We start from the raw sequence: 60,948 nt of genomic DNA, 5'->3' as shown, positions 1-60,948 counted from the left end.
TCCAACCATTAACCTACACTACCAAGTCCACACTAAACCAATCAAGGGGAGACTAGACTAAACCATGTCCCAAAGTGCCACATCTACCCGTTTTTTGAACACTTCCAGGGATGGGGACTCCACCACCTCTCTGGGCAGCCTGCTCCAATGCTTGAGTACCCTTTCCATAAAGAAATTTTTCCTAATTTCCAACCTAAACTTCCCCTGGCGCAGCTTGAGCCCATTTCCTCTCATCCTATCGCTAACCACATGGGAGAAGAGACCAACACCCACCTCACTACAACCTCCTTTCAGGGAGTTGTAGAGAGCGATAAGGTCTCCCCTCAGCCTCCTCTTCTCCAGGCTAAACAACCCCAGTTCCCTCAGCCGCTCCTCATAAGGCCTGTGCTCCAGACCCTTCACCAGCTTTGTTGCCCTTCTCTGGACACACTCCAGCACCTCAATGTCTTTCTTGTATTGAGGGGCCCAAAACTGGACACAGTATTCCAGGTGCGGCCTCACCAGCGACAAGTACAGGGGAACAATCACCTCCCTGCTCCTGCTGGCCACACTGTTCCTGATACAAGCCAGGATGCTGTTGGCCTTCTTGGCCACCTGGGCACACTGCTGGCTCATGTTCAGCCGGCTGTCGACCAACACCCTCAGGTCCTTTTCAGCCAGGCAGCTTTGCAGCCACTCTTCCCGGAGCCTGTAGCGTTGTGTGGGGTTGTTGTGACCCAAGTGCAGGACCCGGCACTTGGCCTTGTTAAACCTCATACAGTTGGCCTCGGCCCATCGATCCAGCCTGTCCAGGTCCCTCTGCAGGGCCATCCTACCCTCCAGCAGATCGACACTCCTGCCCAACTTGGTGTCATCTGCAAACTTACTGAGGGTGCACTCAATCCCCTCATCCAGATCATCGATAAAGGTATTAAACAAGGCTGGCCCCAAAACAGAGCCCTGGGGAACACCGCTCATGACTGGCCGCCAACTGGACTTAACTCCATTCACCACTGCTCTCTGGGCTCGGCCACCCAGCCAGTTTTTTACCCAGCGAAGACTACGCCCGTCCAAGCCATGAGCTGCCAGCTTCCCAAGGAGAATATTATGGGAGACGGTGTCAAAGGCTTTGCTAAAGTCCAGGTAAATGACATCCACAGCCTTCCCATCATCCACCAGGCGGGTCACCAGGTCATAGAAGGAGATCAGGTTGGTCAAGCAGGACCTGCCTTTCATGAACCCATGCTGGCTGGGCCTGATCCCCTGGCTGACCTGCACTTGCCTGTCACAATTTATGTTGACTACACTGGTGGCATCTGTGCCTTTACAGTTCTAGCTTCTATGGGCAGGCTTACATTAACTGCTTGGCATCATCTATCTATTTCCATGAACCAGGCACAGTATAAATGACCAATGCTACTTTTTAACCTTATAAATTAACTTACAATGATCCACATAAGAGTTTAAGCTTAAGGGAAGGGAAAAAAAACATTATTTTTTCCCTTATACTGCGTATATGCAGATACCACTTGTTATCTGCAGAAACCAGTTCTTGAAAGTTTACTTCTTTTTTCTGTTCAGCTCAAATAATGATGATCACAATGCTTCAATATGAAGTTGATTTTTACACTATACAAACTGTTCTGAGACCAACCATTAATTTGCCATGCACCACCAAGCACCTCACTTAGGGCAACTCAGATTTCTCAACTGGCACTAAAAGTTTCGAGAACAGTCTCCCTAACTAATCAGTTTTCATCCCTTCTCTCATTCCAATAATGTAATTGTTAATGTCCCAGGCTAAGAGCAAAGAGAAAATAATGAAGTGACACTGAAAACAGCATGAAAAAAATCACCATAAAATCCAGTGCTCAGAGACAGCAATGTCTCAGATGGTGCTGCTTAGAATAAGACCACTAGTTTCTGGGCTAATTCTCCATTTTCTATTTTGAAAGATTCCACATTAATTTTGATGCATTGTGCACTGCTTCCAGAGAACTGAAAGTTTACGTTATGGGCCACCTTCTCCATTATCTACCATTTCTGTAGTGATTTAAATCTGTATCAGTTGCCATTTAGCATTTTGCAGATGTTTTCACAGATAGTAATCAGTATGGAAGAAAAAAGGTAGGGGAAAAACAGGCCTTTGTATGTCTTATGACCTGGTTGTAATTCCGTTTAAAATGTTAGAGAACTGTTGCATAGAAAAAGGAAAGCCTTAAAAAAGGACAAGGGTTATAAGGGGAATAAATCTAGCTATGTGAGCCAGATCAAACCAATTAATTTTCTGCTACTGAAAGTCTGATCAGAAAAAATGAAGCTAAAGGTCTGTTGTTGCCCTTCAAGAAATCCAGCTTGAGGATGAAATTCATGCCTGAATGCAGAGGAGCAATTTTGAAAAGTCAGAGTTTGATTTATTGTTCTCTGAAAGGTTGTGTAAAGCTTCTTACTAAAGATCTCAAAGTTACACAAAGGTAGTTTGTATGATTAAGGGCAATCATAGTTCTGAAAGACTCTTAGAAGATACAGACACAGCTTGGGCTTATTTCTTATTTAAATTTTATTTTTTCCTTCTGACTAGATGGAACTTCTTAAATTAATTTGTTCAACATTTGCATTACAGACACACAGCAGTAGTATAGGTGCAGATCTGCAGTATACTATATATACAGATTCTGCTCTCATCTATGACACTGTCAAATCAAGTAAACAAGATCTGAGAAAGCCAAGATATAACACTGTCCAATAAACTCTAGTTGATCAAAAAATGTCCCAAAAAGCCATTATTTGGCCATTCTGCTCTAGGGCAGAAAATCTATAACACAGTTTGCAAGGTCTTAAAACATGGCCCTGTAGTGACAGGGAAAAGACAAGGCCAAATTAATGCAAATGTTCACTGCTGTCCAGCAAACAATTTCTTTTCCGCTGCAAATATCAGATGAATTTCGGATTTCAGTCATTTATTTTGAGATTAGTTTAGGTAGAAGGGTGGGTGGATTTGCTTGTGAGTACATAATGCAGTTCTCTGTGCTGTAAATCAATGTAGCTCCAATGAAATTTGGGAAAAAGCAGTATTTTTGACCCTTAAACATGATTTTAGTTGTCTATTCACAATGGCTTCAACTTTTAAATTAAAAATATATATGTACACACATATGTATGCATATATATCTCTCTCTATTCAAAGGTTCTTTTCTCCTTACATTGCACCTTTGCTTGCTCACATTATCCACAGTATCAGAATTCTCAACTGAGGACTTCCTGGCTCTTGGAAATCATTTCAGTTTTTATTTTAATGCGGTGCTTCTGTTTTATTTTTATGGTTTTCCAGAAATAGATCATAATGAAATCACAAAATTTGGGGATTGAAGAGAAGCTTGGGCTGTGGGCTTGCAGTGTCTGATGGAGTCTCATACTTACACTTTGGCCAAGGTACATTACTTTTGCAGACTGAGGACCCCACAAACCAGTACAGCTCCTCCCAAGCTTTTTCAAAGGAATATGAGGCTTAATGAAAATTGTATCAGAAGATAAAAGATTTATTTTTTATTTACAATGTAATTATTAATAAGTTAACAGGTTGAATAGTAAATTGCTACTACTGACATAATTAGCTTCTAGCAAATAGTCTTTTCTGAAAAGTTAATCTCAGACTCTTTTGACAGCTCCTAAGTATGTGCTACTGTTCACTGGAAAGATAAAAAACAATACAGAAGCCAGAATGTTATGGGATACAATCCATGCTTACTTTGAAATTACCTTTCTTAATCCCCTCCTGTAAAGCATATTGTACTCTTATCAATTTAATGTGAAAAAAAAGGAGAGGCTGTTTGTAGACCAAATTAGGTTATCAACCACAAGTTACATGTCTTTTCTAGAGAAGAATCCTGTGTAAACTAACATATGAACATTCAGCTTAATAGTGAAAATTTTCTCAAATGCAGCAGTATTATTACATGACTGTATTATGTTCCTAGCAAGCTCTATAACTGAGAATAAAGTAATATCATAACAATATGATACTTACATTAGCATATTCATAGACAAACTTCCTTATAAAGTTCACTGGTAGAACAAGTTCCTACAGGTTTCCTACAATACTCACTTTATCCACTTTTTTGAGGCTTTCACCTCTGGGTTGAAATACAGCAACTAATGAGGAATTAAGTGTTATATTGCGTAAGTTTAGGGAGTAAAGAATCTGTAGCAAAGTGCAGCTGAAGAGGAATTTTGGTAGACAAAACTTGTAGCCATTTGTTTCACCAACCAAATCACTTCATACAGAACTTGGATTTCCAGAAGAGATTTTCCATTCAAGTTCACATTCAGACCTTCTTTAATTTGACATTTGCCAGCATGATAGCATAAAGTTACGTTGTAGGTGCAAGAAAAGTCTGATTTTGTAGCCACTGAGTCATATCAGAGTTAATTCTAGAAGGTGTGCCACTGATGAATAGGTAAAGTACTATCATAACAATAACTAACATTATTACAAAATTCAGGTCTCAAGATCCCTCTTACAAATTGTGAGATGCTTGGAAAAAAAAAATTCTATTGCCACTTAAACAGTAAAGGGGTATCAAAGTTCCCAAATGTTTGCAATAGATGTTGCAATTAAACACCAAAAAGAGAAAACCGCATTGATAACAATGAAGATAGCAGACTAAATATGAAGGGCTTTTATGGTGTAAGAACATGTTTGCATAAAAAATGCTCTGTTTTAATTTAATTAACCTCATTCTAAGTTACCTCAACTTAATTAGAGACTGCAGACAGAAGTAGGTACTTAAAAATTATATCATTTTAATTGACAAATCTTCTTCTTTCTGAAGTATTGATCCCACCCTGCTGGAATGCTGGTTGCTATCAAAGCCAGCCATTTTCATTATTAATTTAATATATTTGTCAATAATTTCATCTGGAAAATTTTATTAAAAAATAAGGGACACAAGATCTGTTAACATGAAATTTTTTCAAGCATGCTCAAATCACTCTCCAACAGTAGCTATTCAACAAGGTAGCACTGTTCAACTGGGTGAGCTAAATTCTCAATAATGTTAGCTGCTTTCTTATTCTGGAAAAATCTCCTGCCTTATCTATTTCCAGAATAATTCCAGTTTTTACGCAACTGGCTTCAGTATGATAATGATAATCACATTCAACTTTATCTGTAAGACACTAAAGTACACTTTCTACCCTACATATAACTGGTAAAGCTTTAGTTAATGTATCTGCTTCAGCCGTGCACTTCAGGAAACGTGGGCCAGCTGGAGGGAGTCCAAAGAAGAAAGCGTGTGACTGGCAATTAAGAAACATGACCTATAAAAACAACTGAAAAAGCAGGTGTTATTTGAAGGAAGAAAAGAATTCTGAGGAGTGAAAAAATAATGATTTTTGAATATTTAGCGGATTGATGCAAAAAGGAAAAAAAAATCTGATTGTTATGTCCAGTATGCAACTCATTAATATGCTTAAATTCAGTAAGTGACATTTAAGGTAAATGTTGTTGGGTTTTTTATGATAATGTAATCCAATATTTTAAATGAACTCCTATGACGATACTGCAATCTTAATTGCATTAAAAAAAAAGATGCCAAAAATTACATAAGTATAACTGATCTTGCCTTTGGGCCATGGAATAAGACTACCTGACCTCTTATCACTCTCCCCAGACCTTTTGTTTTCTTTTGATTCTTGGCTATCAAGATATTTACAATAAACTTAGCTCCTTCTGTAAAAGCTCCAAGATCAGGCCCAAAATCTGTCATGCTGTTGATAATCATGACAAACAGAAGTGTAATACTTGTAAAACTGGGACGTGAAATCCCTTACCTCACAAAATGTCGGTGAGACTCTCCTTAAGAATGACCTTGTGATATGATCCTGACAAATCCCAACTATATCTGAAACTGAAAGGTGGTTTGTTAGTGAACTTTATTTTAGTATGGTGAGTTCCTGCTGTCTGTAACAAAAATAGTGCATGATACAGTCAAAACGCCATAAACTCCTACAAGGCCAAAACCAAAGTCATATTTAATTTACTATTGTTTGTTTCTGATACATTATAGTTTACTGCTTTACGGTTTTTGAATGCTGAAATTCATAAATCATGGCAATGTCATCTTCACTGCCTTAAGTATACAAATAATCTGTATAATGTAGTTCTTGTTAGACTACCCATGCCCAAAGAGAAAATCATCTTTGACTAAATTATTTCTATTTTAGAACAAACTCTGTTTGAGTGCACACTAAGTACATGTACCTCTTCTGACATGTATCATGTATCTCTTCTGAGCCTAGATTAACTCTGGCAGCTGAACTCTGCACATACAAAAAATGTTGTATTTTGAGAACAAAAAGGACATCACAGCATTCTAGATAATCCAATAGTCTTTTTTCTGTTTTCTGCAGTTACCTTTCTTCTGTTCTCCCCAGTTTTACACTTGCATTCATTTTGATTGAAAAATGGTTTAAAAAGTAGGATAAAAAAATACAGTGGCTTTGGATTGAATAAATTAATAAAAACTTACAGGTCTGGTTACGGTCACTGAACCATTGCTTTGCGCTGCACAGCTACACGGGACTGGCTGTGTGTAACTAAGAATTCCTTCAGAGAGGGACAAGACCTCCCTGCTGCTTTAACCTGTTCTTATGCTACTGGCTCAGCCTCAGTGCTGGAGCTGCGGCAGGGCCACTTCTTTCTCCACTGCCCCCTGACTACTTTGTGGTTATTCCTGGTAACACTTCCTGCCTCAGTCTCTTGTAGCAGGCTAGGGTAAAAGCTGTGAATCAGGTACCTGTCTCTCTTCAGCATGCAGATGTCAGCAGAGGAGACATCTGCCTCCTATTTCTGTTATTGCCAGAGACTGCAAAGGACATCGCTAAATCTGCAAAGACTGACTTCCTAGGTAGCACTGATTCCCTTGCAATTCAAGATCCTCCCTCCAAGCTCCCCATCAGTTTATATACCTTTGGTTTTACCCCTGAGATGCTCCGTGCATGAACAAGGAATTCCTTTTGTTCATTATTTGCACTCAGTCACTTGTGCAGGTGTAAATGATAAACATGGAGGCCAAGGCAACTGCCAGTCCCATCTAGCATGAATGCATCAGAAAGGAGAGGGAGATAACAACCTTAGCCCCTCTCCCCTCAGCAGTGGTGGATATGGTAATCCCTGGGATCTGATCAATAGATCCCACGACGTTCACACAGCTCCACTCTTCCCTGAAGCACTCGGGCTACATTTGGGGGTCTACCACCCATCTTACTACGAATGGGTCTCCCACCATCTTTTCCATTTAATTCCTGATATAAATCTCCTTGATTTTCTTTGTCAATTACTTCCACAACAAAAAAAAAAGACTTTTTAAAAATCAAATAGAGCCATATATCTTGAGTTTTACATCTTTCCCATTACTAGGTTCTAGAACTAATTTCAGCTAATTCTTATTTCAGCTAACCATCTTTCTAGAATACATTTCTACTTATAAAATAGAACTGCTCAATGAGTCCTAATCTTTGTAAAGAAAAAATATTTGCTGTTCAGTCATCCCACCACACTTACTGTTGTTCATGACTCTAGCAGTGACACAGAGTGCCCTGTTACACTCTTAGTAGGCTAGAAACTAAATGCATGCATCACAAATACTGTCCCTATCTCTAAGAATTTGCAGTTTAAAACATGTTATTGCATGATAAAGCAACAGCTGGACATAAATTTTTCCATCTCCACCGAAATCTTACTTGTTCAGAAAGCGAACATTTATTGTCTGCAAAGCACTTGGAATAAAATAAATGCAAGATAAATGACAATGAAAATTTTCTCCCCTAAGTTGTTCTATAGAATTCTTTTTCCTGAAGTACTGAAGCAAAAATATATCTGTAACACCTATGGTAACCATGGAGATTATACCAGGCAACATGCATAATGATTCAAAATGTGGCATCACACAAATGTTCTTTGTCATGACTGGATTACTATAAAGAAGGAGGTTTCCCCTAAACAATTGCAGAAGCAGGATAGATGTGGTTAATTTCTCAACCCTCTTTTTTGCAAGGGGGCAGAAGTGTCAGCACTGTGGTATGGGCAGCAGACTAATACTGTGTTCGGTTTGAAAAGACACAGCTTCCCAGGTTCTTGGTAGTTTCATCTCATAGATAGGATTTGCTGAAAATATTTATCTTCTGCGAACAGTCACATCAGAGCAACTGGTCCCACCACATTGCCCGCAGAACATAAATGATGGCCATGGAGACATATAAAGAATAAATAGGAAACAGTTCTAATTAGTTTTTACTTGGGGTTTTTTTTTAGGACTACATACGAATGCACAAAGTCTATAACCTTAAAAACAATGCACGCATAATCCTATAAATACCAAGATCTGGGTAATTTAAGTGTTAGCTATAAAACAACATTCCTTCACATTTGGTGATTTTTCTTTCTCTGCTTATTCCTTCTCTGCATGGATGGCGTCAAGTAGTAAATAGCTCTCAGTCTGCCAGATTCTAATGCAGAATGAATATTGATACTGTTCTTAATCTGATACAATCTATAATGTAGAGGGAAAGAATTACTGGAATTGGGACCTTTCCCAATAAACAAACCTGAAAAGAAAAAGTCACTTTTCCTTCTAAGGGGTTAAGTAAAATCTGGTGTTTTGCAGTTGTTTGAGAAGGAGAAACTGATGATGATGCAAGGATGATGACAATCCTGTTTACTTACAAACCATGTAGAAAACTTGGTTTCCTTCAAGACGGAAGAAATTCAGAAGATATTTCCTTTTTATGCAGTCCTGAAGTACTCAGCTGTTTCTCAGAGTGACACACCTACTTTTTTTTCTGCCTCTGTAACTTCTTTTTTCCAATTCCTGGCATTTGCCAACTCTGAAATTACACATTATAGTAAATCTCTTTCCAGTTCCTCCTCCTCCATTTTATCTTGTTTCGGCAATAGGCCATTGTTTCACCTATCACATTTATAAAGCTGGACTGCTTTTTTTTGCCTTTTTTTCCTTTCCATTTACTTCAAGTGAGAGGCCTTTTTTATGCTCTCCAATTTCGAAATACAATTTCACCCAGCCATCAACAAACAGTGGTAGAAGGTAATTCATTCTTTCCCTTTCTTTTCTGCGGGAGGTTACAAAGAGGCCCAATGTGAAAGCAGGGGTTAACACAACTGTTTAACCTGTTACTTCAGTCCCAGAGGATCTGAACCCCCAGAGATCAGTGGTAATAATGACTTCCATCGTTTTGCAAAGTGCTATTTTTCTAGAAGGAAGAATTTTACCCAACATACTCACTCTAACTTCAGTGTGTGGAATTTAAATAGGTCAAGAATTAAATCTAGAAAAATTAACCAAATTAAAGCAGAGAGAAAAAGGCGTGTTTTCCTTTGTAACTGGCAAGACAGCTATGTCTGATGGCGTGACTGGTCATTGGAATCGGCCAAACAGAATTTGCATTTGGGGACTGATAAAAGATTTGAAGACAGAATTGCAGTAAATGTAGCAATTTTTTCCCCTCAGCAGTTAAAACTGCTCTGTGCTGCACACATACACGACGGTATTGCAGTACAATGATTTAATAAAATAAAACATGCAGCACCCTCAACACTTCGGAGGGGAAGCAGGGACACTTCCATTCCTTTCCCTTCTCATCTCAAAATTACCGGTTTCTGCAGCCATCGGTAGAACTTGCACTAAAATACGTCATGTATTTCAGCCAGAGCCCTTCCTAACTTCTTCCGGGCCAAAACAGAGCCTGTAGGGTTTCTGGGCTCGGCCTGCCAGCGGGGCTCTCTACCGGACCCGGGGGGAACCACCGCTACAGCAGCCCCCACAGGCCGCTTTCCCCCACAGGCCGCTTTCCCCCACAGGCCGGAGCGGCAGCGGGGCGGGCAGCCCCTCCCTGCTGTGGCCGCTCCCGTCAGCGGGGCCGGGGCCGGGGCCGGGGCCGGGGCCGGGGCCCCCCCGCCGCAGCCCGCACCCAGCGCCACGCGCCCGCCGCGGCGCACGGGACCGCCACCCCCTCGCGCTGCCGCCGCCTCAGCGCCAACGGCCGCTCCCTCGCCTAGGCCCCGCCCCCCTCCGCCTCCCAAGCCGATTGGCCCCCTCGGCGCCACGTGACCGCCGGGCGGGCGGAGGAGGCGGGGCCGGGGCGGGCGCGCGCTCGCGGGCAAGCGGGCCCGGCGGGAGCGGCGCCGACGAGGGCGGAAGTGCGCGGCGGGGGCGCGCGGGCGGCGGCACCCCAATGAGAGCGCGGGGGGCGGCGGCGGCGGCGGTTAAAGCGGGGCCGGGCGCCGGGCTGGAGCCGCAGCGCGGAGCCGGGTCTTAGCCTCCAGGTGAGAGGGAGGAGGGGGGTGCCTTGGAGCCACCCGAGCGTCCTCCCGCTTCGGCGTTGCGGGGAGTTCGGCTGTCCCGGCCCCGCTCCCTCGGTAAGGGGAGGTGGGAGCCTCCAGGTCCCGGGAGCGGCCTGAGCGGGCCTGGGCCCGCCGGCCGGGGGAGCGTGGCTGAGCCCCCTCGTTCCTGTCCCCCGCCTTCCTGCGGAGAGGGAGGGGAGGTGGTACCCGGGGGTGCGGGGCAGCCCCCTTCTTCCCGGGTGCGTGGGGCGAGGAGAGCCCGGCGGTCGCTCCTGCCCGGGACGCGGCTCCTCGGCCGTCGGAAGGCTTTGGGGGTGTGGGTGAGGAGGGAGTGGTGCCTCGCGTGTAGCCTGTGTCCCTGGGCCTGCGTGGGAGCCGGAGCGGGGGGTGAGGCTGTGCTGCGCCGCAGCCCCTCTCCCGTGGGTTTGGCTACTTCTGCGTCCCGGGGGCGCTGGGGCTGAGGGGGAGGCAGCGGCAGCGGAGCTGGGTGGTTGCGGTGACTTGTATCTACAAGTGGGGCCCGGGGAGGGGGCGTGGGGGAAAGGGCGAGGAGAAGCTGGCCTTGAGTGTTAGTTTCTCTGGCGAATCCGTTCCTTGTAGGCTTCTCTGCCTTCCCTTGGCTGCCCTGGGATGAGCGATAACGTTTCATCTGTGTGAGATAAACTGGGGGTTTGAGATGCTATCGATCTCAGCTGAACCAGAAGTTTCTGAGGGACCTTGTTTTATCTGACCAGGTTCTCTCTGTGTGGCTATTAGTTCTCCCTCCAGCCTTACTGGTGTAGATCTTAGAGGAGGAGAAAGGTGGTGCCTGAGTGTGACCTTACCTGGAGAAGGGCAGGGAGAGAAGTTGTGAGACAAAGCAGCCTGGTCATGCTTCCTGAACGACTGGTGGAGACCTAACTTGGTCTTTCTGCTGGAGTCCTGTTGAATCCATTCTGATCCTAGAGCAGGAGACTTAGTCCTGACTGTCTAGGTATCTTCATGGGGGAAAGGGAGCAGGGAAACAGTACCTGCACCAGGACCAGCCTTGCCTTTTCAAAGTTTAAGTCTGCAGTCTGGGTAGCTTTTTGCTTGTTGAACTGTCCAAACATTACTTCTCTAGTTCTGAGATCCTTGTTTCTCTTGGGGAGGGGGCGGGCACGGAACTGCCTGTTGGCTTAAGAGTATCCTCAGAGCCACGATTTTCAGGAAAAGCTGTCTTTTCTTTAGATGCCTTAACCCCAACCTCAGCTGAAGATACCAAAGCTGAGAGAAGGAGCTAACAACTAGGAACCAGACTTGTAGTTCTTGCAAGTGATTTGTCTGAAGGATGAAAATAACTTTATTACAGAGAAATTAATAGCAACAGCTCAATGTTACTTGGCAGTAGCATCTTTAAAGCTTATTCACTTATAGCCGACTTGTTAAAATAGTTTTCTGTTATCTACTGCTTTAATGACTTCTGTCCCCTGTACACTGAACTTAGATTTTTGCATATGATCAGATGATATCAAACTACCATGGTAAAAGTTTTTGCATTTACTTCCTGTATTAAGTATTTAAGGAATAGAAAAGCTTTCAGTCTACTCATGTAAATAAATTCAATATATTAGATTTTTAGTAGTAAATTATTTGTTGCACACCTCTTTTGGAGTAGGCCAACTTGATTCTGTCTTGTGTGTCTGGAGAAGAGTGAAGCTGACCTATTTTCACTGGTGTTATATATATATGCTGCAGAGGAATGTCTAGTTTAAAGATTTAGCTGGAATGCTTTACAAAAACTCTTAACTGAAAGCTTAATTTGACTAGACAATACCTTTTCTTGGTCACCCTTTAAAACTCTCAAACTTGTCTCTAATTGTCAGTGTAGTGGTACTGGATATCTGGATAGAAAAGCAGTTGAGACACTTTAATCAAATCAAGGCAGTAATGATGGGATGCTGTCTAGACAACTAGGATGTGTACACTGAAATCCTGACTGACAAAAGATTCTGCAATCTAATGCCCCTTTCAGGCTTTAAGTTTTTTCAGCTTCCACTGAAATGATTGAGCACCAACTGTTATTTGACTGAATGCTGGATAAAATGGCTTGCTTCTCTGGGAGGTGTTGGGGTCTAGGCTTCACAAGTAACAGAACTGTCCTGTGAACAGAGCAGAAGTGGCCAAGTGGTGTAGCAAAACAAGACCTAACATCATGATTTGGGAGTCTGGTTTGTAGTTTGTCCTTGTCCTGTTGCTTTGCAAACTCTGTTTGCTTTTCATGCAGTGGATACTTGCACTTTAACTTGATAATTTCTTATTAACTAGATTCAAACTCCATGTGACTGACTACTGATGAAGTTAATGGCTTTCTATTATACAATGAATTAATCTGAATTAATGGCCTCTCTTAGCAGGGGTATTGAAGGAGCCTGTTTCTCATGACAGCTGTGCAGGCAGTAAGTACTTGTGGGAATGCAAGTGCATAGTGCTATCAAGGCAAACAAACAGTGCCTAAGGTCAGTAGGTGTCTTGTGCCTGGAGCAAACAACTCAGGATGAGAGTAGTGGTCTCTGGGAGTTTGAGTGAAAGGCAGTGGCTGGGGAGGCCACAGAAGCAGATAAACATGGGTCTTGTGTGCTTGCTGCTTTTCACACCCTGTGTGCCTGACTTCAAGTAACTTTTGCATGGTTGGCTTGTGAAAGATGCTGATCCTAATTATCAGCCAAGTTAGATAACAACTGTATTCTCAAACTCTTTCTGTCTTGACTTGGAAGTACTATCCTGCTGATAAAAACCTTCAGTTCTTTAGGCTTTCTCTCTTCAGCCATCCTCCACCCCCATGTCCCTGGTAACTATTCTGCACCACTGTCAAGTGGTGGTGATAAGGTTCCATTGCTTGTTACCCACTATTGCAAGGAGTGGCAAGGTCAGTGAAAAATCTTGTCTGTTTCGCTCTCCTAGTGGTAATAATCAATTTTGTCATTTCTGTTCCATGATATAGTTGATACCTGGCTCTTGATAAGAAGCTATGGAGCAGATATTTTAAAAGTGCTTGTTAATAGCTGCCAAAGAGCGATCATTTTGTTGATAGCTCCTTTTAGCCCATTAAACAGGACTAAGCAACTTTCATCCATGCCTGCCCCAGAAATATCAAGTCATCTTGTCATTTAAGCAAGATAAGTCTATATAACTCATGCTTTGTCTCTTTATGTTCTTCCAAATACTGCTTTAATAGTAATATTAGAGGATGTGTTTTGTCTCTTGTGCTTGAGATGTGCAAATGTGTTTTTTCAAGACCTGTCAAAATGAGAGTCATGAAGTCATGTAATGTGAGAATGTTATTTAGGCTGCTGTGTAAGTAGCTACTTGAATCTTTATGGTGACAAAGTGCTTGTTTAGAGCAGTCACTTTCAACTGTTTTATATGGGATCTTGAGCCCATAGTCTTCCTAATGCTTGCTGAAGTTGTTGAGAAAGGAGTGAATAATGGTTGATTACAGGAATATGAGACTTAATGAAATGCAGTCCTGACTAGCAGTCTTTGCAGGATCACAAGTCAAAGACTGAAAAACTGGTCCTGGGATTATAAGCATTTGTTAAAGCCTTAATCCTGTCAGCTGTTACTTTGTGAATTAGTGTTGCTGTCAGTTGATGTGACTAGTGTGAAATATTTCAGGCCACTAAAAGTACAGTGAAACTGGAGTTTTTAATATGTTCTTAAATTTGGAATGTGGCAGAACTAATCTGAAGTCAAAGCATAAACTGGAAAGCTGAGAACATGCTGAGTTAAGCAGGTGCTGTGATTTCTCTGTTTTCTAGCTCTTTCTGTATGTATCTTGCCTGTAGTGAAAGAGATCATTCTTCAGAAGAATACTGGAGACCTAGACTCAGCCCTAGCTTTGGGCATGGTTTTGTTCACATAGATGGCCATGTTAAAGAATTTTTCCAACTTAGGTTTAATATTGATGACAGGTTTTTTTGCAGGCTAGTGGCTTAAAAAAAAAATCTGACCTTACCAATAAGATTGTTAGAGTACTGCATTACAGGATTATACTCAAAACATGAAAAAGCACTTTAAAAGTTTAATTGTAGGGGCTACCTGAACTCTGTACTCCATGTTGCAGAACACTAACTAAAGTGGCTTGCTTTTTTCTTTTTTGAAGGAGTTGGTTTGTAAGGTTAGTGCTACCCTGCTCAGCAGGACACTGTCTTGGGCACCACTCTAAAGCAGACATTCAACAAGTGAAGTGTTTTTAGATCAAGCTGTATGCCAGGTGCTTCAGCTTTCCAGAAAAGAGGTGGTTTTGCTAATTGGGGAAGCTGCTCCCTGATTAGAATGAACTAATTCTAAAGTATGTAGTGATCTCTGATACAGCCTTTCCACTAAGCTGCTGCTGTCATAAGCAGCTCTCTCCCCATGGTGGTACTCTGCTGCTATTTAGTGTTCTTGGCTTACTGCAAGATCCCGTGTTGGGTAGGTAAGGAATTCTCATTAGTGTAGTCACCAAGAAGTCTCATTGACTGACTTTTATGGCAGCCTTCTGCTTTTATCATAAAATAGACTAGCCAAGCAATTTAAGGAAATGGTCTTTCAAAATATGGGAATGTGTGCTTGAAACTATTGGTGCTATTTCTCATTCTGCTTTCTCATTTTCAAAACACATTTTAGGAAGCAATTTCATTTTTTAAACAATTCTTCAAGCTCACTGAGAATTTACTTTCAAGTTTGTCCTATAAGGCAAACTAAAATCAAAGTAGGCTTTATGGGTTGAATCTGTTCTGAAGCTATAATGGAAGGAAACTAATTAAAAAAACTATTAGACATAAGTAGGCTGACTGGTGGTGATACTGTACATCTTTGTTTTCATTTAGCTTGTAAAACAGGGATCAAGTGGTCATCTTGCCCAACTGTCTTCTAATAGTAGCTGTCATCTGATGAGCATGCCTCCTATTATACTCTTGTAAATAAATATTAGTTAAGGTTTCTAATTAAGTGTTAGTCATGAAGGACTTGCTCTAAGTTTTTTAGCTCTGCTGTACTACTTGTGTAAGTTGTCAAATAGGCCTTCCACTTCCAAAGGCTCCCCACAAATAAGATTTGTAGCAACTCTTGTTCTCCTGCTGGGGCACCGACTTGAATTGTAGAGTTGCTGAGTCTAGAAGACACTTCTGGAGACTGTCTTGTCTAACCGTCCTGCTGACTGTGCTAATCCTGACCCATAAACTGGCTCATCATCCATCCCTAGGTAGGACATCATGTATTCCTGCTTTTCTCATGGGAAAGGCAACTCTCCTACCTTGCCTTCCTGGCCTGTCTGCCCTAAAGAGCCTATAGCCATCCTCTGCAGCACTCTAACCATGAGAGCTATCCTAGCTCAGGTCTGTGATCCCAGTGAGGTTATAGTCCCTGCAGCTACACACAGACCCCCCCAATATCTCCTGTTTGTTCCCTGTGCCTCATGCATTAGTGTACAGAAGCACCCTGTTGTGCCAATTTCCTAGGAAAGGCATGAGAGCTATGAGTTGATCTGGCTGTGTATAGGAATAGTAGGGTTTTTATTCTTGTAATCTCCTCTGGGGAGAGAGGAAATGTCTCAAAAGAGTGCACAAGGATAAATGTATAGTTTATATTCTGCATTGGTTCTGTGTTTTCATGTGACCTGTCACTTGCTAGGTCATAAAGGGAAGTGTCCTGAACTAAATGTGTCCTAATTTCTCTGTGGTGAAGTCAAGTGGTTCTGAGTTAAGTCTGCCATCTGAAACCAGAGTTACCAACAAGCATGTTACATTGTGCCACTCTTCCTTCTACAGCACTCCGGAGGCACTGTGGTTGGAGTGTGCACATCTGGCTGTAAATGCTTTTATGGTGGTAGGCAGAGCATTCTCCATGGGGGAGACCAAGGATGATAACACTTCTCCTGTAAGGAAAACTCTCCACAGCTTTTTACTTTTATTAACTTTACATTTAGAGTAGGGATACTGAATTTCATGTGACCTCTGTACTGGTATAACAGTCCAGTTTATATTTAAAGGCAGAAATACTGCTCTTTGCTTTGAGCTAAAGTATGTGAATGCAGTAGACTGGAAAACTACATGCCTTTTTGTTATTTAAAACATCTGTTCTAGGTCGAGTAGAAGGGTAGCTTCTTGTATGTGCTGAATACCTTGGTGTGGTATTCACTGTTCCTGGTTGGGGAGTCCAGAGTGAAGAAAGCTGTTTTAAAGGTGACTTAACACAGCCACTGAATTATGGATAACTAGTAATTATCTGAAGTGCTAAATGTCACTATTGTTGCTTTGTGTGATGCAAATGCATTGATTGAAAGATGGGGAAAAGGTTCAGTGCTTGGCACTTGTGTGGTGTGCCTGATTCAGAGAGCTTAGTGACGCATAGCATACATCTGGGAACCCTTCAGTTAAGTGCTTAAAATAGTGGAAGTACTTTCAGAGGCTACAGGAGATGATTCCCCAGTGCCCCTGGGGAGGTGGGACTCCATGGCTGAGAGTGAGCTTTGAGTAGGGGTTTATTACTTGCCTACCTCCATCAAATGTGAGCACAACAGTGGCTTACATTTCCCCAGATGGAGATGTGAACATGAGACACTAACTTCAGTTTAGGAGCAAGGAGGGTAATTGTATGGGCAGAGACAGTTGCTTCTCCTGCTAGTACCTAAGCCAAACTAAATGTGTTTGGGCTTCTAATTTATTCCATGCATCCAGTTCACTGGGGAAACTGAAGACAGCATGATCTAGTGGGATCCATCTTCTGGGGGAGCAGTGGTAGCAGCTCATGTCTGTCTGCAGTGTCTTGTGCCATATTTTCAAGACCAATGGGCTAGCTCTGACAGGTCAAGGATTGGGGGGATGAGGGGAGGAAATTTGTCTGGGTAACCCCTCATAAGAGCTGAAGAATTAAATCCTGCAACTCTGTAGCATGCTTATGGCTGAATTGGTATTTGTTGGAATTTGCTAGATCAATGTTAGTAGCAACTTCCTTGTGGATTATACAGCTACCGGTTAGCCACTGAACTGAGAACTGAAACCATGTTGTAACCTTGCACTGATGTAGGATTTGGATCTTAGGTTGTGTGCCACTTAGGACTGAGATAAGCTGTAAGCTGAGATATTTGACTTGCCTGTTGTATTTGTTATACTCCCAGAGATCTGATTAAAAATTTGCATTAGATTAACCATCTGAAGCATGTCATTATCTCTTAGCAGTGGTTTGGTGGACTTGGTGTATGCTGTGTATTGAAGACTAGTATGGTCCTGCATGCATGAGCTTTCAAAGAAAGCATAGCTGAAATATGCTTTGCAAGTCAGTGGGAGTGAGGCTGTTGCACAACTCAGTTGCCTGAGTGTCATTTTTTCTGGTATATGCCTAATTGACTAGTGTGAGAAATGGTGTTATAATTCACCCTAAGTAATTAGGCAACTAACAGTTACCACCACAGTGACAAACTCTTAGCATAGTAATACTGATTAATGGTATTAACTTGTCTTTGTGCTTGTACAAGATTTCTATCAGGTTTCCTAGCAAGAACTTGCTAGGGTAAGAGCAGTGTGGTAGATCATTTTCTTCTATAGTCTCTGCAGTGTGTCTTCTGGGCATTAATAGTAGATCCGGAGGCTTCCTGAGAGTACTTGGAGAGGTATGGCTGGGTATGTCTCTGCAGAAATGTTTTTAGCTGTAATGGTACTAGTGCCTTACAAGTTCCACTTCAGGTAACACTGTCTTATTGAAATAGAGTTTATTCTGCTTGGTGCTGCATACAATCTGCTTGTTGCTCAGCACTGAGTAATATGGAAAATGGGATGGTGGTTTCTTACTTCCCCCCATAAAACTCTCTATAACTATGATGCTTCTGTATGCCATTTGTGAAACAGTGAGGCAATTTGAAGTATTAATAACTATATTGCACTGACCTGTAACTGTCTTTATCTAAATACTAAACCTTTTGTGTGGGAGTTTAGGGGGACTGTGTACCTGGACCTTCCCTGAGGTCCCTCACTTCTCAGGAGAAACTTCACTTTAGGGTGGTGCTGCATGCCCCCAATAGGGGTGTGTGTAATGCTTGTGAGCCTGATGCACCTGCTGTCTCCTGGTGAAGAGAAGTGACACTGCTAGTTAGGGAAGGGAAGCAGCATGCTTTGTGCTTATCTAGTTCCTCACTGTTGACATGGGACAGATCCTTGTGTGACAGGATGCTACAATAACATGGCAGAACTGGTGAGTTGCACCCAATGAAGCAAGCAGGATGCAAGGCTACTATTAGAATCTAAAAGGACAGGTATAACATTAAAACTGCAATTCTGCCCTGTTGTTAACATCGAAGGTGCATGCCATCTGTATAAAACAATGTCAAAAACCTTTAAAGACTAAAGAGGTAAGAAACCTACTAAACATGGCCCCAGTTGCTGTGCAGCTTCTGTGGACTTAAGAGGACAACTTCACTTTGATTTAGTTCGGAGTCTAAAAGTGAATGGAGTAACCCAGCTGTAAAAGGCAGAGTATTCTATAAACAGTGCTTTAAGTTGTTTTACAAAGGTTCTCAAGTGTGGTAGCCTCTTAATCCTCAAAGATACCTGTTGTGCAAGTTCCTTACTGCTCTAAAAGGATGACTGTTCTCATTGGCAATATTGTGGGGACCAAACTGCTTGGGTACTTATCAGGAGGGATAATTCTAGATCTCTCTGCCTTGTTGCTGTTGTCTCTTTCTCATGTGTTCATCTGTGTGACTGGCACTGAGGCTGCATCCAGGACAGAAATTCAAGCTTGCAAGTAGCGATGATGATCTGAAGGTACAGAGGCACAGTATCATGTTAGGTCTCTCTGTGCCTTGGTAGAGTCATGAATTGCATTTTCTGACACCGTAGCAGCACGAATACAAACTGAGCAATGTCACAATGTTGACTTGTTGACACAGGTTTTTGTGGTACTCTCCCTGGAAAGTTGATGCATGCTGGAGTATTGGCAGGTTTCCCACCATTACATTGTGTCTGTGTTTTCTGATCCCCATTAGGATCTATAAGGAATGCTGTAGAGGAGGCTGCCAGTTTGTCTCCTTCCTCCATGAGGAAGTCTGGGTAGAGATGATTCACCTAATGACTGTAGGGGTATAGCACTCTGTAGACTACTTTCATGTATCATATCTTAGGGGAGTTCACCTTGTGAATAGTATGGTTCAGTAGATAAAGTGGAACAGCAGTGGAGACAACCATGGGTTTCTGTTCTTTCAGGTACTTCCAATGCTTTGTACACATTCAGTGTATGTGAATTTAGTACAAACATACTTGGAGTAGTATCATCTGTCCACTTAGAACTACTTACATGGGTGACTAGCCACTTGCAGTTGTACAAATGCATTATTGCACAACCAAGTAGCTGCATTTCTACTAACTGGGCTGAATTTTGAGATAAGCTGTCTGTTTTCTTTAAGCAGGAATCAACTTGGTATCATAGCATAGTCTTGGCTTGGTAGTAAATTGGAAAGGCTTTTGTCTAACTCTGTCCTCTTATTCTAATAGTCTCTTTAATGCTGCCTTCCATGATTCCTCCCTTTGGTTGAATGATCTTTGTATTTATAAAGACTAAGGGCGGGGGGGTGGGAAACAGGCACTGCTTTACTGGGCTGGGAAATGGAGATGCCTACCTAAACACTCTGTGCCTGTGACAAAAATAGAATAATTGTAATGAAATAGGCATTTTATACAGATCTGTGTAAAGATGCTCCAAGACCAAAATGAAGCAGCAGAAATAAAGCTTCCATTCTAGTGTCTGTATTCAAGCTCTAAGATGACTTCCAAGGCTTTATGAACTGCATGTGACTGCAGTATTGCAGAACAGTACTGTGTTGGGATGCCTACATGCAATGACAATCTCTTGATACAGTTATTACCTGGTTGTTAAGAGTATTAATATTAACTTTATATCATGACCTTTGCAACCTTATTTAGTGAAACATGGATACAAGTGATTTTTTTTGTGTGCTGCAGTGCCTTAAAAGTACTATTTAAGGGCAGTCCTTTCTCTTCTTCACTTAGCTACTGATAAGAAACAAGTTACTTGGCTATTTTTCTTCCACTCTAAGGGAATTCTAAAAAAATACCAGATATTTAGGTCCCTTAGGAACAGGGATATGTATGCATTTGCCTGTGTTTCAGTTCAGCATAAGATCTGACTTTAGTTTAATGGTTGCTTTAAACTGGTACTCTTCTGATGCTCAAACTGACCAGACAGTCCTTCCTGTGACTAAATCTTTGAAGGCTATGTTCAAATATGCAACCTTGCTGCAGACTTGGATAGGATTGAGTTCCAGTTTTCCTTGGACATCAAGATTATTCTAAGCAAGGCTATTACCTTGAAATCTCTACTAACATGTAAGATTATTCATTACAAATAACTAGACAATCTAGAATGGTCCTCAGTGATGTGAGAGGGCACATATTTAAGAATTTTATCTAGCAAGTAAATGCCTGCTGCTGTCAGGTCTGCTTTCTAAGCTATAGTGATGCAACTCTGAAAATTTATAAGCAAAGGTAGGCTGTGCTTGGCAAGGGGGGCAGGAATGTGCTGAGTATATACAAGTATTTCATAGTTAAAAATCACTATTTTTCTGGTGACTCAGATCTGAAGACAGCCTTAAAAGGTGGCATTGTCCAAGTCTAGCTATAACCTGTTGCAAAGGACAGTGTGCTAGACCTGGTAGGTTGCTAGGGTAATGATTGGTTAAAGTAGCAATGCATCTGGGAGTCTCCTGTTCTTTATGGTCTTATTCTATGTAACGACATGTGTCAGAAAGATACTGGAAGTCTTTGTATAGTAAGTTTGCTCTTCTAAAGATCACTTGATCTTATTAATTTTAATCTAAGAGGAGAGCTGAAAATGACATTGTATGCAAATGTGTGGAATAGCAAAACATAAGATCTGAAGACTTAAGATCACCAGTAGGAACTTAATCTTAACTGGCTGGCATCCAGTGGCTGGATGTCTGATGTTATTGGTAGTATTAGAATACTTTAGTGTGATTTCTTGGTCCTGGCATGGAATGCTTGCTTCCTCATGCATGCAGGGAAGATTCCTGATCACAAGTAAATTTAAAAATGCTGCTTCTATACTGTATATGCTGTGCTCCAGATGAGCAAGTCTAAGGACTCTCCTGCAGTAAGAGTTCATCATACAGGCTGCAGTCTTTCTTCTGGAAGCTAATGCTCCAATCAGATTAACTTGGTGAAATACAATTCCTGAATTAAAACTGTTCCTCAACCTGTGCTTGTCCTTTCCCCAGCCTTGTAGGAGATAAGGTCTGGCTTTAGGTTCTGGTTTAACCTTAAACTGCTGCAACATTGCAAACTTACTCATCTTGGGCTTACTGCTTATGTCTGTTAACTAGCAGTGTATGTATAGCTGCTGCTAGAGAGTAGCTGTGACAGCCAATGTTTTTAAATGTAGATACAATTCTGGTTTTTTGGGTGGGATTAGTAACTAATTGTAATGGATTGAAACTAGTGTGATGTAAGGTTAACTTTCAGCGTGTCGAGTAAATAATGTATTCATTCTGCAGTTTTTCCTGTAACACTTAGGGGTATGGCTGTTGCCACTTCTTCCAACAAGGATCCAGTCTATAAAGAGTATACCCTTCATGCGTACAGATTAAGGTAGTTCCTTGCCCTAAATTCTTACTTTTCTTCCTGATGTTATAAAGTAGTAAGTTTTCCAAAAGTTTAACTCTGTCCTCTCATTTTCCAAATGAGTTTCCTGTTCAGTGCCCTTATCTTTGTAACTGCAAGTCTCCTAATAGATCTTGCACCTAGGTAGAGAGAGAAAATGCCTGATTATCAAAAGCAAATCTCAGGCCTGGGTTTCACTCTCATGCTCAGCCCAGACACTGCAGCAGCTTGTTGGCTGCACGAGCACACATGTCTAAGGAGCATAGTATGAACAGGATCAGGGAACTTCCCTGTTTCTCCAGTAATATAAGTAACCTTTTGGCTGCTATAGTTCTACCTGCTTTGGCCTCAGTTGTACAAACTGTTTTTCTTCACTCACATCAGCACTGGCACTGAGGCATGTGGCCTTGCTGATCTGACTGGCAGACCCAGTCAGCCATGCTGGATGGCTCTCCTACAGGAGATAGGCTTGAACAGCCGGGGGCGAAGGAGAGGGGACTGAGGGAGAGAAGGTGATAGCAGCATTGGGTGATATAAATGGGGGCTGTGAAACTGCTGCCCCAACCTGCTCTGCAAGACATCTCCAGCTGAATGAATTCCCTGATTAAGCATTGCCCAGAAAAATCTTGAGCCACAACTGAGAAGGTAGAAACACTCAGCAGTACATGGGGAAGGTTACAAGGATATCCCAAGCAGGAATTTCTGCCAAACACACTGTAATTTGTTTAGCTTGAAAACCAATAACTGGAGATGTGCCAAGGGGTAGGATATTAGCACAGCAAAAGAGTAGTGTTTTTATTTTTAGCCTGCATATCCTAAAATTTTCAGTTGCATTAAATATGCCACTTAATCTCAAATGAACTGGGTTTTTTTAATAGTTGAATTATCAGTTGGAGCATTTACAGTCCATTGACAGCTAATGGAATTTCAGTACTTAAATATTTTCTGGATAACCTCAGAACAGCTGAGGAGCTCTTACAGTTCATAGCTCAGTGAGATTGTTAATTAGTTCTGTGATCCAGGGAATTTCTGTGACTGCATTCTTGTGGGCATATCACAGAACCAAACACCTCAAAGCCTCTAATTCATATTCTGATAAATGAGGATCACTAAAGCACTGTTGCAAAACCTTGTCCTTTCTGTGCTTGCTTTTGATGACATCATATTTAAGTCTTTAATAGGTTGAATACCCATATTTTGGTTTAAAAGTAGGTATCTGAAGGGTTTAACAAAGCTCCTCTGTTGAGCTATTGGGCTAAGGGTTTCTAGAATCCCATTTTAAAATCCAAAGAATGGCTGCTTTCAGTGGCAGGATAGCAATGAAAAGAAATGTCCAAAGATATCAGCTGCACAGTGAGAGAACAAGGGCTGATCTCAGCAATTTTGAGCTTAAAGCTTTATTTCGTTTTAAATCTCAAACTGAAGTGGAAGAAGTAGAAGCAAGTCCAATTCAAGCCTTTGGAGGGGTCTGGAATTTTTTTATTATAGTAACAGAATATTTGCTGGAAAACAAGTAGACTTAGTGAAGTTTCTCATGTTTTTTTTCCTATGTATTTGCATGGGCTGTTGCAACATGGGTTCTGTTCTTGTGAAGTGACAACTGTTTTTCCCTTTCTTTAAGTGACTGTACAACTGTGGAGTCTTAATGCAGGTGAAATAAAAAGGGATGTAAAAGTGCAATCTGGTTTGAAATACATGTAGTTTTTCAGTAATAGTCTCTGAATCTTGGCATTAGGTAAACTAATCCTGTTTGTTAACAATGTTCTGAACAGTTTAACTGTTTAGGCTGAGGAGAGGGTGGAGAAACTAGCAAACTGGTGCTGAAGTTTGGAGTTTATGAAGCTGTTTATAAACAAGTGTCTTGAAGTGCTCAGTTTCAAGGGACCAGCCAAGAATGACACAACATTGTGCAGGTTTCTCTAGAGCAGGAGGCCCTAGTTAATGTGGAGAAGTTGTAATCTAAACAGGTATGAGAATGAAAGCCTGAAATAGTTGGTGAGCTTAGGGTTATGTTTCTTGTATTGAGGGTGGCATGGTTTGATTAGTCCTGTGGCCAAGTACAGATCTTCAGAAGTATAAATTAAACCAGCTTTTTAGTAAACACTATGGTTTGATTGGTAGATCTTGCAGTGCTTCATGTGGCCAACCTGTCTGTTGGTGTAACCTTCATTTCTTGGTCTGAAGAGCATTAATGGTTGGGCTTGATGGTCTTAAAGGTCTTTTCCAACCTAAACAGTTCCACGAATCTATGATCTTCCACTAGCACCACAAAGATCCTATTGTGCATGTGGCTTTGTGTAACCTGTCATTTAAAAAAAAAAAATTCAGAGTTGTTAAATCAATGTCTTAATCCTTATCTTTTAAAGTAGATTAAGCCAGTAATTATTTCTAATTTCTGAAAGATGAAAGACTGCCTGAAAAAGTTTATGCTCAGGCCTAGGTGCTCTCTAGCACTTTATTTTGAAGCAGGATGAACTATAACCAGAAGAAACCCACAAAATCTTAGAAGGGTGTTGTTTACAGCTTGTGATATATACCACAAAAGTTCAACATGGTGTCATTAAACCTGAGGGTAGAATGGCAGATTAAAATTAAATGGATTGACTGACTGCCATTGACTTGATTGCTTCTCTTCCTGTCAGAGGAGGGTAAGTCTTGTTGTTTGGGTACAGTTACTTCCCAGCAAGTCAAGAACAATATGGGAGGGAATACTTAGCACAAAATTAGGTGACTAGTCTGGGCACTTATTTAGAGTGGGCTCTTCAGAGATGTGTTAAGACTCTTGGCCTTAAGTATTCAATTCCCTTCAGTTTAAGGCAATGTAAAATGTTTTAAAAGCAACTGCAGTCATCACAGGTTCTTCTAGACACTGCTCTTGTTTTTTTTGAGGTGGTTGGATTTCTGTAAGGAACAGATGAGTTAATATTAGTGTCTTGACTGCCTCAAGGATGCTTAATCTACAGAATGGGATGAAAATTCAGCCTTGCCTACTCAGAGATGACTGAGGAGAGAGCTTCCACTTGTTAATTGGGTTTTTAACCTCAAGGAACTGTTAGATGTGAGCTTTGAACCACAGCATGTAAACTGTTTCTTGGGCTGCAGAGGTGGAAATGCAAGTAAAGTTGGCTCCAATGACTTCTCTTGTTGTTTTATTAGAGTATTCCTATTTAAAATCTCACTGTGCCCCTTTCTGAACCAGTGATGTGCTATTAGCCTGTTTTGTAAACACTGGTACTTCTGTGCTGATACTGCCTGTGTCAATCGTGTGCCACACTGCTTCAGCCTTGCCTTGTTCTGTACTGCCTGGCTATTCTGGAGCTGGAGCGGGCCATGGTCCCTCTGTTGCCACCAAAGAAGAGATGCCTTGTGTGAAGCTTCTGGGATTTCACTGAGGGCATACAACATAGGGGTTGTGTTGTGAGCAGATGCCTGCATTCAGAGGGTGTGTGTAGTGTTGATACTCTGACAGATTCAAGTGGCATTTGTAACAGCTCTGCAGGGAAGGTAAAGTACCTTGGCCATTAAGAGCTGGGCTAGCTTTAGATGCAATCAAACTGTAAATTTGTATGGTATTGAATGGATTTTGTTTAATATTTGGTTGCAAGTCTGGTAATACTGTGTATGAAGGCTGACCTTGCAGTTTCTACTGGCTGGTGTTGAGGTGGGATGGAGAAGGAAGTATTTAAATATTCTTGCCACTTACCTCTATGACGAGCTTGAGCTGAATCAAGGTGGTCAGTATTTTACCTAAAAGGCAGCTATTCCTTTAACATGACCAGGTAAAGATGTGGTATCTGTATTGACAGGAGGGAGAAAGCTGCTATCTTCTCTCTTGGCTGTTAGTAAATAATCTTTTTAATGCAGTTGCATAGCACAGTGGACTTAGGGCAACTTAATAGGCAGTAGCAATAAGTTTGTGTTGCCAGAAAAATGTTTAACTTGAAAGCTTTGTGTTAGATAAGTTACAACAACCTTAGGATGCTTGTTAAAGGAATCCTAACCTTTAACTCAAAGGTTAAAATGAGTCACAATTACACTGAAAAGTTGCTAAGGGTCACTTGGCTTCTCCAGAAAGCAGCTTATCTACTACTGTCAAAGCCAGACTACTCTTGAACTAGGACAAATAAACTTCCCTACAACTTATTAAGAGCAAGCTGTGTTATTATTGGAACACTCAAAGTCCCCAAACTATCTCACTGTGTAGTCAATCTGTAGCTCTGATGCCTGGGGTGTCTGTGTCCAAGCAAGATGAATTCTAGTTTATCATCTGTAGAACATGTGGACTGTAAGCAAAGAAAGCCTTTCAGCAACAACTTCTGGAGTTCAGATGCTACCTGTTGTGTCTTCTCCCACTCTTTCCACACTCCCCTGGCAGGGAGCTCTGTTCTCTTCCCCTCTTGCCTCTCTGACTAAACTAAAAATCAAGCTTGCAATCCTTGTTTGGTTTGGAATCTCTGGGGTAATGGCTGAATTCACTGTCCCCAGCATAAATGTGTGTTTGTGCTGTACAGGGAGAATCCCTGAGAAGTAGGAGTTATCACATCCCATTTCTGTACTAAGAAGTGTCCTGGATGAGGGAGCTGATGTTTAACATAACATAGAAGATTACCAGAGGAAAATGTCTTCACTTACCAGTGTTTATCCAAGAATGAACACTTAAAGATTATTAATTTGCATTACTGTACCAAATGTATACAGAAAAGAGGTGCAAGTAAAACACTTTCCATGGGAAAAATGCTAGTGCTCAGATGTTTGAAAATGCTGTCCTGAGGGCAGTTCTTGATTGTTGGCATGTTTGTTCTTGTATGCAGTAGTCAATGAGAACTTAGGGTGATTTGTTGCTTTTCAGAACATCAAGTCATGACAAGGAGGAAAAATCTTCACAATCAGTGTACCCCAGGGCAGGCTGCCCAGACTGGTCATGGAATTGTGAGCTCCAAAATGCAGGGCACATAAACTGGATTGCTTGGAGCAATCTGCTTTAAGGAAGAGGTTTGGACTGGACAACATACAAAGGTCCTTTCCAGGCTAAATAATCCTATGGTGTGTTTGTAGGTTGACAATCCCTTAGCCCCTAGTTAATTTTATTTAGGGCAGCTAGTTATCCTGAAGGTTTTTCCAATATAGTGCTCTACTGTAGGCCTTGTATTTCCATCCAGTAGAACTTGATGGTGTGGCGTGGCAGTTCTACTGTCTTTCTGGAATAATCATGTCGAGGCAAATTTGAGACTCCTGGTAGGCCTGTTGCTTCTGTGCTTCTGGAATAATGGGCGCTGCTGTAAATCAAGGCTGGTGTAGCCACTGTCCATAGTGGTGTTTCCTGAATGGTCTGCTGTTCTCCTGACAGCAATCTGCCAGGATATGAACAGCTGGGGCCCTTAGTTGTCCTGCTGTGAGGACACAAGTGTTGCTATCCTAGCATCTCCCTTTAGCCGTTGTGTGTCTGGAGCACACATCTCTGTTTTTTTCCTGAGTATGGAAATCCTGACTGGTGACACATCTCTTCTCGTATCGGCCACTTCTGCTTTTGTCTGCAGTGTGATGTTCTTAGATCTGCTGATCTGTGCTAGTCAGTGTGGCAGCTGATGCTTGTGTTTGTCACAACTACTGTGTCCAGCTACTCTTAAAAAAAAAAACAGTATTATTTTTAAGAGGTCTCCAGCAATTAATTACTTGGTTCGCATGACATACAAACAAAGGCTTGTTAACAAGTACTTGTTTATTGAAGCTTACTCTTTTCTGGCTTTGCAACATCAGGAGAAGAATAGGAACTGAGAATTTCTTGTAGTAAAGCAGGATTTTGTTTTCTTTCAAAAGCAAATTAGATTTGCAGCATCAAAAGTCAGGAAGAGTATAAAATAAATGTTAATGCTATATCATAAGACCTTCTGCTGGAAGCTTTTGCAGCTTGTTCCTGCCAGAATTTACTGTGTATCTCTGCTTTTTTTCTTAGCCTACATAGAGAGGAGATCAAAAGTCATCTTTCTACCTATAAGCAGATCTAAGGTATAGCTCTGCTTCCAGGTTGAAACTAAGCTGCATCAACATTAAAGAAATATTTTAGAAAGGTGTAAAGCCTTATAACAAGAACAATAAAACCACTTAATTTCATGTTTGAGAAAGTGGGTTTTTTCTTTGGAAACTGCTCTAGATAGCAGTCATGTAGGATGGGTTTACAAATAAGAACAGCTTGTTCAGCTAGTAGCTGCTTTGAGAAACCTCTGGCACTTTTATTAATGGTGCTGGAGTCACAAATAGAAGGTACTTGTTCTAATACCTCATTCTTACTCATAATTTAGACAGTAGTGACATGGTTTGCTTGCCAGTGCATTGAAATGGCCTATTCCCCAGGCTTGCTGGGCAGGGTTTTTTAATCTGGTCTTTCAGCACTAGTGAGATGCTTTACCTGTGTTTCTTCTATGTGCAGATCTGATTGGTTGCCTGGCACTTCATCAGTGGCAAGCAGGACAATGGCTGCCAGCAAGAGCAAGAACCAGAGTTCCTTGGCCCTCCATAAAGTAATTATGGTTGGCAGTGGAGGTGTGGGCAAATCTGCACTCACTCTTCAATTTATGTATGATGAGGTAAGTTGCTTTTGGTTTCAGCTTCTTTAAAGCACCAGTGAGTACAGCTTACTAAAATTTTTTTAGTGGGGTGGGGGAACTAAGTGTAAGTAGCAAAAGACCTGATGACCTGGCTGGCAGGAGAAGAATGTAGGAATCTTAGGAAGGGTGCCCTCTGGGAACATCTTTGTCTAAGGGTGACAAAATTAAAGCTTACTAGTGAAAGAACAGTCTTCAAAAGACATGCAGAACGTGAATGTGCCTGTCTGAGTGTACAGAGGCTGTTACCAGTTGGCACTGAACTCCAATTTTGTTGCAGTTTCTTTTAGCCCAGTTAAGGCTGAAGTCAGAATTCAGCATTCTAGCTTGTTCTGAGCTGGATGATGAAATAGGCATGTTCATAGCATGAATACTTCTGTACTGGTATACAGGAAGCTAGATCAGACAATCCAGACTAGTATGTGAAGGAGTACATGATCCTGTAGTTCAGAAGTTAGTATTTATCTGTAGGCTGTCCACACATACTATAGAGATGTGATACCTGAACATGTGGCATAGGCATTAGTGAAGGCCAGTCAGCTTAATCAGGCTCATGGCATGTGCAGCCTTTTGTTGTACTTTGAGGCTGAGAGAAAGGAGGTGGAAAAGTAAGGAGCCTATGCTGGATGTGTGCTGTCAGCACAGAACTACAGGTTGAACTGGCAGTGGCTTTGTGGGTCTGATCAATGTTGAATGGACTAAAGTATGTGCCTGTGTAATTATGGAGCAGGTTTTAATGTTCAACAGCTGGATGCTGTCATCTACACCTGCTGAAGCTTCAGAAAGCTGTACCTGAAGTACACTGCAATGCTTTTTCTTGAAGTGGGAGATCTAGGTAATGCCACCAGGTTGCTGGTAGTTATGCTGTATCTTTGTCCCTTAAATTGTGCTGAAATTGCTGAACAGTGTTTCATGTAGCAGGACGGTTTCTCTTGACTAGGCAGACTGGCTCTTTGATGTATTAAGTGCTTAAATAATTTGCTTTTTATAGTAAAACTAAAAAAAAGTGGTGGAACTTAGTAGCTGACTGAATTATGAGAAGGTTTTTGGGAATTTAAATGTCACTAAAGTAAAAGAGAATGGATATGTACAAATGCTGAGACCATTTGACAGTAATTCTAAACACTATCCCTGGCTTATCTTCTTCAGTTTGTAGAAGACTATGAACCTACCAAGGCTGACAGCTACAGAAAGAAAGTAGTTCTGGATGGTGAAGAAGTTCAGATAGACATTCTGGACACAGCAGGACAGGAGGATTATGCAGCTATCAGAGATAACTATTTCCGCAGTGGGGAAGGGTTTCTTCTAGTCTTCTCAATAACAGAGCATGAATCCTTTACAGCAACAGCAGAGTTTCGGTAAGTAGTTTCTCTCACGGGCAGGGGCAAATGTCTGGTTCCTGTGTTGCTTTGACAACTCTTCTTAGGATAAAGAGCTATAGCTTTTTTGTCCATTACCATTTGGCCAATAAAAGTGGCAACCCAACCTGTTTTGCTCTCAGTAACTGGTAACTTAAACCATGCTATCCAGCCTCTGGCTCTAGTTGTCTTCATGCCTTCAACTTATGAGTACATTATGCCAGCAGCAACTTCAGACAAGTAAGATTCTTGGACTCCTAAAACATGCATATTCAAGCCAATTTTCAGTCTTTGTGAATGTGAAGTTTAATTATATTAGAGCAGCACTTCTGGAATTAAGTCTGCCTTTTGGCCAGGTTTCAGACACTGTATTGCCTACTGCTAGAAGCAGGTGCTCTAAGGAAAGGAAGGATTAGCCTCCACTCTCAGGTATGGATTGGTGCCAAATCAAGGGTTGGCAGCCAAGTAGTGCTATTGTAGGCAGATGTATTCCTAGAAAGACGCACAGCAGTAGTAAATGCTTCCATTTTTGTTCTTGGGATTAGCAGTTCTAATGTAAAAATCGGCACCAGACTGAGCACAGAAACTGCTTGTGTAGTGTAAAAGAAAAACAAGGAGTTTAATCCATTGTTCTGGTCTCAGAATCTCTCAGATTCCCTAGGACAGTTGTACAACTTGAAACTTGCCAGAACATAGGGAGAGTGTTAGGAGTTCCTTACATTTGCCGGAATAAAAGCTCTTTATCAGTCTGGCTTATGTTCAGTTTGCTTCAATGGTCCAAGGTTAATGGATACTAATTGGTAATGCAAGTGCTGGTGCTAAGGTAGACACCTATTTCTAGGATTTTCTTAAAGCTATGGCAAACTCCCCTCGTACTTTAGGACTTTGGTCCAGGTTCTTAATGTATTATACTGTTCTAACAGTAGTAGGAGACAGCATAATCTTTTAAGAGGTATTAAAAATATTGTTCCTTTGTCACACAATACTTCTGTGACTTTGCTAGACTTCAGAAGGCTTATAGTCGTGGGGCACACAAGCAGAGCTGTTGTGCTCAGTTTGCTCTAACTGGAGCACTTAAAGGAGATAAACAGTTGAACTGTTGTAGGACTGCAAAACTGAGTACTTGAACTGTTCCTCATATAAGATGGAAGGGGAAAAGTCAGATACCATGCAAAAAACAGGAAGAAAATGAGACGCTTGGAAGTACCCAGCCTGAGTTTTGGTTTGTGTGCTTAAGTGAAATATAAGGTTAAACCCAAGGCTTAAGTTTTGGATGAAAAGGAATGTTTATCTTGGCAGTTTATGGTTTTTGTCAGACTTCTGTAACTAGGTTAACTGTATGTTGGTTCAAGATTCCAGCACAACAAAATAATGAAAAAGCAATCCTAGCCCTAAAGACGAGCAAGAAGGACCTAAAAGCTTTGAGATGGAGAGTCTCCTACTTATAAATGGGTCAGAAGTAAACAAATAGTGAAATTAGTTAAATGGAGTATTTAGTTAAGCTGACATGCAAGGACCAGCTCCTTGGAAAACTCTTCCCCCAGGAAGAAGGGGGGAATGGGTGGTATGAGTCACCAGCATCACAGGCTGAACTACAGGTTGGTATTATTGAACCTGTAACTTCCAGAATTCTTAAACTATGAAAAAGTTGTATGGGCTTGTCTTTAAACTGTAGCTCTCCTGCTGATGCTATGCATTCAGTGTTTTCTTAAAGTGCCTCTGTAACCTGAAAATGTGTGAAGGTACAGTTGAATGCAACAGCAGAATGTCTGCTCCAGTGTTAACACTATTTTAGGTTCTTATGTACTCTACATACTTTCAGTTGTTTTGTGGATGCAAAGTGCAAGCATCTGAAGTTAGTGTCATCAGTGGGATGAGGGGTTGTAGCACTAGGCTTATGCCTAGTTTGGCTCTTGTTCATAACAAAATGAAGCAATCTAAAAATAACTGTAGACTGGTACAGTTCTTCCAGAGGCCTAGATGGACAGCAGCATGTGACAGTCTGGTTTCAACCCACGTATTACTCCAATAATAGCACAGACTTTGAGACTGACCTGCAACATCACTCTGTTTCCTTTCCCACATGCTGATGGGTCCTTTTAGAATGACAAAGGATAGATAGGTTAATGCTGATGGTTCAAATATTTTCTTGGAGTCTTTGAAGGAGGAAGGTGGCTAGCATTTTAGTTTGGCACTATTTAGTAACTCTTTCCTTTGTGTAAAGTTTAGGTAGCCATTAAGAATTACCTCTGCCAGCTACTTAGGCTGTTCCCAACCTGCTGTCTTCCCAAAGCCTTGATGTTGCCCAGACCTATACTGAGTGGGATGTAGATTGGAAATCGAAGGTGGTGACTGAATGCCAAGGTGAAACTTGGCAAATGAGGCACTTGTACTCTTTTCCTCATTCAGATGTAAACTCCTGTTGTGAGTTGGTCTTCTGCCATACAGTTCTTCTTTATTAGAGCCTGGGTGGTAAACTTACTAACTAAATGGTAAAACTGCCTTCCTGGAAGTGTGAGGCTTTTATTGGTGTAAATTATTAGTGTTAGTATGTTAAACTTGGAATAATTCTAAAGTGTGTGTTCAACTGTTGGGGAAATGTACTGTTGTAAACACTAGTAATGTGCAGGCCACTTGATCCACCCCTGATAAGGGTGGGGGGTTTTGTTGCTACTACTAACACAGATATTTTTATTTTAATACCTGATGCATTAGGGAACAGATCCTGCGTGTGAAGGCTGAAGAAGATAAAATCCCTTTACTGGTAGTGGGAAACAAATCAGACTTGGAAGAGCGCAGACAAGTGCCTGTAGAAGAGGCTAGAAGTAAGGCAGAGGAGTGGAGCGTGCAGTATGTAGAAACCTCTGCCAAAACTAGAGCAAATGTAGATAAGGTAAGACAAATGACATCTGCTCAGTTAGATCATTACTGCTTGTTTAGTAGCTGAGTGACTAATTCTTGACTGCTACTGGGACAAAAGTAAATTCACAGTTGGGCTTCTGAAAGCCTTAGACTATCAAAAATAAATGAACTGGAATGTATACACTTATGCAAGTACCTAGCTTGGAGTCGGAGACCTGGTACAAGTTAATGCTGTTGTCTTTTTAACTGTACCTGAACCAATAGCTTTCCCATAGTATGTTGGGTGAATGGGTTTGAGGATTCCCTGAAGTATGTTATTTTGTTTACAGGCTGTGTCCTATTATTGTAACAGCTATAAATAGCAAGCTATAGAAACTTATAAGTTGTTCCCCCTTCCCTACAAAGCTACACATGGTGTGGCTAATATTAAAGACTTCATTCTTGTCTTCTGCCAAGACTACTTTGAGTTGTGCCTTTTTACTTCACCAATCCACAGAAGATGATCTGAAATTACTGTTGGGTCCCCTAAGGACTCCAAAGGTGTGGCTTGGTAACTTGCATTTGTTTAAAGATTACAAACTGTAAGCAGTCTTCTCTTTGGGCAAAGAACATTTGCAGCTAACTGTACTCCAAGGTCTTGTAGACAGCTTTCTGTTCTTCTAGTCCATATTAGTTTATTAATGGAAATGCTGTTGGTGCATAAGTTACCTAGTAGAAACTCTATTTCTCTCATTCTTGGTTAAAATAGTGTGTATGAAACTCTTGTACTGAAGTTCTTGTTACAAAGGACATAGCATAATTTAAATCTGGTTAAGAACCATTCTGACTTGTGGAATGTTACTAGAAAGTCAGACTGTCAGGTGTATAAACTGGGTAATGTACTAAAACATACCTAGACTTGCTTTTGCCTATGAGCTGTCTCAAGTGACTAGCAAATGCCTAGCCTGTTTTATACTTAGGATAGCTTTCTGATCAGTTGGGATTAACAGCAGTGTAGCTGTGTCCGGAGTGTACTAGCAGTGTTCTAGACTTGCTCTCATAGGTCTTCTCTAGTTAGCTCATGTGACACACTGGTTGTCCTCTATATAAGCACTGTTTTGTGTATGTTATCAGCCATTGTGATGATTGTGCATTGACACTGTAGGAGAATAAAAAAACCCTTAAGAGTGTTTTGAATGATAAACCATTCTATTTCTGATCAGTAGTGTGGCCTTGTTTCCAAGTATCAAAGACCTGTGTAGCTACCCTTTAAAAAAAAACCTAACTCTATACAGTGACACTAAGCTCTTGTGCTGTCATCCTAAGAATCATTTTCCCAATAACTCTCTACAGTAAAACAGCTGTTGCATCTTAAGTGGTATGTACTTAGACATCAGGCACACAGGGGTGAAATCAGCTAGAATTTTGGAGAAAACATCAAAGTAATGACTTTCTCAATCTTTCTTAAACATAATCTGGGAATTTTCTGTGCCTGACACTGTCACTTGAATGCTGCAGCTTTTTAATTACAAAACAGGCAGAATACTACCCAGCAGAGTCTGCTTGTAACTACATGGAAAGGACTGGACTAAATACTTTGCATAGTTAATGAGTGATTTGCCTGGAAACGTTTGCTAGGCACAGGCAAATATTCTCATGAACTCTGAATGCTACTTTTGTGCAAGATTGATAGTCAATAGAAAGCTCTTAAAAGGGGGCTGCTGAATGATTTGGTAGCCAGGTAAGATTGTCCTACTTCTTGCCACTGCTTGACATGCTGTGTAATTCTGATGTTGAGTTTGTCACTGGGATCCGTGTCTAGACTCACTTCTGCTGAATTAGGTGCGGTGTGGTGCTACATCATTATTTGCTGCTGAATACAGTAGTTCTTACCCGCTTTCTGGTGGCGGATCTTGTTTAATCTTTCTTTATTTTTCCCTTCTAGGTATTCTTTGATTTAATGAGAGAAATCAGAGCAAAGAAAATGTCAGAAAACAAAGACAAGAATGGCAAGAAAAGTGGCAATAACAAGAAAAGCTTTAAAGAAAGATGTTGCTTACTGTGATGCTTGGGAACTGTAAATATCTATCTGCAGGTGGCATGGATAAGATACCACTAAGGATATAGGGCTGGATTCATGAAAGGAAGTCTGTATTGACTCCCTTATCTTTTGCTTTGCATATCACACCTTCAAAATGTGAAAACAGAACTTTGAAACCATTTCTTGTATCCAACAAAACCTATGCCTACTTAAACTGAAATGGGCTCTGTCTTCCCAGGGTCTTTCAAAACTAGAAACAGTTTCAGAACTACAATCCTTCTGCTTGGTTATACAAAGTACTTTTGTATTAACTTCCTAGTTTACTCTGATGTTTCTCTTGAACCTCTACTGGCCTTAACAAGCACAGCTGTTCAGGTTCAAACATTTTCCCCCCACTGTTGCTGCCCTCCTTGATGTTGCAAACTGCAGAAAAGCTAGATATACCTGGTAAAGGGTTTGAGTCTCCATCTTCTGTTAGTTGTCACTGGTATTTCTTACACTGAAATCTGCTGGATTCCTCCCCACACTCCATGTAAGAAATAGCAACTGACATCTGGGAGTCAACTCAAAATAAACTTTCTTCCATGTTCTGTTTAGTCAATACAGCATTCATGAATCAAGCCTATGGACTCAATTCAGATTTATTTAGGCAATGCAAAAATTGTTATTTAAATACTGGGTAGATGCATTCCCCACTGGTCTGTCTTCTCATCCTTAAATTAGTGGTATGGGGTGAGAAAATGACTAAGCCTTTCTTCAAAAGGAGTAATACTATCACCATCTCCTTGAAATGCTGTCCTGGGTTTCTTCCATGTATTGTGGCTAGACTCAGTTACACTCACTCTACATCCATCATCCTTCCCCTCCCTGGTACTGGAATAGTGAAAATCAAAGTGGTGGTTTCATCACTTTTGTTTATATTGGAACACTTGTGATCATGTTGGAAAAGTAGGAACATCTGCATCTGTCTCTTGTCTTGCTGAAGATGAAAACTGAGTAAGGATGGGTCACGTCACACAATCATGACTTGGAATAGGTGAGGCATACATGCTACCTCTCAATGATTAGCTGGCTGGTGAGTTGTATGGTGTCAAAAAGCAAATGAAGTTAAGCAGTTACCATGTGTGTTACTGTTGATTTTATATGTACTGTTTCTGATGCACAGCAACCTAGCACATGGAGATGCATATTAAGTTTTGCTGTCAGTTATGCAATGGTGGTCATGTATTGATCAACAAAAAACAGCCTAGAAATGGAAGAAAAGTCAGTACTTAGCAGGTCCTCTTGTCAGCTGACTGAACTGAGCTTTCTGATGTGGTTTAATTTAAGTGCAGTTGCCAAAAAATACTTCTGTTACTGTTATGGAAAGGAACTGTCTCTTCTGGTTGTGGAGTCTCTTAATGAATTATAGCTGTCTTCTGTTTTGAAGGAGTAGAAAGACTTAAAGCAGTGCCTGTATCTTGCTTGTTAACCAGATGCTTAAAACACAGTTATTTGGTGAAAGGAATATGCTATATGGCTGTTCAATGAAGCACACTGCAGCACTAAATTAACAAATACTGTCTCTTTTTGAGGTGAAAGAGTAGTGAATACTGTTCAGCACTTAGTATTGTAATTTGAGGTTGAAAAACATTTTTTAACATGTACTAGATTGCTCTTGTGCATTCCACTTCTGAACTTCGGGGGAGGGGGGGAAGTAAGATGTGTTAGATATCGGAACCTCTGTTGGTCTGAGGTTTCACAGGGACTTATCACAAACTCATTGTCTTCCATAACTAGTTCAACTTGTCAGGCAACTCATTGGATTGGGGGAACTGTACTAAATAAAAGGTGCTGTAATCTTCATTCTTGTCAAGTTAAATTCCTTTTTTGTTAATGTTCTCTTGTATGTGCAGAAAGAATGGTTAACAAATTCTGGGAATATTTATCTTTGAACAGTGTAATTAATTTGTATTACAAAGCCAACTTGACAATACAGTTTTGAAACAGGCTGGGAGCCTGCTGGCTTACAGAACTTGTCATTTGAGCTGTATCACCTATGTCTGAAGCCTAAGCATCTAATGGGACCCTTGGAGCTGTAACACTTTGCTAAGAAAGTTTCCTCTTGAGCTTCCATGGATAAAGTCCATTTTTGAGTGCACGTTGTTCATACAGCAAATGAAGGGCTGCTTCTGGAGGAAGGCAACTCACTTAGGTTTGGGTTTAGTTGAGACCTAAAGGTTAAGTCCTTAATTAACCTAAAGAATAGACAACAGTTGAGTTCACATTACAAGCTTATCTAGGTCAAGACCCTCTGAGGCGGATTGTAAAATGTGTCTAACAAAACTGAATAAGCTTTCCTTGCTATATGAATACTGAACTCAGCAAAGCTCACAATGAGCAGCTCAGCTGTATTGGCTCAAGAGACTTGCATGCTTTGACCTTTGATCTCTTTAGTCTTAAAGTACCTGACAGTATTTGATAGGACAGATGAACTTCTATTCAGAACAGTGAGTCTGTCACTGGGGTTCTGACAGTCCATGTGCTGTTCTCACTCATGTTCTTTTCAACTGATCAAACTCTACCACTGAGGTGAACTTACTTGGAAGAAGGTGCTTGCTGTTTCACGGCTTGATACTGCATCTCTTCAGTGTTCTGTGCTCATCACCTTTTCCAGGAAGACTAGGCCTGGAGACTAAATACAGGAGCTTTTCAGTATTCCTCTTCTGTACTTGTAGCAAACTTCAGTTTAACTGTTCAGTTACAGCTGAAAACATGATAGCCAAGGTAGCTGCCTCGTTTACTTCATAACAGTGGGCAACAAGTGTTCTGACTTGTACCAGGCAGGCAATAAAACTGCTCCCCAGACTGGAATCCTGTTGCCTCCACCTCATGGTGGAAGTGCCTGAATGCATGCCCTTCTAAATAGGGGCAATACAATTTGAGGGTCCTTGAATGACTTCCAGGTGTGCTTCACTGGACATCAATGGACATCAACATCAGGTGGGTTGACTAGAGTGAATAAAAAATGGCACAGAGAAATGCTTTCTTTGGACTTGAGAGTTTCCTGTGAGCAGAGTAAAGGGAGCTTTGGCTTCTAATCTAAATGACTACTTGCAGATCAGGTATATCAAACAAGGAGGACTTTGGCAAGTGGGGCGTGTGTGGCTGCCTGCTGGCTGTGCTGTGTAGCTGAGGCAACTGAAGGCTGTATTGAAGCTGATATATTCTAGCAGCCTTTGCATGTTAGGTAATTAAAGACCAAGACTTATCTTCATCAGTATAATGTGCTCTTAAATATTTCTGGAGCATGGCTGTGGGCAAGTAACTGGATATTTAAAGCTGGAGGTCATGCAAGACTTGACTATGCACTTGCACTTAAGTATTCAAATATTATTGTTGTATAATGGCTTAACATAGTCAGGGAGCTGTTTACTGTATATGCAATCTTCCATATGTGGCTTAGCTGTGGGTGTTCAAGTGTTCCAGTCTTCCTTCTGGTTTGAGCAAACATGTATGAGACAAGCTCCCATTATAACGGGGGCTAAGTCATTATATGAAATTCTGCTTCAAAAAGCAGGTTAAACTCCAGGAGTGCAAAGGCAGACTTGTCTTTAGAGGAGCATCTCTCCAGGTGAGAGTACAGATGCAGCATGAAGTGCATCTTCAATGACTTGTGCCATGTGTTCTATACAGACTAATACCTCTTTACTGCAATTTATAGGTGAACACTTGGCTCAAAGAGAAAGATGTGTGCATACATTTAATGGGCATTAAACTTGAGTAAGATGTTAATAGGATTCAACTGGCACTTCAGATGGCTATCTGGTGAATATAATGCTTAAGAATACTTTAAGTCTAAGGCACAAAGCTCCAATCTGAAATGAAGTAAGAGGTGGTGGGGGGGAAATACATCTAACTAAATGCTCACCAAGATCTTTTTTTAAAGCATTCCAAAGCGTTAACCCAGTACTTGGGGCTGACAGGTCTATCAGTTCTTGCTCAAAAAGAGGATACTGTTTATTAATTCAACTCGGAGCTTACATAGACAGAAGCTTTCTTTAATTGCTATAAGCATATGTTGCAATGTTCACCTCTTGTCGACTTTATAGTTGTGAGAAGGAGGGAAGAGGAACAAAAAAGCTATGATTTTCACCGTAATCTCCACACTTCATGGGAATGGCAGGTGTTCCTCTTGGGAGGGAAAGGTGTTATCTCTAACACCAAGAAAGAGGTTTAGCATAGAGGAAGTGATTGTGATTGCAAGATTTAATAAAACTGCCTCTAAAGTATGTATGCTATACTATACAATGTAAATTCTTTTTTTTTCTTACATGGCTTCAGAGCTTTGTCTCTAACTTGCACAAACATTTTTAATGTCTATAAAACTGGTCACTTTTCATTATCATGCTAATACAACTGATTTGTATTACTATTGATAATAAAAAGAGAAACAGGCAAAATATTTGTTTGTTATTGATTTTTACAGCATTCTAAAAGCATGTCTAATCCCTGAATTCTTGAACCAGGCAACCACTGACTTTCAGTGTCTGGAACTAACCTTTGTATCAAATCTGTTACATGATTATATTACAGACTGTGGGAAGGGAGGGGAGGAGCTGGTGACTGACAACCCCAGCATCAGTTTTCCTGAAATGGTCTGCCTATGTTTCAGGACTGAACTGGTACAGTAGTTTGATTCATTCATAGTTAACTTTCCACAAGCTAATTGGATCAGACAGCTTGTATCAACTGTGTAAATGACAGAGTTGCTTTCCTCTTTCTTCAGTCAGTCTTGTGGCTCAAATAACAGAATAAGCAACATTGTGTGGAAATATTGATCCTTAGTCTCCTGAGTCTGCCAGAGTCCATTCTCTGTGTTGGTTTGTGATCAACAAACTGCAGCCGAGATGCCTCTGAGGCAGGATGGTTCAGGACACACTCACTGCACTGTTATGCCACTTAATTTGGAGTGGCATAGAAATGGGATTCACAGTAAACTTTGGGTGCACTTTCTGTTGCCACTGCCATCAAGCTGGAAGTGGAACATCCCCTAGCTGATAAATTCTGGCCAAGGATTACAGCTATTTACATAATCTTGTTTACATGGTGCTTGCCTGGTGTGTGCCCTATGTTTCAGATTGCCACAGTGGTTTACATAGCTCTCCTTTCCAGTGAAGTAATTTTTTTTTAAGTATTCTTCAGCAGAGAAAGGGTAGCATGAAAAATGTTGTGTAGGAGGCAGGAGTGGGTTCTGAGCACAGATGTATTACACAGCTGCACCCAAAGCCTGAACAGCACCTTTTTCTTCAGATGTGGATGCTTGTGAGGAACAGGCCTTCCTTAAGTTGCAGCGGGATGAAACTGGAGAATGATTGCATGTACATAGCTTGGCTTCTGCCTTCATACTTAACCTGTGTTTCTGCCCCAACCATGGCTTCTTCTGTGTGCTAAATGCTCTGTGGGCTCTGGGGATGGTAGAGGCACCTCTTCCTGAGAACTGTTGGCTCCATCTTGTGGCTTCAAGAGTTAGAAGCTCTACCATGGAGAGGGACTGTTCAACATGCTCAGGCGAGCATACAAGTAGCTGATATTAATCTGCTACCTGAATTACATGTAGAAATTCATGCTAAATAGATTCTTCTGGTCTCATTGCTCTGCTGTATGATTATCTCATGCAATAAGAGACCTTGTTCTAAATAAAAATTTTCCTTTTGCATGCAAATGCTAATGTTAATTCTTGTCTAAACATTCTAGTGTGCAGCAGAACACCCAATTTCTCATGAGGATGGTGGCTTTATTTCTATGGTATTAAACCAGTTTGCATTGCAAGTGTAAGTTTGTTCTGCTCACTGAGCACTGATCTGCATGCCAGAAAGAATACTTACTGTTCCATGGGACTGTGTAGTACTTCACAAAACATTTTGTTTCTAAGGGTGACTAGAGATGCCAGTTTTTTCTTTGCAATATAAAACCTTAATTGGGAGGGATATCCTATTTAAAAATCTTTTTCCCTGCCCCCCAGTCTCTCCTCCCCCCAAACTACAAACTATTTAGTGTCTATTGTGGGAATATGAGGGAAATACCAGCAAATGGCCCCTTAAGGCTTGTAACTCCAAAGGGGTTGGAGGTAAAATGCTGAAGTAAGACTGGGACTGTATGCTCTGCAGTTGCCTTCCTGATAAAGTTGACTAGTCTCCAGAGTTTACAGTAAGTTCCCTTCAATGGGCTTTGTTACTTGTCTTTCAGGCAGAATCATGTTTTTGATATAATCAGAGTTTATAGAGTTTGTTTTTAAAGTCTAGTGTTCAGGGTATCGGAAGCTTTATGCATGTTGGCTTCATAGGCCAAATACCAGAATTCAAGGACAAACTTGTGCATACATGTAGCACTGAGAGACAAGGAAAGGTACTCCTTACTGCTTAATAGTGCTCTGTTTTGGTTTAAAAGGAAAACACATACAACAAACTAAACTTGCTGTTTGGATGAGTGTTTCTCAGCCTGTGGTCTGTGAGAGTGCTCTGTAACATGATTATCCTCGCCACAAAATGATGGCGTTACACTTTTATAGGTGTAAACAAGGAAAACAATTGTGGACTGGGGTAAGGAGTAATTATCTAAAAAACAGTTAAGTTCGTTCTTGTTTCTAAATGAAAACCATCATGGCAACGTTGCCCCAGATAGCCTGCAGTTTTGCTCCTAAAAGTTTGTCTGGCTCTTCAATTTTAGAAGAGCTGATGAGAACCTGAGAGAGATAGTCCTGGTCAACACATGCCTCCCTGACAGAAGGATCCTTGCCCAGAGCAACAGGATTCAGAAATCAGAAGTTAAAACTTTGTTTCCTGCTTGGGAGGTGGAACAATGAAAACCAAAGCCTACTAGGTTGCTGAATAAATGCCTGTAGGTTGGACTAGGTGTTTGGTTTTAAGTACGGCTATTCTAGTTAGCACCCTGGTCTTGGCTGTGGAAGAACATCTCTTACTCTGGGGTCTTTGTTTTCATTTCTTTATAGGGCTGCTTAGTTCTTTGTCCTTGGATGTTCATCTTTACCCCAGCTTTTCAAATTTTCCTAGTTCTACTTGGGTTCAGACAGCTTAACTAAACATGAGCCCGTCTTTCCTTTCACTCCTGGTGACTGTGCTCCAATTAGGTGCTGAGCAGTGCCACCAGATGACAGGCACTTGTGTCCCCAACTACAGTCAGCTGCCGTGTTCCAGCTCTGAAGACTGCAGGACAATGAAGAAGGAATCAGGCTATGGGAAGAACAACTACTCACAGAAGGATTATGACCACTAGGAGAGCTGGACACTTCAGACTTTCCTAATGAGAGCTGCTTCCTACCTGAGGAACAGCAGCAGAGCAAGTGATTCACCTACTCCTGCAGCCAAGTTAGAGTTTTCTTATGTGGTACCTTGAGTAAATCCATTTGAGCGGTGGTGGTAGTGCAGCAAACAGTTGTGGAGCAGAAGGTAATACCATGCCTGTTCTGAGATGTTTTGATTTGCCTTCCCTTCTCCACTCCTTGAATAGTACGGAGGGAGGAGGGCAGGCAGAGCTTCTCCTGCGTGGGAATAAAGGCCACATTTGCAGCTTTGCCTCAGGAGCTTGAAAACCATAAGTCAGGCCTCCAAAACTACGTTTGGTTTAGAAATAATGAGATGCTTTAGAAAATGAACTTGGAGTTTTTTCACAGTCTCTTTGTTTCCAAGCCTTTTGAGTGCACTTGCTTCATGTTTGCAAGCTTTCTTTCTTCAACAATGATGGTAGAAATATTTTTTTTTTCAAAGAAAACAAAGATGTTCTTATGCATGCTGATTCCAGCACCTGGGGCATAAATTTTCAAATATTGTGGCATTTGGAGAGGAGCGGAGGCAGGACACACAAAACACTCAACTTTAAGCCCTGTTTCCGCTGCATCGCCATCCTCCGCAGTAGGAATCTGAAGGATTGCAAAAACTGAAGCATAAGGACCCCCTGTTGGTGGTCCCAGTGTCTGTCTTGGCAGCTTGCCAGGAGCCCAAGGGATGCACTTAATTTTCTTTATTCATTAGCATATTTTTAATCAAACCCATCAAACCACAATGTTTCCACATGTCTCTCCCATGGCAGATGAACAAAAATAGGTCAGTGCTCAAATGCACCTTTAACACACTGCAGTTCTGCAGTTCACTCTTCTTCTATAGTTGCAGTGGGAGGACAGCAAATGACCTGTCCTCTGTACCTGATGAAAACTTGTGATGAAGACGACTTCACTTCTCTCCTGAAAGAGGAAAGCACGTGGAGTTTGTCTATGACACAGACTGCTTTCCATCCACTGCCCAGTCAGAGGGCAGGAAAAGCTGCACCTGAATCCTCTCCAACTTTGCTTCAAGTTTACAGTATTTGTTTAATGTTAATTTCTAGTGAATAATCAGGTGCAATGTCCAGGGCTGAATTCCCTGGCTCTAATGAGGTTTCAAGACTGCTTACACCTAGTTTAATAATAGGCTTTTTACATTCTTGTCACCTGTAACCTACCTTCATATACCTCATGCTGCCAACCCATCTCTAGCCAGGCAAGGAAAATGTTGCAGTGTTGAGATCATGTTCACACTTGCAGCTGAGACGTGTCTTGCCTTGTTTCTTATCTCTGAATTGTTCATAACAAGAGCTAAGTAAAAATTACTCTTCATGTTTTTTACATGAGCTTTCAAAGTTGGTTACAGTGTTCTGGGTGGGGTGAATATTGCATCAACACCAAGTTAAAACTTATCTTTTGTTCATCTTTTTTGGAAAGAAATGAGGATATAGGCTCCAGGGGAACAGTCTTCCCCATGAGACAAAAATCGGGTAAAGTCCAAGGTATTAAATAGGTTTGGAGCATTTGAAATGTGAGTCTCTGACAAAGGGATGCATGCTTTACTTTCTGTTCTCTTTCTTCCTTTAAAAAACAAACAAACAAAAACCCCAAAAAAACAAAACCAAAAACAACCAAACAAAAAGAAACCCCAGGACTTTGAGTTAAACAAGTTGATGAAGACCTCTCCTAGCACAGAAATTGGAATGGGCTCACAGCCTGTTCCTAGCTGCGGAAAAGCTAAGGAAGCAAAAGGTGAAAAGCTCTAGAGCATCCAGGCCTGTTTCCAAGCAGCCCCAACTCTCCTAGTAACCCTTTCCTGCTGACAACGCCGTCAGCCCAGACAGGCTGTAGCAAGTGACGTACGCACGGGGCAACCCCTGCTTCCCTCTGCTGCCGGCAGATTCTCCCTTTTGGTCATGATGGGCTCCTTTGTGGTACCTCTTGTTTTGAGAGCTAACCCAAGGGGTGAGGGTAGGAAAGGTGTCTTAGCAAGATTGTTAATTTTGGCTTCCCAGTTAAAGGTGCTAGGCATCTCCTGCTAGGAAGGCCTTTTGCATGTATTTTTGTGTCAGAAGCCCAAAACCAGAATATAACCTCTAAAGCCTGGAAGTCCATAGTGAGAAGATAAAGCCTTCTCTGCTGTGTACCAGGTGGCCTCTGCTAAATAACAAAACGTCCCAGCCACGAGGATGGGGACCTGTTTACTCCTTCCTTGTTGCATGCCTGTAATAGTTCACAGCAGCAGTCATAGGCAAATACTCTGCTTCTGTCCATTTACTTTTCATTCAGCTCTTCCACTTCTGCTGTAAGAACAGTTTCCACCAACTGCTATCAATCACTTGTTTACTTTCAAGTCTTAATACATACAGTTAAGTGTTTGCCTTGTCTAAATCCACCCTTACTTACACCTGTATTCTTTTGTTGTTCTTTAACAGCTGCTGTTGAACAAATTCAGCCCTGTTACCTAGACAGAAGATAAGTTACAGCAGGACCAATTTTGCTACAGGCTCAATCCTGCAAATTTGTTTGTGCCTTGTCACTTAAAGAGGGAGAAGAGTCACTTGGCAGCTTTAACGCATGATCTCTCTGCTCTCCTGTAATGCCCGCTCTTTGGGCAGACCTGGATCTGTACAGCGTTTATTGCAGAGTGGTTTGGACTCTGGGAGAGCTCCATCTGCTATTGCTTTGTGGACTGCTAGCATGGCAATGGCAGCGATGTTTCAGTTTGGGGGAAGCAGACTTACAAAAAGTCTTGGGCATCACCGTGGAGTGTTGCAATGCCTGTTTTTGACAGCCACCACAAACTTCAGGTCTTTGCCTTTCATAGTGAAGCTTCCCGCACTATGCACCACCTCAAAATGGCAGCCACCAAAACCAAGAGACTGCTTTGCTGCCTGAGCAAGCGATGGGGTACACAGCCTCTTAAATTTACCTTGCCTGGCGGCTGAGGATCCCTTGGGCTTTACAATTTAGGCTCTCTCTTGGCTTTCTTCCAGGAACAGAGCGTGGGTCCGTTCTTGCAAGGGAAAGGCAGGGTGGTTGGCAGTGCGACAGTGTTTTGTATACACTACACTCGGCGCTCAAAAGGCTAGTGCCGAACACGGGGAATTTCACATGGCTCAATTCCCTTCTGCCCCAGGGAGTGTGTGTGTCTCCTCTCCCAGCACAGTGCGCTTACCAGGGTATGCTCTGTGCCAGGGAGGGGACTGGCCCTGTCCTCTTAAAGCTGGTCTCATGCGAATGGGGTGGTTCCACATGTTTTGGCTAGCAGGGAGGCCTGGCCTTGTGCCTCTCTGAACTGTCTACTGAGACAGCTGTGGGATCATGTTCCCTTCGGTTATGCACTGACTCAACTGGAGGTTTGGAGAGTGCTCCTGTCCCAGCATAGCCCCCTCCTTCCAAGAAGACCTGTCCTGCCTCTCACGTTCCCTGGGACTCCTGTCAGGCAGGGAAGCAGACTCAGCCCAGCTCTTCTTTCATGAATCGTTGGGCTACTGACTAAATTAAGGTATGAATAAAAATAGCCTATGCCCATCCCCTCCACCCACCTTGAGCTCTTTTAGAAAAAGGGAAGAAAAAAAAAATATATTTATTGCTGCATTTTTGGACACCTGATCTGGAAGGTGGGCAGACTGAAAACACCTGCTGCGCTGAGTCCTTAGGGAAGAAAGTCAGAGATGTTCATCTAGTCATTGTAAGGGACCGAAGACCAAGATGGATGCTGCAGGTTTTGCAAGGCTCAGAGGCTTTTGGCTTGCCACTAAAGCCAGTGACAAGCAGCTGGGTATCTTGAATATATCATCGTGGAAGTCACTACCACATCAGATGCCTGAGGTTTCTTTGCATTTTGATATGACATAAGTGATTTTAACATATAGTCAATTAATGGGAGGAGGAATTGAGCATCAGTTAAAACCACAGATTTTACAGATTTGAAGTTGCACTAGCAGAAGTTGAATAAGGCAAAGCAACGTCATCTGTCTCCTTGAGCTTTTTCCTGACCTGCGTGCACAACACGGTTTGTACGGGAAGTGACAGGGAGTGGACATACAACAAACATTTTCCCAAAGTGAAAACTGTGTGTGACAGCCTCACTTCTCATGAGATTTGCCCAAGTAGTTCATCATGCTGTGGTCAATTTCCTTTGTTGCCATCCAGGAAATACAGGTAAATAGCATGCAATCATACTGGTGATATTCAACAAGATATCCCTTTCCGTTGTGACTGCACACCAGTGGCATCTCTAGCGTTCATTCTGTGGTAGGGGAAATGCTCTGACCCAAGGAGCACCTAAGAAAACAAAGCAAGAGCCCTTAGAAATGCAGTGTGAGCCATCATACCTAATGCTCGCTTTTTACATTGTGATGAGGCTATCTTCCCCTCCCCCAATATAGGGGTACTGTGATGCCTAAATAGTTGATTATCTTAAATTTCCCCTAACCCTGACATCTGGAAAGAGCTGTGGCTGTACAAAATACCATCTATTGCTAATTCTTTATACAGGTCTAGCATCTCTCACCCTGAAGGACCAGACCCCTTGAACTCTCGACCATGACTACCTTCCCATTCCCCCCAAAAGGCTACAGTAAATGAGGTCTTCTTAGAGAAGTCCAGCTGTGTGATAGCAGCTGCTGCCTTATGCTCCCCTAAAGGGGAAGTGGGGCCTGTTTTGGGGTGTGATGGGACCAACTGGCTGTAAGCCTTGCATTTTCTCTGTCTCAGTGCCCTTTGCTGTTCTTGGAGAGGTGGCCCTGCAGAAGAGGGTCCCAAAGGATGTGCAGCAGCCAAATACGGCCTCTGCTGGAGGGGAAATTTGTGCACGATTCAGAGCAAGTGCCACTTTACAATAACCTCTAGTAAAGAGGAGATGTGGAGAATAAAACAACTAATTGGGTCTGTGTCGGGATGCTTTAGTACCCATGCTGAAATTTGGCCAAGGGAACGAAGCTCACACCTTTCACTGTTGCACACAAATAAACCAATATTTCCAAGGGATCTTTCACAACCAGCATTGGTGAGGATTTATCACGTATAACATCCAAACCTGAATGCACCTGGCTCCAGTATGGGATCATGGGTGATTGTTTTTTTAGTTTTGGGGTTTTTTTTAATATTCCATTTTCAGCTGGAAATTACTGATGTGACCAAAGTCCGATTCCCTTCAGCAGTTTCTCCCTTCCTCCCCCCCACCTTTTCGCACTCCCTGAGGTCTGACCATCTGGAAATCCTCCTCCACCTCTTCATCATGTGTGAATTTCCACCTAGGGCTGAAAGTGTCACTGTACTAAAGTGTGATGCATTAACACATTGAGGCAGAAAGCAGAGGGGAGTTGGGGATTATAACACTTCATGACCCACTCTGCAGTCGCTCTATGATTTAATCATCTTTATCAGCTTGTATCCTTTTCTTTGTATTCCTGTATTTTCCCTGTGTCCTTTATTAAAATATTCCCATAATTAAAAAAAAGCCCTCTACACAAACAAGTAAAGTGCCATACCTTGTCTTGAGACTAGGATCAGCTGAAAAAGGCAAATGTCTCAAGAACACGCCTCACTCAAGCAAGCTGGGGGACCTAGATTGCTCTTTCACAATGAAGCTTGCTAATTATCCATATCTCCTATTGCATATTGCAAACTTGGGGTTCTCTCCTGCCAACCCTCATGCACATGATCTGAGCAACTGTGATTTTTATTTTTATACATATATATCTCTATATAAAGTACAAGCAGTAATAATGCTATCTTGTACAGAAATGAAACCAAGCCCTGCAAACTATGTGCCATGTTGGTTTATCCTTTCGGCAGAGCGGAATGGAAAATTCACCAGTTTGGAAGTCAGTTAGCTGCCTAGCCGCCTTCTAACTAACTACTGATGCTTATTATGCTTCAAATAAATATATATATATTTCTTTTGTGGCTTGGTTGCTGTAATCATCTTGGATGTAATAATGTTGCTAGCCTCAGGGCTATATTTATTAAGATTTTAATTTAAAATCTTTCTGTCCTTCAGCATTTAAACAGAGGAAAACCCCATCTGGAGTAGCCAAAAAAAAAAAAAAGGTTCATCCTTTTCTTTTTCATGCGTTCTTCTCCCCTAGGCCCTCTCTCTCATCTTTTAAGCAAAAAACCTAGAACAATGCACTTTCCTGTTGTAGCTCTGCACCCTCCTAACACTTTGGTACCTGTGTAGGTTTGGTAGACCCAATGTCTGCTTAATATGATCCACGTGCTCCTGTTCTTGCTGTCTCCGGAGCGGTGGTTTGTTTTCTTATCCTTGTATAATAGTACCAGTGTACTTCACAGTAATGTTTCCACACACTATGATTTATTCTTAATAATGCTCTCGGTAAAGATCTAAACCACAGCAATAAATGTCGGGGGGGTAAGACTATTGCTCAGAAATGGCAAAGGGCTGCGGAGAAGTTTTAGGGTTATTCGTTGTTAATAAGCTGCCCCACTTCTGAGGAGATCATGGCAGAGAAATAAAAAGAAGACCTGCTTGTAACCTGGGGAGTGAAAAACTCCCACAGTTTTAAAACCCCTTTGAGAGGACATCTCAGTCAAGGGCTGTCACAGTGTACGTGCTTTTTCAGGTGTGTTGGAAGAAACGGCAGATGCCACGTATAGAGTTTGCAATCCATTTTGTTTTAATGCCATGGCATATTCAAGCTATTCCCTCATGAGGGGACAGGCAGCACTGACTTATAAATACCGAGCAGGGCAGAAGGTGATTCAGAAATTCTTGTTAATAACCCTCTCATGTGGTTTAGTAGTACTGGAACATCAGTGATGGGTGGTAGCAGAGGACCTTGCTGGTAGCTAATGTCAGTGTAGCAAACGCGGAGGATGAGATAGCCTGAACACACTTGCTAGAGGCCTGCAATGGCTAAATAGCGCTGGGCAAATGACTGTAAATCCTGTGGGCCGGATCTCAGCTGGGATAAATCAATAGAGTTGCACTAACTGTGACAGTGCTACTGCTCTGCCCCAGTGGAAGATCCTCCTTGCTTGAACTGGGGGGACTTTGGTGCTGTTGCAGGAGCCCCTTGCTCCTGGCCCCAGCAGTGAGTGCATCAGTCAACCATATCACAAGCATCTTTAAAGACCCACCCTGATGTTCTTGTGCAAACAGCCAAACTGCACAATAGTTTTGGTTTGATATAACAAAGACTCATGGAAACAAAACTGGGCAATCTGAGTATGAACAGACTGAAAATGACTTTTGACATACAGTACCAAGGCCATGCTGTCAGTGTCAAGCTCCATGAAGAGGATGAATTCCTTTATGCTGCTTTTCTCCACTTAATTTCAAAGCAACTTACAGAGGGTTGAATGCTCTCATCCTCAACTTACAGCTAGTGAAAATGGGGTAAAGAGGAAGAAATTCAGGTCTTCTGGCTGCAGCCTGTCCCACAGGCAGTAGGTGTGGACACTTCCTCTGCATTGTGCTGCTTGCTTGTAGAAAAGAGAAGGTGGCTTATGTTCAGGTACTCATCAAGTGCTACTGATTATTTGTCATGAGGTGACTCGTGCTTCTGCACCCCATTTTTCCCATGGCATTGCAAAGGTACTGGCTATTTTTTGCTACTGAGCTCCATTTAAAATTGTAGGGAAACCTCTCCTTCTTGTCACCACTCCCTGATAACCACTGATTTTCTCAGGACAGCCGATTTTAACATTGCTCCATCCTACTGTTCATTTTCCTGATCTATTAGATGTATCAATCACAGCTGGATGTATAGAAGAAATGCACCAGTCAACTTCTGAATGCATTGCCTCAGTGAGCAGCATTCAAATGACAAGAAGTCAAGTTTTAACTACTTTGTTTACCACTTAAATGCAGATTTTATTTTTACTCACTTTGCTACTTTGCAAGGCTTCTGGTGTGAACTTAAACAAACATGAAAATCATGTTCTTTAACAGTATGTTAAAAGTGCTTATATGTTAAAAGTGCTCACCACAAAGCAGACACTTCTTTGTTGGGCAACCAGCACAGCTTTTTCATGTTGTCTGTGTGTCCTCACCCGCCCCAACCTATTTAGGCCAATACAAGCAGCTTCAGAGGAAGTCACTGCCTGGTTATAAGGCTACAGTTTTGGACTGCAGAGGACAGACTGTGCAAGGAAAACAAGAGCACTTCTGGGCCGTCAACAAGCAGCGGATAGTTTTTGAATATCACATGGGGCATCCACCCAATGGTGTTCGGTCCCTTTGCTTCGGAAATTGAAGCAGATCCCGGAACTTGGTCCTTTTGCCGAGGGGGATGCTGCTTTGTGCGGAGACCTGCCTGAGGTGAGGCACCTGACTGCCTCGCTCACAGTGCACGAGATCCACCTGCGCTTCATTCCCCACAGCAGACCTGGGAGCTTGGATGCAAACCTTCCCCGAGCGTGAAGGGGTTGTTGAAGAGGACCGATCAGCCAACATGTTGCCCGTGAGGCACCACCAGGTAGCTGAGCTGGGCGGGCTGGAGGGAGCAGGACTTCAGCCGCGTTAAAGCAGGTGCGGCGGGAATGGGAGGCTGAGACTGTGAGTATACCCCTGCAACCCTGTACTGCTGCCTCCCTCCCCCATGTCCCCATCCCGCCTGACACTGGTGCGAGGAGCTGGCATTCAGTAGGTGCTCTTCAAAACATGTTGAGGGCTCTATTTTATTTCTCTGTGACTCATCTTCCAGATTCTCGTTGTACCTGCTTTAGATGAGGAGTTCCCCGTTTGGTCAGGTCCTTCGTTTCCACCTGCTATACCCCCTTTTTCCAAGTGGTGTTCAGAGTATGACCTTCTTTTAGAGAGAGCAAATCTCTTTTAACAGTTAGCTTGCAGTTAAAGAAGCATAGGCAGGAGCAAAGGAGCCAGATTAACCTCTTAGTTTGGGAAAATGTCCAGGTCATTCAGAACGGCATTTACTCACTGGATTTTCAATAGGACTTTCCCTTCTACAGAATTACGGTGCTTTTGAAACATCCTCTGGTTTTGTTGCATTTGTTTTAAAAGTAACTTTGCGTAGTGAGGAAGCAACCTGATTACAGACACCTAATTTCATCTGAGGCAAAAGAATGATATGAATACAAATTCCAGATAGAGCGCAGTGCTCCCAGCCTGCCCCTGTAACCGTGTGTCTCAGTTTCTCCATATTTCCAGCAAGACGACAATGGCCACCTTGTAAAAAGCTCTTTCAGATACGGGGCAGAAGTATATACCTCAAGGTCTAGCCTTGAAACTTCTGTGGGACAGCAATGCTTTTCTGAAGTGCCGTTTAAAACAGATTGCACTTCACTACGTGCAAAAATCCCCCATGTAGATGCAGCTATATGAGCAAAAAAAAAAGTGCTTTTGCCAGTATAGCCTATTTTATTTGGGAAATGCTTGCAGAAAAAGATGCTTGTGCTAGTAAAACTTCTATTTGCTGGTTATCAAAGGAGAAGCATTTCTAGTGCAAACGAGGCCTCTTATATATGAAGCTTTATTCAGTTCAGCCATCAGTACAGTAAAGAAAATCCTTCCTCAAAGGGATTAGTAAGGTTACCTAATAGATATTATTAATGGTTTAAGAGCATAAAAGGTGCTTTAGCGATACATGAGGGGCTAGATCCTTTGCTAGTGTAAATTGTTATGGTCCCACCGAGGGCATCATGGAAACACAGAGCAGTGAGGGAGCTGCCTTGTGCCATTGCTGTCTGCTCAGTTTCTAGAGCTTCCCACCGACTCAGGAAGGTGCAGAGCTGCACGGACTGGCCTCTCCAAAAGCGTGACTTTTGCATCTGCTGCCCCTGAGAAAAATGTGCATAAGCAAATATCCAGGTTATAGAGGAAGAGCTGTAGCGGTTTGATGCCTCGGAAACACACCGATTTACGCTGGCTGGGGATCTCGGTTTATACTGATTTCAAAGCCTAGTAGCTTTAATAAGCATCAGATTCTAGTCATGAGACTTGATGTTTCTACTGAAAATGCCCTCCGACACTGTACCTTCTCACAGCGGGGCTCCCGGGCTAACCGTGTGCTTGCCCATTAAGCACAAATCCCAGCCATTTCCTTCCCAGTTTTCCCCTGCATTTAATGTATGGAAAAGCATGACCCCGAATCAGATGAATAGCAGCCGGTTTGAGAAGGTGTGTGTGAAAATGTGTCCTCACGCAGATGAGCTCAGAACAAATAGAATAGAGGGGAGGAGAGCAGAGCGGGGGGAGTGTGAAGCTACCCTTTCCCTGATAGTTCAGCCACTGTGTGCGAGCAACAAGTTAATGCCCAAGGGAAAGAACTGAAAGCTGAGATCTTAAAATTAACAGAGCTTTATGGCTCAATCAATAGGCCATGCTCCCCGAGCACGATTAGAAATCGAATGGCACATTTCTTTCTGTTAACCCTCTTTGCTCTGCCTTTAGGCTCTTCTGCCTGAAAGCATCTCAGGTTTGATTAAGTTCTTCTCTAGGAGGAAGCCAGAGAAAGTCCATTGTGTGAGCTGTGTTGGGCACACTTTAACTAACAATAGAGGTTATTAGTGTATTAGTTTGTTAGTAACTGCTGGAGAAGATAAGTCTTCCCGATATTTGAATATGCAAAATGGTTTTGGCTAACCGAAAAAGAGAGGGGGGAAAAAGAGAGGGGGAAAAAAGAGCCAAAACACGCCACTGCAGTGAGTAACAGGGATGATTAAAAATCACTGTATGTAAAAAAGAAAACCTCTACCTTGTTGTACTACTAGAAATACCTTCCCAGATTTGTTATCCTCACCAAATACATGGTATTTTCCCTCGCTGGCATTTCATTCTCAATGAAATAGGGGCAATGAAATAGTTGTTTCCAAAGGGAGAGGGACTGTGTTTGCACCTATTCCTTGTTTGACAGTGACCTCTATGAACCAGTCATCACTGCTCTGCCTGTTGTTTTCTTGTTAGCTCTTTGCTGTCAAATTAATTACTGTGAAGTACTAAGCTTGTTGCATTCACGTGCTCTTATTAGCTCACAGGATGTCAGAGTGATTGGATTTTTAGCATTATTTCTTTTTTTACATTCCAGGCTTTCCATTCAAAACCTGTTACTGGCAGGGAGGAAATACTGTATCTAATTCTGATCTCCCATCAGGGTAGCTCCAGTGATACTGAGGATTTGATTTACAATGCTGTATATGCAATTAGACTGTGTTTATGTTAAAACCAACATGAACAATCAGATTGGGACTGCAATGTGACTTTGAAGCACAGCATTAACCGTCGTTCCTTTTGCAGTACAGAACAGGAAAGGAAATATTTATGATGAGAGCAGCATTTGTCCCTTTCATTCTTAAATCGCAGTAACGAGCTGATCCTCCAGTTGACCCTCGTTACGCTCTTGCGCCGCTTGTGTTAGCGGCAACCAGCAGAGCTCACGTGTGTGCAGCCCGGGAATACGGGAGAAGTTTTATTCTTCTTTTAAGAACCGAAAGGCACAGAAGCGGCTTCTTCGCTGTCGCGCTTGAAACGCGCGTGCCCTGCTTCTGCTGCCCCTTGAAAACCAGCATTCGGGTCAGTGAGACAGATGAAGGTCTTGAGGTTGGCTTTCATTCTTGAAGGTAGATTTTTTTTCCTTGTTATAAAAAAAAAAAAAAAAAAAAAAAGAAAAGAAAAAGAAGGGGTAATTGGAACAGCCGGCAGCCCCGCTGCCTGGGCCTGCCCCTGGGCTGCAGGAGGCTCGGCCCCGGGTGCTGCCTCGCCCGGTGCAGCGCGCATCCCCCGCTCCCAGCCCCAGCGCTCCGCCGCCGCAGGACCCGGCCAGCGGCAGCCTCCGCCGCTTCCTCCCGAGCCGCGGAGGGGCGGCGGCCCGGCCTCCGCCCCTTAATCCCAGCGGGGCTGCGGCGGCCCCCGCAGCCGGGCCCGCCGGGCCGGGCCCCCGCCGCCGCCCGCTAACACAAGCGGCCCGGAGGGGGCGCCCTCCGCCCGGCCTTCCCGCCGCCGGCGGCGCGCGGGGCCGCGGGGCAGCGCGCGGCGGCGGGCAGGGCCGCCGCTCCGGGCCGCGGGGCCGCGCAGGTGAGCCCCGCCGCCGCTGCCCCGCCGCCGCTGCCCCGGCCGTGCCCGCCCGGCTCGGGGGGGGGGGGGGCGTGGGGCGGAGCGGGGGGCGCAGCGTGGCTCGCTGTCACGCCCCGGTGCCGCGGAGGCGCGGCGGGCTCCCCCCCCCCGCCGCGGTCGCTCGACCCCCGTGCTCGGCGGCTGGGGGGAGCCGGCTGGGAAGCTCTTCGCACCCCTGCCGGGGGGGATCACAGCCGCCCCCCCCCCTCCGCGCTTCGCCTCGGGGACCCCCGTGAGCCTGGGGCTGCCCCGCGGGGGAAACGCGTTGGCAGGGCGGGCGGTGCTGCCGGCTCCCCGCCGCGGGAGCGCGGCGTTCCCGTTATCTCCCATCCCGGCTCCCCTCGGCCGCCGCCCGAGCCCCCCCCCCACCCCCCCCCCCGCCGCCTCTGCGAGGCTCCGCGCCCGCGTCCCTGCTGCCCCACGGAAAACACACACAATCCCCGGCACCCGCCCCGATTACCCGGCCCATTCAAACAAACAAACAAAAACCCGCCCCGTCGCAAAGCCAACCCGACGGTAAACTTTCTAATGACTTCTTCTTTCAAGTGCTTAAAAGGCAAGGCAAGGAACACCGGGGGGGGGGGGGGGGGGGGCGGGGAGCGGGCATCCATCGCCCGGCCGGGGCGGGAGGGGGGGCCGGGGCTGCTGCCGCTCGGGGTCCGTCCGTCCGTCCGTCCGTCCGTCCTGCCGGGAGACGGGACGGGGACGCGGGTCGGTGTGCGGTGGGTGTGTTTGCAGGAACCGGGAGGGAGGGAGGGAGGGGACGGGGGGAGTTAAAGAAACAGCATAGTTAATATTTCCACATCAGGAAGTTACTGTAATAGCCCAGGGGGCAAAAGACTTAACTTAATCTCCTAAATAGTGAGGAACCCATGGCGTCTCTGTTATAGGTTGGAGTTCCCACGTGGTTTTAACTCCTGTATAAAAGTTTCAGTAGAAAGTGCCACAATGTCGTGATTTTGCAGGGGGGGAAAATTAGCAGGAGGAGATCAGAGGAAGATAAGCGAGGAGCGAGCCGCTTCCCCGAGACCTTCCACTGCGGATCCGAGAGGGAACATCAGACGCGTTAAAAAAAAACAAAACAAAACAAAACACAGCGTTCAAGCCAGCACAAGGCGAGCGAAAGATCAAAAAGACGCGGAGGGAGAGAGGGAGACAGATTAACTGGAGCAGCAGCAGCAGCAACAACAACAAAAAAATCACGCTTAAAATAATAATAACAATAATAATAATAAAACCCAAACCACCAACAAGGGAGATATTGTTTAAAAAGAGCGAGCGAGGGAGCGAGCTGAAGAGCTGGTCTGACCGAGTGGATCCGTGCAGCTTCTCCTGGGATCGCCGGGGTCGCGCCGATTCCCCGCTCCGCGGCCGCGCAGCGCTCGGTGCCGCTGCCCACGGCGGGGGGGGGGGGGGCCGCCGGGCTCCGCCGCAGCATCCTCGCCGGACTCCGGACCCTCCGCGCTGCTTTGAAAATAAAGCATCGCGCTAACAAGCGGCGGGGCGGTGGGGGGAGAAGACCCGCGACTGTGGAGCTGCCAGCCGCGTACCCGCTCCCCGCCGCCCCCCGGCCCCCTCCCCGCGATGCTGCGGGTCAACTTTGACGGCACGTTGAGAGGCAGCGGGCGCTGAAGGGGACAACCGAGCGGCGCGGCGCGGAGCCGACCTGCTGGGAGACCTGCACCCACGGCCTGTGGATTGCTGTCTTGCGGGGGCGGAGTGGGCGGGGGGGTACAAGTGGCATTTCTCCCCCCCCCCCCACCCCCCCCTCCTTCCAGGCTATAAATTGGATTGTATATAAATCTGCTTCGTTTATCTCCCTGACCCCCCTCAATGACGCTGGACTAAAGAGCTCCTCTCCGCGGCCCGCCCGGACCTGCCGAAGCGAGCGATGGACCAGGAGCGGCTGCGCCCGGGGATGCCCCTCTGAAGCGGCGCGGGGCACCGGGGCAGCGCGGCGCCGCCTCCCCCCTGCTCCCCGGCTCCCCTCGCACCTCCGGCTCGCTCCCCGCTCCCCCTCCCTCCTCCCCGGGCTCCGCAGCCACCCCCTCACCTGCTGCCGTCCCCCTCCCCCGTGGAGCCGGGCTCTCCGTGCACGCCAAGCCTGCTGCCCACCCCCCCCCCACCCCCCCCCCCCCAACTTCGCCCTCGGTGCCTGCGTGTGCAGCCTCCCCCCCTCCGCCTCCCCGCCGGCACACGCCGCTTCCCCGGGCGCCCCCTCCCTCCGCCGCGGCTCCCCCCCTGCGCGGAGCGGTTGCGGCCCCCCCAGCTTGGCTGCCACCGCCCCCTCCGCGCCGCGGAGCGCACGGAGCGGCGCTGCCTGCAGACGGGCTCCCTGCGGCGCTTCGGGGCGGCCCCCAGCTCGGCCCCCCGCTCCTCCGCCATGGACGGGGCGGCTCGCCGGGGGGTGCTGGCCGCGCTGCTGGCCTGCGGGCTGCTCCTGCTGGGCGCCGCGGCCACCCCGACCCCGCCGGCCCCCGCCGGCGGCTCCCCGCAGGACACATGCACCTCCTGCGGCTTCCGGCGGCCCGAGGAGCCGGGCAAGGTGGACGGGGATTTCCTGGAGGCGGTGAAGAGGCACATCCTGAGCCGGCTGCAGATGCGGGACCGGCCCAACATCACGCACGCCGTGCCCAAGGCGGCCATGGTCACGGCGCTGCGCAAGCTGCACGCCGGCAAGGTGCGGGAGGACGGCCGCGTGGAGATCCCCAGCCTGGACGGGCAGGCGAGCGCCGGGCCCCCGGCCCACGACCCCGTCTCCGAGATCATCAGCTTCGCCGAGACAGGTGGGCGCCGCCCGGCCCCGCTCCCCCCCGCCCGGCCCGCCTCGGCCCCTGCCCTGCCGCGCTCCCTGCCTGTCCTGCCTCTCCCCCCCCGGCAGTCCCCCGGCTCGACCCCCGGCAGCCCCCCCGCTCGCCCTGCCTGTCCTCCTGCCCACCCTCTCGGTCCCGCTGCCTGACCCCGGCCAGCGCCCCTGCCCGCCCCTCCCCGGCCCTGCCGCCCGTCCCCCCGTGCGCCCTGCCTGCCCTGCTGCCCACCCTCTCGGTCCCGCTGCCTGACCCCGGGCAGCCCCGGCCCTGCCGCCCGTCCCCCCGTGCGCCCTGCCTGCCCTCCTGCCTGCTGCAGGCACCTGCCTGCCGCCTCACCCGCCTGCCCTCCGCCCCGCATCAGCTTGCCCTGGCCCTGCCCGCGCCTCCCCGTCCCCCCTGCCTGTGTCCCTGTGCCCGGGCTGCTCCCCGGCTTGTGCCCTGCAAGCCCCCTCGCTCTGTCCCCCCCGTCCCTCCGCGGCCTCCGTGCCCCCGGCTTCCCTCCGCCGGTCCTGCCAGCTGCGCCGCGGCTCGCCTCCGTCCCTCTGCGTCCCGCTGGCCCTCCTCCGCCTGTCCCACTCCATCTCTCGCGTCCTTTCCCTCATCTGCCTGCCCTGCGCGTTCATCTGGTTCACTGCGTGCGTCTGTGTCTCGAGGCTCGCCTTCACCCGTCCCCCCTTTCCGTTCTTTTCCCGTTTATTCAGCTTTCGTTTGTGGTGTTGGCCTTGTCTGTTTGTCCACCGTGTGCAGCCTCCTCCCAAGCGTGTCTGCCTCCTCTCTGTCCGTCGGTCTGTTTACTAACTGGGCCATCCATCCCCACGGTACCAGCCATCTCAGTCCTGTCCAGCCATTGCAGTTGCGTGTCACCGAATCCCTTCAGCGTAGCTTTCCAGCGGGTCATCCAGGCAACCGCTGTGCCTGTGAACTTTGCACATCTGGCCGTAACACCATCGCTCTGCAATTAGCTCTCTCCTGTCTATCTGCCCATCTCTCCTTTCCGTCATCGCTCTATCGCTCAGTTAATTTTTTTTCCCTCTCTCTATCTTCCTGTGGCATCTCTGTATCATTTGTCCACAAAATAAATCTCTTTCTATCCTGTATACTGCCCACTCATCTTCTTTATCTACCCTCCCACTTACCAAAGGCATATACATTTACAGTATCTATGGGATCTGTTGCATTATACATATGCTTGTTATATTCACATACAAAATTTATGGGCACACACAATCTCACACAACACAAGTGATGTGGATCGGTGCGGCAACACTGTACTGTTCTTTTTCTGTCACTGTCACCACAGTTTATAAAGAAGTTGTGTATTTACTAACATGCAAAAGGCTTTCTCAGGGTACATTTTGGGTTTTTTTAATAGGCTGTTTTTGGGAGACCTGGGGTGGGCTTGTACTTCCATTTAGTATTCAATCAATTGCTGGCTTTTGTAACACTTCCAAAACTGACTTTATGTAAAATGTAGACAAACACAGTGAAAATTTTTGTCCCCGAAATATTACAAGGTACCGAATGGGCCCTGGAGGCACATTTGAAAGGCATCTAGGGTAACAAATGAAGACACGGCTATGCAAAAAATCCCATTCAGAGATTGACAAAAATAATCAAGATTCTTAGAAAAAGAGAAGGAAGAAAAAAAAAAGTCTACATTTGGCTCTGTACAGAAAGAAGTGAAACAGATAAGGGCAGATGAGAAAATGCCTTTCCAGCAATAATTTTAAATAGCGATTCGGAGGCTTTGATTCAGGGACCAGAATTACAGTCTCCGCCGTAAAGGCCAGCTTGCACATTTATCACCGACGCCAAATTCAGTTAGGACTTATAGTACAAAACTGCAGCAGGGCCGCTGGTATTTCTGAAACGTTTCGTGCAGCAGGCTCTTTTGTTTACAAATAAGGGGTTATGTCAGACATTTGGTGACATTTGGTTTTCCGTGACGATTTCGCTCCTTTAATTCTGGTGTTATTGAAAAGCGTATTGAGAACAGTCGGTAACGACGTTACAGCGAGAGCAACCGCTTCATTGCCTCGCCTTGAATGGGAGTTTATCGTTTTGGGACGAAAAGGCAGAGATCAAAATGATTCGTAATAGCAGATATTCTACCAGACTAAGTGGGGGTTAGGTTGATCTGTCGGACAAGCAGGCACATCACTGAAATGTTTTCCCCTCCGCCTCATGAATCCTCTCTGTTAAACTGTGACGAGAATATGTGAAAACCGAAACAAAATCCCTGGTTTGGCATTGGCGTTTCAGTGGTTATTGAAAGGGCTTTCCCCGTGAGAATCGGCAGGTAGCTGAAAGTTAAAACTGTTCTTAAACCGATGAGATAGCAGAGTCCGAGTGCCGGTCTTTTCAAGGTGCTGCTGTGGTGTCTTTAAAGCTGGCTGGCTGGAAATACCCAGTTCTGGAGAGCTCTTACTAGTATCTGTGGATCTGACGCATCCGACTACAGCCCGGTGATGAACGTCGCCGTGGGAAGTCCCCTTTCAAAGCATTTCGATTGCAAATTGGGGATATCTGATTCAGTGCGTGCCTTCTGGCCGGCACAGCCCCACCGTCGCTCTCTCGATCTGCTGTGCCCTAGCATTGCCCCTGAATCCAGAATGGCACACAAGCTGACGTTTCCTTTTTGACTTAATCTTGCTGATCTCTCCTTATCTTGCAGACGATCTGACCTCATCTAGAGTCCGCCTCTATTTCTTCATCTCGAATGAAGGGAACCAGAACTTGTTTGTCGTTCAAGCCAGCCTGTGGCTTTACTTGAAGCTGCTTCCATATGTCTTAGAGAAAGGGAGCAGGCGAAAAGTAAGAGTCAAAGTCTATTTCCAAGACCCGGACACTAGCAACAAGTGGAATGTGGTTGAAAAGAAAGTTGATCTCAAAAGAAGTGGTTGGCACACTTTTCCCATGACAGAGGCGATCCAGGCTCTGTTTGAGAGAGGAGAAAGGAGACTGAACTTGGATGTTCAATGTGAGGGCTGTGAAGAGTATTCAGTGCTGCCAATTTATGTGGACCCCGGGGAGGAATCCCACCGGCCTTTTTTAGTGGTGCAAGCCCGCCTCGCCGATAACAAACACAGGATCCGGAAAAGAGGCCTGGAGTGCGATGGCAGGACCAATCTATGTTGCAGGCAACAGTTTTACATTGACTTTAGACTCATTGGGTGGAATGACTGGATCATAGCACCATCAGGTTACTATGGGAATTACTGTGAAGGGAGCTGCCCGGCCTACTTGGCCGGCGTCCCGGGGTCGGCTTCCTCCTTTCACACCGCCGTCGTGAATCAGTACCGAATGCGGGGGCTGAACCCGGGCACCGTGAACTCCTGTTGCATTCCAACCAAACTTAGCACAATGTCAATGCTGTACTTTGATGATGAATACAACATTGTGAAAAGGGACGTTCCCAATATGATTGTGGAAGAATGTGGTTGTGCTTGATTTAAGGTGTGTTTTGGGGGGGGGGAGAGAGAGAGAGGGGGCGAGAGAAAGAGAGAAACATTCCCGTACGAGATGGTGTTGGAGGAAGCTTCACTGTGTATCCAGGCATCAGTGTTGGAAAGTCACTGTGGAAAAGTTTGACAGAAAAAAAAAAAAAAAAAATCATTTCACTTTGGTGTCAGGACAGTGGCAGTTTGTGGATCTTGGACACTTATATATTCTACCACTTATAAGTTAATGCTATGAAATATCTTAAAGACACACACACACACACACACACACGAAACGTGGGCACGCACGCAAACACGCGCTCATACACACACACAGACACACACACGAGGCAGCTCGGAAAAGGGACGTGAGCACAGAAAGTCAGTGACCAGTGACGACGGACCTAAATGCCTGCCAGTACGAGTGAACGGCTGAGCAGCTGTTTCCCCACCTGCCGGCGAAGTCAGACCGAAATGAGCTCCCTTTGCTCAGGCAAAAGCACAGACTGCAAGAACACGACGTATT

General features: G+C 44.2%; 2 protein-coding genes across 2 annotated transcripts; both read left to right on the top strand.

The window, feature by feature from the left end:
- The first annotated feature begins 10,290 nt into the window (after positions 1 to 10,290).
- Positions 10,291 to 36,857, top strand: RALB (RAS like proto-oncogene B). Its single transcript, XM_075710435.1, has 5 exons — positions 10,291 to 10,321; positions 28,397 to 28,553; positions 29,721 to 29,929; positions 32,645 to 32,822; positions 34,716 to 36,857. The coding sequence occupies exons 2-5, from the start codon at positions 28,440 to 28,442 to the stop codon at positions 34,833 to 34,835; spliced, it is 621 nt and encodes a 206-aa protein (XP_075566550.1). The 5' UTR covers positions 10,291 to 10,321; positions 28,397 to 28,439; the 3' UTR covers positions 34,836 to 36,857.
- A 19,698-nt stretch (positions 36,858 to 56,555) lies between these two features.
- Positions 56,556 to 60,432, top strand: INHBB (inhibin subunit beta B). The gene is made up of 2 exons (XM_075711447.1): positions 56,556 to 56,958; positions 59,657 to 60,432. Exons 1-2 carry the CDS (start codon positions 56,556 to 56,558, stop codon positions 60,430 to 60,432), a joined length of 1,179 nt encoding a protein of 392 aa, XP_075567562.1.
- The last annotated feature ends 516 nt before the right edge of the window (positions 60,433 to 60,948 follow it).

Source organism: Pelecanus crispus, chromosome 5, assembly GCF_030463565.1.
Source record: "Pelecanus crispus isolate bPelCri1 chromosome 5, bPelCri1.pri, whole genome shotgun sequence".
Lineage (NCBI taxonomy): Eukaryota > Metazoa > Chordata > Aves > Pelecaniformes > Pelecanidae > Pelecanus > Pelecanus crispus.
The sequence above is the reverse complement of the archived record's forward strand: the minus strand, read 5'-3'. Positions and strand labels throughout refer to the sequence as shown.

Bases quoted from the DNA above. Each gene is read 5' to 3' on its own strand.
- RALB (XM_075710435.1), top strand. From the start codon at position 28,440: ATGGCTGCCAGCAAGAGCAAGAACCAGAGTTCCTTGGCCCTCCATAAA. The intron at 28,554-29,720 runs GTAAGTTGCTTT...TATCTTCTTCAG, and splicing joins TTCAATTTATGTATGATGAG to TTTGTAGAAGACTATGAACC. The intron at 29,930-32,644 runs GTAAGTAGTTTC...CTGATGCATTAG, and splicing joins ACAGCAACAGCAGAGTTTCG to GGAACAGATCCTGCGTGTGA.
- INHBB (XM_075711447.1), top strand. From the start codon at position 56,556: ATGGACGGGGCGGCTCGCCGGGGGGTGCTGGCCGCGCTGCTGGCCTGC. The intron at 56,959-59,656 runs GTGGGCGCCGCC...CTTATCTTGCAG, and splicing joins CATCAGCTTCGCCGAGACAG to ACGATCTGACCTCATCTAGA.